This window comes from Glycine max, chromosome 10 (assembly GCF_000004515.6).
Source record: "Glycine max cultivar Williams 82 chromosome 10, Glycine_max_v4.0, whole genome shotgun sequence".
Classification (NCBI taxonomy): domain Eukaryota; kingdom Viridiplantae; phylum Streptophyta; class Magnoliopsida; order Fabales; family Fabaceae; genus Glycine; species Glycine max.
This window is the reverse complement of record NC_038246.2, coordinates 9,332,263-9,404,351: the sequence shown is the minus strand read 5'-3', so window position 1 is coordinate 9,404,351 and position 72,089 is coordinate 9,332,263. Positions and strand designations below refer to the sequence as shown.

Sequence of the window (72,089 nt, the reverse complement as noted above, 5' to 3'; positions counted from 1 at the left end):
ATATAAAGAGGTGAGTTTCATGCTACACCTCAAGTTCATGATTAAGACAAATTGGAGAAGCATAACAAAGTTATTAAGTCTTGAGATATTCTATTTTTCCTTGGAGATCCTCCCAACATTAACAATTATTTTTTTATATATATATAATTTTTTATTTATAGAAAATTATTAATGTACATTGTTTTTGGAATTTAGAAGTGAATTGCATGAGAAGTTAAGTAAACTAGTGCATAATAATGAATAATTAATTATTATTAACCCTTACTATATAAGTACGACGTGCGGAAGTCATTGTAATTAGTCCACGCTAGAAAGTGCCCTTGTAATTATTAATGCAGACCCAAACAAAACCTTGGATGGAAGCCCCCAAAAATCTCTTAATTAACACCTTTCTCCTTTTTGTTGTTCTCAATCTCCATCTTAAATACATGGCACCCTCACTATTAGTAGCACTTGGTAGGTAGCAACAAACAAAAAACCTCAATCCCACGTCTCAAATCTCAACACATTACACATCACAAAAATGCCTTCCCCAAACGCATCATAACATAATCCACACAAGGATGATGAGGCTGAACTTTCTCCTTTGTTTCTGTTTCTTCACTCTCGTCGTTTCCGAAACCGACCCGAACGACGTGAAGATTCTAAACACTTTCAGAAGAGGGTTGAACAACTCAGAGCTCTTACCATGGCCCGAAGAAGGAGGAGACCCGTGCGGGAGCCCACCGTGGAAATACATCTTCTGCAACGGCAACAGAGTCGCTCAAATTCAGACCAAGAACCTGGGTCTGGTGGGCCCACTTCCTCAAAACCTCAACCAACTCGTCATGCTCGAGAATCTGGGCTTACAGAACAACAACCTCAACGGTCCCTTGCCTTCCTTCAAGGGCTTAAATAACCTTAAATACATTTTTCTCGGTCGCAACGACTTCGATTCAATCCCTTTAGATTTCTTCGAGGGACTGAAGAGTCTCGAGGTCTTGGCTTTGGATTACAACGAGAAGCTTAATGCAAGTAGTGGCGGCTGGAGTTTTCCGGCAGCGTTGGCGGATTCGGCGCAGCTGAGGAACTTGAGTTGCATGAGCTGTAATCTGGTGGGCCCCATTCCGGGGTTCCTCGGGGACATGGCGTCGCTGTCGGTGTTGCTGCTGTCGGGAAACAACTTAACCGGCGAGATTCCGGCGACGCTGAACGCCGTGCCGGCGTTGCAGGTTTTGTGGCTGAACAACCAGCGTGGTGAGGGACTCACTGGGAAGATTGATGTCTTGGCGAGTATGATTTCGTTGACGAGTTTGTGGCTTCACGGGAATAAGTTTGAAGGGAGTGTGCCAGATAGTATTGCGGATTTGGTTTCTCTAAAGGATTTGGATCTCAACGGGAATGAGTTTGTTGGGTTGATTCCGAGTGGTTTGGGTGGAATGAAGTTGGATAGATTGGATTTGAATAACAACCATTTCGTGGGTCCGATCCCGGATTTCGCAGCGAGTAAAGTGAGCTTTGAGAACAATGAATTTTGTGTGGCCAAACCCGGGGTTATGTGTGGTTTTGAGGTGATGGTGTTGTTGGAGTTTCTTGGAGGGTTGGGGTATCCTCGGATTTTGGTTGATGAGTGGAGTGGGAATGACCCTTGTGATGGGCCATGGTTGGGGATAAGGTGCAATGGGGATGGGAAGGTGGACATGATTCTTTTGGAAAAGTTTAATATTAGTGGGACTTTGAGTCCTTCTGTTGCAAAGTTGGATTCTCTTGTTGAGATAAGGTTGGGAGGTAATGATATCAGTGGTGGGATACCTAGTAATTGGACTAGTTTGAGATCTTTGACATTGTTGGATCTGAGTGGGAACAACATTTCAGGTCCCTTGCCGAGTTTTAGGAAAGGGTTGAAGCTTGTGATTGATGAGAATCCTCATGTAAGTGCTCCAGAAGGTTCTCTTCCTTCACCAGTGAGTAGTTCGGGTTCCGGTTCGGGTTCGTGGTCTACGAAGGGTGAATCTCCTCCAGCTGATAAGCATAATCCTAATCCATCTGGAGATTCTAGTCCTAATCCAAAGTCTAGTAGTTCTTTTGAGTCGAATAAGTCTTCCATTGGGAAAAAGTTGGTTCCAATTGTGGCTCCTATCGCAGGTGTTGCAGCTGTGGCTTTTGTGCTCATTCCGCTTTATGTGTATTGTTTCAGGAAGAAAAAGGGTGTCTCTGAGGGTCCAGGGTCATTGGTGATTCACCCTAGGGATGCTTCTGATCTGGACAATGTGCTGAAGATTGTTGTTGCTAACAACAGCAATGGGAGCGTTTCCACAGTGACTGGCAGTGGGTCTGGGATTACGACTGGAAGTAGCGAGTCTCGTGTTATTGAAGCTGGGAACCTGGTGATATCGGTTCAGGTTCTTCGAAATGTGACCAAGAATTTTGCGCGGGAGAACGAGGTTGGACGCGGTGGATTTGGGGTTGTTTACAAGGGGGAATTGGAAGATGGGACTAAGATTGCGGTAAAACGAATGGAATCCGGTGTGATTACGAGCAAGGCCTTGGATGAATTCCAGTCTGAGATTGCTGTTCTATCTAAAGTCCGGCACCGGCATTTGGTGTCTCTTTTGGGTTATTCAGTTGAAGGTAATGAAAGGATTCTAGTTTATGAGTATATGCCACAAGGGGCTCTTAGTATGCATCTTTTCCATTGGAAGAGCTTAAAACTGGAGCCACTGTCTTGGAAGAGGAGGCTCAACATTGCCTTGGATGTTGCTAGAGGAATGGAGTATCTTCATAGTCTGGCTCACCAAATCTTCATTCACAGAGATCTTAAGTCATCAAATATTTTGCTTGGGGATGATTTTAGAGCAAAAGTCTCAGACTTTGGGTTGGTAAAACTTGCTCCTGATGGCAAAAAATCTGTAGTGACCAGGCTTGCTGGTACATTTGGATACTTGGCACCGGAATATGCAGGTAATTTTATTCTATTTTGCAAATCTTTTATATTAGGTAATTTGTTTTTATTTTGCACAAGTCTTTTATATTACATATTACCAAATTCAGCTTTATTTTTGTTGTAATTTCTGTTGATTGTACATGTTAATACCTGCTCCAGATACGGTTTCTAAAAGCTGTTTTAGCCTTCTTTAAGGTTCTGAATTCTGATTTCCTATTAGAAATCTCTAGCAGAACTAATAGAGCCTTTTATATTACATATTACCAAATTCAGCTTTATTTTTGTTGTAATTTCTGTTGATTGTACATGTTAATACCTGCTCCAGATACGGTTTCTAAAAGTTGTTTTAGCCTTCTTTAAGGTTCTGAATTCTGATTTCCTATTAGAAATCTCTAGCAGAACTAATAGAGCCTTTGAACTGAATTTTTTTGTAAACTGCTTCATTAACATTGGGTTCAAGGGTGTTAGTAAAGTAACTGATTCTAAGGGGAAAGATTTTAATCTATCTGCATACATCATAGAAAGCATGTCAAATATGGATTATATACAGAATAAATATTGTTTTCAGTCATTTGTAATTACTGAAGAAATCTGTCAAATTTTTTTCCATCTATGCATATTCCAGTCAGATTGAGAAATCTTAAGAAGTGAATGTCTAAAAATTTCACAGAAAAATATCTTGCACCTGGATAGACTTCATAAGATTCACCATGATATCATTGATTATCTGGGACCAGATATAGAAACTTATACATTCCTGTCTCCTGATTATTATTGGATACATTCATAAACTATTAAACTATACTGACTCCTGCTTTTTATTTATATCAGTGACAGGAAAAGTCACTACCAAAGCAGATGTTTTCAGTTTTGGTGTTGTCCTAATGGAGCTGCTAACTGGATTAATGGCACTTGACGAGGATCGACCCGAGGAAACCCAATACTTGGCGTCGTGGTTCTGGCATATAAAATCAGACAAGGAGAAACTAATGTCTGCTATTGACCCGGCCCTCGACATAAAGGAAGAAATGTTCGACGTTGTCTCCATCATTGCTGAGCTAGCTGGGCACTGCTCTGCCAGAGAACCAAACCAAAGGCCAGATATGAGTCATGCTGTGAATGTTCTTTCACCGCTTGTTCAAAAATGGAAACCATTAGATGATGAGACTGAGGAGTATTCCGGCATAGATTACAGTCTTCCCCTAAACCAAATGGTGAAGGATTGGCAGGAGACAGAAGGAAAGGACTTAAGCTATGTGGACCTACAAGACAGTAAGAGTAGTATCCCTGCAAGGCCTACTGGGTTTGCCGAGTCTTTCACTTCTGTCGATGGCCGGTGAAACAAGTTCTTTATGGATTTCTTGAAAGCAAGTTGTTTTTCCATTTTCTAGTTTTCACTTGGTGAAATCCGGATTGAAATCACTTGTCCCATTTTGTGTCTCCTTCCCAAGGTTTTAAATGGCGGTTATGACTGTAGTTTCGGAGTCTTCGAAACCTTAAACATTGCAGAAAATTGGAGACAAATGTGTTAGCATTGTGGTGGTTTCGGAGACCATGATAGTTTTTTTATGATGCGGCTAAAATTGCGGTTTTACACCTCAATTTAAAACCTTGCTCCTTCTTTCCATGTCTCCACAATTAAATAAAAGTGACACGTGGTTAAAAGAATAAAACTCTTTCAAAGTTGGTAATTTTCTTTACTCACGTGTCACTTTTTTAATTGGGGGCTATGAAATGGAGACAGTGATTTGGTACAGTGTAGACATCACAGCAGCATGCTCTTTTCTCAGTTTTTCTTCCTGTCTATGTTTTGTATTTTCATGTGTATGTTTTGTATTTTTAACTTTGATATTTAAGAGTCAATGGTTGTAGATAGTGAACCGTGATCAATGAAAATGCTTGTTATTTGTTCATTCATTTAACGTTTCTGCGTTCTTTTGTCATTTCAAACGGCTTGAAGAGCATTGTACCAAAGGAAAAAAAACGGTTTGAGCACTACAAATATTCTATTCCCAGAATTTTTGTAGCGTCCTAAAGTTTTTTTTTTTCTAGAACACTTATTTTTTTAATTCATTGAATCAGAGATTAATCTTGCTTGTGGTACGTGATTGTTGCTGGTCTAAGAGTATTTTATATACTATAAAAATCAAATACCAGTTTTCCTACAAAATAATCATTTTTACTCGTATACACTACTCTGTCAATCTCTTAAGTTAAAATGATTTTCTTCAAAACCCAATGTTTTGTCGAAACCGATTCGTTATTTTCAAGTACATCGTGATGGTGGAAAAAGGACCTTTTTTTGTTATTTTATCAATGAAGGGCTGAGGCTTTGTGAACTAAAGTGAAACAACAAAACAGTTTTGATTGACCATGTAAAAATCGTTTAAAATGTGATTTTTTTAAAATTATTATTATAAAAATAATACTTTTTTTATTATATAATTATGCATATTAGATAATAAATATAAAAAATCTTTATAATGTACAAAGAATGACCGTAAAATTTGACAAAAATAAAATAAAATGAATGACCGTAAAAATTTTAGACGAATTATCGTGTGTCTGATTGGTTGAATACTTGGATAAAGAAAAGAAATATGAGAATGGGTATGCTAGTAAGTTTTCGAGTGGTACGGATGGTGCCATGTAGTAGCATTTTGGTAAATAAAAAATCCCATGGGGAGCAGCTAAGTTTTAGCATTGTATAACCACGATATTTTTACAATAACTGGAAATCTCACATATCATTAGATGAATGAAGGATTCTGTACCAAAAAAAAAGAATCTAAATGAATAACTTAATTGATCCTTAGATTTCAATTTTGCGAATTGAGTCTCCTTACTTTCCTTCCATATGCAATCAAGTTTCTCTATTAATCTTTGTTAAATATTTAAAAGATTTTACTAACATGGCTTTTTAACACGTGGCTTTTAACACTTAAAAATCATTTCGTTAGACAAAACAAAGGAAATAACCGAGGAATCAGGTGTTGATCTCTAAGAGCATATGAAATTTGAGTCATTCATTTTGATTTTTTTTTACCTTATATTAATATGTCTTTATAATATCACGTTATAATTAAACAATTCATATATTTTGATTCAATGATATAATTTTAAATAACTTTTAAATCATTCTCTTAAATGATCCTCAAATAATAAGAAAATATTTTTTTTACTCATAAGTAACTATTACTTATATAAGCAATCAGAACTAATTTTAAATAATTTAATATGACATGTAGATCATCTCCAATGATAAAAATAAAAAGATAAGCAACGCTATCTAAAAATAAGCAGTTCGTTAAGCAATAAGCTTTGGAAATATAGTTGATTCTCATGGTGATTCTATTTTACAGTTCAAAAGACTCTGGTAGAGTTATAAAGCTGCAACCTCTGATGATGCCTTTGGGCATGAGAATCAACTTGAATCAAATGGAGTTCTATCCAAGTAAGTTTTTCAGTGAGTTTCGTTCTTTACCGTCAAATTTATTTGTGGGACCGTGTTTGCTACCATGCAAATCAGTTTGTAATAAGCCTCTCCATTGTTCATGCTTCAAGTTCAGTTACTCATCCCAAAAATTGGTAAGGAAATATTTTTTAGAAGCATAAAATTACTTTTGTTCCTTTGTGTAACAAAAATTTAGTCTTTCAAGTCAATCTAGACAAATTCAGTGTGTTTACTTTCATGGTTTTACTGCCTTTTCACGATATAACTAGAGGCTAGGGACTGTCTACATTACATCTAATTTCTCCCCAGTCTTATGTAGTTATCCAAATCTTGCAGTGCTAGACTTCACGATAAAGCTTGTAGAAATAGGAGTGGAGCATGATGCTCTCTTGGAAAATAACATTAAAGGTATGTTCTTCTTCTGTTTGAAGTCACAACTTAATTCTTTTTGAATTCATCATCATGAAAAATAAATATTTTTTACAATGATTTTTGAATCGTCTTAGAATATCAATTTTTATATCATTTTTTTAAACCGTTTTAAATTGTTTTATTTTTTGTTTAAAAAATATTAAAAACGTCAGAATTTAAAGATGATTTTTGAATTTTTTTTCTTTTAAAAACCGTCTTAGAAAGTATACATTCTAAGACGGTTTTTAGAAAAACCGTTTTAGAATGTATAGTTTTTAAGACTATTTTTAGAAATCAATGTTTTATTTGCTTATTGTGTTTTACAGTAAATTCAATATGCAATTTCAGAAAACTAGACCCAAATTATTAAGTGATTATAATGTTTACAATAAACATTTTACAATATATAAATTCTTCATATATGATCTAAGCCTTTTTAAATCTATTGTTTTTAACTTCTAAAAAGTATGCTACCCATTTCTTGCAAATTTTTTTTATGGTTTTCATGTCTAATGTTGTTCCATCATCAAATCACTAACAAATATAAAAATTACAAATCAGTTACGTACATGTAAAATTATTAAAAAGTCAAAGTAAACTAATAATTGAAACTTATTAAAGTAAATATATCATGCTTCATTCATTTTTCAAAACCCCCATGACTATGTTCCACATCCAATGTATAACATAATAACCAGACTCATAACCTCCGCTTTGAACATGAATCTAAATTCAATATGAAATATATTTAAATCTCATAATGACAAACTTACAAAATATCACCGGTCGGATTAAAACATTGATTAAATGAATAACCTTTACTTCAATCCAGTGAGATGCAAGTTGATCGGATCTACCATGCAAACTACACTCTTCAATCTATTCATGCTAAGAATAGAGTAAATGAGTTATAATTTAAAACTTAACTTGTTAATTGCGGCTTTGATGTGAATATCAAGCTTCTTACGCAAGGAACAAAACCACTCAACAACGTTCCTAGAACACACAACAAAAAACTACCAATGGCTATTGAATTGGAGAATAATTAGCTACTGATAATGCAAACATTCTTTAAATGCATTAGTTAAATTTTACTTACTGATTCAAGTAAGGTCCTTGGTAGAGCTCTCTTTGTGATTCCTTTAACCATGTTTCAATGTAATGTTGACATTCATCACGTCTATCCTTTGCATTATGTATGGATTGAGACTCAAGGAATCCATACATGAAACCATGACCCAACCTTATAGTCAACTCATTCAAAAATCTATTTTTAATATTACAAATGAAAATTGTTAATCATATATGGGGTAAGGAATTATTAGTTAATGAATGTACCTTGAAATAGAATTTACTTACATCATCCACAATTGTAATATAGATATATTCAAACATTTATTACCTGATATTATTTCATTTACATTAGAATATGTTATGAAGAAGGATGTTTTTACATTTGGAATCCTAAATTTAGTTCCATCCCACAACACTCAAGAGGCTTCTCGTAAGGATCATACAAATTCTTAATCAAATCACCTAAGGGTTCAATTCCACCAATGGGGTTTGACCTATGAACAGGTTCAACTTGTTTCTTTGGACATATTTGTGAATCCTATTTAGTTAATAAACATAATAATTAAGCTAGTGTTAATAAAGAGTTTTTAACAATATAAGAATTTCTCAATACAAATAAACATAACTAAACACCTTATGTGAAATAGGTTTCACAAGATGTTTAGGCCACACAATGAATGTGTCGAGGGCTTGACTCACATACTGAACCTTTAAAGTGGGAAAAGGGGCTTGAGTGTTACTGTCGCAAACTTTTCCAAAACTCATCTTGACCACATCATCTACATAAGGCACGTGGTGTATGGTCGACGCCCCCTCATATACTTTTGCCAAGGTCACCAAGTGGGTAGAATGATCATCTTAAACATACAACCCATAGTAGACATCTCATTAGTGAAATGCTCTTCCACTGATGGATTGACAACAATATCAACACAACTTCCCTTTGTGCTCACACGTGCACCAAATACTTGTATATCTGCCTCATTCAAGGGTAAGTGTTGGGATGCCATTTGGCCAAACTCCATTTTTATGGCCTCCTTCAACTCTTTTTTCATTTTCTTCATATTCCGTTTGTTATCCTTTTTTACTTCTCTCTTCCACTATTCTTTAAGGTTTCTTATTATCTCAGCCAACTGTTGTAGGTTGATCGATGCAGTTGAATTGTTGGAGCCACGCGATGCATGTCCAAAATATTGGCTGATTGTCACACCAACTCCCGCAACACGAAAATGACCGAGGTACTCCGGTCGCCCAATTGCAGTATTCAGTAAATCCTGATGACCATGGGGAACAAAGCTGAAATGTGTCATCTGTTCTTATAAGGAGTCTTGTAACAAACAAGGCATGTATATTGATCAAATGATGTTGTCATTATATAAATTACATGTGAAACTAAAAATGAACTCAATTTTATAAAAAATTTATTGTGTTGCCTTAGATGTCATCTACCCATATTGTTTTGTGCAGGTCAACTTTCACTTCATATGTCTTTCAATGAGAGATGGAGGGTCGATAATCATTGATGAATTCTCAATCAAGATTGATTCCAAAATCATATTAGTTATATCCCCATATCTCTAAAGATCATGGCTTAACTACCTTTATTGTCTTTAAATCTATACCAAGATAAAATCATGATTTTATCCTTTTATAGATAAAATCATTTTATTTTCTAACTTTACTTATTTCAATAAAGGATACAACTTTTCATATTTGAATGTGAGATATCAATGTATATAAAGGGACACACGTTCAAGTAGGATGATCCAAAATCCTGACATACTTGGACATGCAATTTTTTCATTAACTTAAGCATTAAAATGCCTTTGTGGAAATTTCTATTGCAACAAAGCTTCAAGCATTTAGGTTCCCATGGATTCCCAAATGAGTAGTAAGCTTGTTAAGGATCATGACCACAACATGCCCAGTTACAAAGCTAGTGTGGTAGAAGGGAGCAACTCCCAAAAATATGTAAATATATGTTTAGTCTTTGACTAAGGTGTAAATCATGTAGGTTTTGATGATGTCAAAAAGAATTTGCTTGATAATGAGTGTCATCATAAAAAAAGGGGAGAATGTGAATCATACAGGTTTTGATGATGTCGAAAAGAATTTACTTGATAATGATTGTCATCATAAAAAAGGGAGAGAATGTGAATGTATAAATACATGATTTTGATGATGCCAAAGTAGAATCAAACAAGGTTGCTTCAAAGGAGAAACATTGCTTCAAGATTAATACAAGGTTGCTTCAACAAACAAAACCTTACTTCAAGATTAACTAAAGATCAAGCCTTGCCTCAAAACAAAGTGTTTCCAAGACATCCAAGGCTCTGGTAATGTTAAAAAGGGTTTTGAATTTGAATTTTGAACCTGTAATCAATTACTAGATGTTTGTAATCGATTAGCAGCAACAGAACTCTTGAAATTCAAATTCAAAAGTCATGACCCTTCAAAATATAACTATGTAATCGATTGCCAGAAACTTGTAATCGATTACGAGTGAAAATTTTCAGAAAAAACTTTTTGAAAAGACACATCTCTTCAAACAATTTTGAAAAGGCACGAAGGGCCTATATATGTGTGTGTCTGATTTCAAAAAGTAAGAGAGGGATATTCCAAGAGAACTTCATTGTCAAATGCTCTCTCAACAACTCTTGGGAAAATACTTGCAAATCTATTGAGAGTTCATCCATGAACTTCAAATTATATTATCCACTCTAAAGGAGAGAAATCTTTTTGTTCTTCTAAGAAAGTCAATTGTAATAAAGAGACTGATTGTCTCTTGAATTGTGAGTTTCCTAAACACAAGGGAAATGAATTCCTTGGGTGTTTAGAAATTGTAAAAAAGATTTTTACAAAGATAGTGGAAAATTTTAAGTGGGTTGCTTGAGGACTGGACGTAGGCACCGGAAGTGACCGAACCATTATAAATCGAGTTTGCATTTCTCTCTTTCCTAAATTTCTTTAATTTATTGCATTTTATTTTTGCTTTGCTTATTTTATAGAATTGTCAATTGATTTGTTCTTTACTTCGTTCATATTAAGTCTACATATTCTATTTCAAGAGAGAATTAAAATTTGATTAGGGAAATTTTTTTAAACTTAATTCACCACCCTCTTAAGTTATTGAGGCGACTTGTTCAACAAGTGATATCAGAACAGGATTCTTGTCTAAAGTTAAAAACTTCAAGAATAATTATGGCCTCATCTAACTTTCCATTTCCTGAGGAAAATTCTATTAATAGGCCACTTGTTTTCAATGGCGAGTGTTATCACTATTGAAAAACCTGAATGCAGATTTTTTTATAGAAGCAATAGTTTTAAATATATGGGAAGCCATTGAAATTGGTCCCTTCATTCCTACAATGGTAGTGGAAAATGCAACTATAGAAAAACCTAGAGAAGAATAAGATGATGATTTCAGATTTTGTGAAGAGATTCAATAAGTTTTTGAGAAACAAAATAAATCAAAGGAAATCAAACATCAATCCAAAGAAGAAAGGAGAAGATTCCTCCTTAGCCCTAAAATGCAATGAATGCGATCAACCTAAGCACTTGAGATTCAATTGTCCTGTCCTTAAAAGAAGAATGAAAAAATCTGACAAGAGAAATTTCAAAGAAAAGAAAGAAAAGAAAACATACATCACTTGGGAAGATAATGACTTGGATTCTTCAAGTGATTCAAAAAATGAAATCATAAATCTGGGTCTCATGGCGAAAGACTATGAAAGCGGAGAAGAGATAATGTCTTCTAACTATATGACTTATCTATTTCTTTTGATGAACTTCAAGATGCATTCAATGACTTGCATAAAGAATCTATTAAACTTGTCAAATTAGTTTCATATTTTAAGAAAACTATTTCAAGTTTAGAAAAGGAAATTTTGAATTTGAAACTTGAAATTTGAAATTCGAATTTGAAATTTGAAATTTGAAATTTGAATTTGAAATTGGAAGTTGGAAGTTGGAAGTGGAAGTTGGAAGTTGGAAGTTGGAAGTTGAAATTTGAAAATTGAAAATTGAAAATTGAAAATTGAAAATTGACATTGGAAGTTGGAAGTGGAAGTTGGAAGTTGAAATTTGAAATTTGAAGAGTTAAAAATTGTTATTGCCAAATTTACTCTTGTTACTAATTCTACTGCTTTTATTGTGGTAAGAAAGAAAGATCATAGTGCATCAACGTGTTATATTAGAAACAATGGTAGTAGCATTGGAAAAATGGTATGAGTTCCAAAAGGATCCTTACTCAAAACTAACATACAAGGACCCAAGAAAATTTGGGTACCAAAATCAATATGATTATATGAATGATAGATTCCTTGAAGAAAAGTTGATATACTAATAGCGGTTGCTCCAAACACATGGCGGGAGATGCATCAAAACTTATTTATATTTCTCCCAAAAATAGTGAATATGTGATTTATGGAGACAACAAACAAAGGCCACTTGATCAACAAGCCCAACAAGTGATATCAAATGATACCAAAATGTCACTTATCTTTGATTGATTACTTTTGGTTATTTTTGCCTATGATTGTTAACTTTTGATTGAGTTTTTGATGATTGTTCTTGATTGAATTTTGATTATCTTTGATGATTGTTCTTGATTGTGTTTGATGATTGTTCTTGATTGAGTTTTAATTGTCTTTGATGATTGTTTTTTATGATTGTTTTTGATTGAGTTTTGATTGTCCTTGATAATTGTCTTTGAGAGTTACGTTGATTACTTTTGATGATTTTTTTATTTGTACTAAATATGTATTTTTGTGAGTGCAAAATAGTTAGTTTTAAGGCCTTTTGATATCACTTGACTCTCATACATTGCAACAAGTGGTAACATTTTCTTTTAGGCCATGAAATGATACTTGTATGGTATGACATTCTCTACTCTTTTACTTCATTATAAATTGCTGAATGGTTTTCTCCTCTATGCTCATGATTTGTTTTTTATGTTGACAAAGAGGGAGAGATAGATAAAAGATAAAATAGTAAGAGAAATTATCTATTCTTTATGAGACAACTTTTTATATATGAAATCTATGAAATCTTCAACTGTCTCATATAAGCAATCATTGCAAAATCAAGGGAGAGTAAATTATACAGATAAATATTTTTTTGTTGTTGTTGCTCTTAACCTATAGATGATTGTCATCATCAAAAAGGGGGAGAATGCAAATCATGTAGGTTTTGATGATGTCAAATAGAATTTTCTTGATAATGAGTGTCATCATCAAAAATGGGGAGAATATAAATCATGCAAGTTTTGATGATGTTGAAAAGAATTCCTTGATAATGATTGCCATCATAAAAAAGAGAGAGAATGTGAATGTATAAATACATGATTTTGATGATGCCAAAGTAGAATTAAACAAGGTTGTTTCAAAGGAGAAACATTGCTTCAAGATTAATACAAGGTTGCTTCAACAAACAAAGTCTTGCTTCAAGATTAACTAAAGATCAAGCCTTGCCTCAAAACAAAGTTTTTCTAAGACATCCAAGGCTCTGGTAATGTTAAAAAGGGTTTTGAATTTGAATTTTGAACCTGTAATCAATTACCAGATGTTTGTAATCAATTACCAGCAACATAACTCTTGAAATTCAAATTCAAAAGTCATGACCCTTCAAAATATAACTGTGTAATTGATTACCAAAAACCTATAATCGATTATCAGTGCAAAATTTCAGAAAAAACTTTTTGAAAAGACACATCTTTTCAAACCATTTTGAAAAGGCACGAAGGGCCTATATATGTGTGTGTCTGATTTCAAAAAGCATGAGAGAGATATTCCAAGAGAACTTCATTGTCAAATGCTCTCTCAACAACTCTTAGGCAAACACTTGCAAATCTATTAAGAGTTCATCCATAAACTTCAAATTATATTATCCACTCTAAAGGAGAGAAATCTTTATGTTCTTCTCAGAAAATCAATTATAATCAAGAGACTGATTGTCTCTTGAATTGTGAGTTTCCTGAACACAAGGGAAAGTGATTCCTTGGGTGTTCAAAAGTTGTAAAAAGGATTTTTACAAAGATAGTGGAAAATCTCAAGTGGATTGCTTGAGGACTAGACATAGGCATCGGAAGTGGTCGAACCAGTATAAATCGAGTTTACATTTCTCTTTTCCCTTATCTCATTTATCTTATTGCAATCAATTTTATCTTGCATGTTTAAAGAACATTATTAAATTGATTGTTGCTTCTTCTTCTACATTATGAGCCTATCATTTAGAAGAGGGTTAAAAGTTTGTCATAAGACAATTTTAAAACTTAATTCATCATCTTAAGTTATTGAGGCTACTTGTCCAACATAAGGTAGGTGTCCTAACAAGTTGGGTCAATACTAACCTGATGAAGTCTAATGTATACTTCCGTTATCTCAAAGAATGTGTGCAAACACGAATAACAAGATTTATTCTTAGATATGATTGATAGATACATTTTAGTTTGAAATGAAAGTGTTCCTTTGAAATTCAAAGATGAATCACAATTTTCATCATGGATCATGATTTAACCCTCATAAGAATAAAATCTTCCTACTTTAACACATTTTTTTTAAAAAAAATTTGATCGGCAAATTTCTCTATTTATATGAGATACTATTTTCCCTATTTTATCATGTTATACACTTGCGTGTGAAATTCCTTTGCTAATTTAAGCATTGGCGTGTTTTTGTAGGTATTGATCAGCATTCACAACCACTAAGAAACAACGACAAGATAGGAACAAGAGCATAAAATAATCTGAGATCTAACACAAAAATTCCAACAAGATCATAAATGGATCACTTGTTAAGGAGCCACTTTCCTCCATAAACAGATTTTCAGCCACTTGTATATATGCATTTCTACGTACTATGCATATTACACTTCCTAAAGCAAATATTAAGATCAAAGTGCCCTTGGACAGAACCTTACTCTCACTCCACCACAACACTTAGAGTTCCCACTACCACCAATTGTCGCGAAATGATTGCATAGAAAAATTATGTAAAGCACTTAACAAATATTATTCACTCGTCATTCTTAATTAACACTGCTAAGCTCCATGTCCTGCACAATATATACTAAATTTCAACACATCTACGTTATTTATATACACTTTAAAATATATGCCTTGCTTAATCATGCTCGTAGAAAAGAGTTTACTGCGAGTAATAGAATTTATTTTGATAATCTTCACATTTTGACAGAATTTAATTTTTGATTGTTGGTTAGGAAATTATTCTTGATTTTCTTTATTAAATAAATTTTTAATGTAGTAAAAATAAATTTATGCTTAAATATGGACCAATAAAATTTGACTAATAACGTTTATCATATAGTTAAAGAACTAGTAATTAATACATACATATATATATATACAAGTAAATTAAACTATCCACTAATATGTTATTATGTATGCTCATTTGCTAAAAGTTCTTAATTACAAAGCACTGCACAAACTTCAGCAGAAGAAACTAGCATTGCAATTATTTAGCTCAAAAGGGCAAACACACAAAAACGCTCAAAGAACAGGTACAGTTTCCCGTATTAATTTGTAAACTGTAGGGCTTTCAGATAAGTTTTGGATTTTGGTATAGATACTTAGATAGCGTATGGTCAAGCAAAATTGAACTCTACCACTTAGAATATATTTACAAAATATACATGCATACAGAAGCATAAAATTACAGAAGATATACCATGGTAGGTTTTTACCTAGTTTACACTATATTATTTTGGGTTCTTACCTTCAACGTCGCGGTGTGACAGAGGCAAAAGTGAGAGCGAGGGTTCACAATTTCTATGTTGACAGTGACACAAGAGCAAGATAGTGGTGGCACAACACAATGACGCAAAGGTGAAACCACGACAGAATGAGACTAAGGGGTTTCAGGGCAGCAAGGCTTGGGCGCGAGACCAAGGGATTTTAGGGCAACAAGGCTCGAGATGAGAGTTAGTAATTTAGTTATTGAGAATGAAAACTATTAATTTTTAGAGAAAACAACCAGAACAGTTTTAGAAAGATCGTTCTTAACCAATTACTCTCAACGGCAGTTTTTCAAAAATCATCCTTTAACTCACGAATTGTAACAATGATTTTTTCAAAAATCATTATTAACAAGTCCAATGAGTCTTGTTAATCACAAAAATGTCACTATACATTTTTTTTAAGACGGTTTTGATAAAATCGTTGTTGATCCAATGCCGTGAAAAACCTTTTTTTTTAGTAGTGACACTCTTAAAACTCCGAGTGACACTGAAACAAATGTTACTGTGTAGTTGTGGTAAATACATATATAGGTGATGTAATGGAAGCATGTATGAGCTGTCTTGGTTCTTCAAGGAGATCGAGACAGTGTTGGGTTTAATCTCAAGTTTCTTGGGTGAGTTTCCCTATTCAGTACTCGCCATCCATTGTATCTTTAATGGTGACGTTTTATTCAACTTAGGTAGCTTTTTATTTTTACAACTAATGATCCATTACTCATATGATAAACTTTTTACTCTTTTCAGTTTTATCATGGTTATGCAAATGTGGTTTAGCTGTTCAACGAGTTTTGTACGTGAAATTGTTTGGCTGCTTAGCTGGTAAGTCTTTAGCATGCAAACTTGTTAGATACTGTATTCTCCTTCTATACTTCGGTACTTCCATTCTTTCTATTAGACTTTGATTAGGAATGTAAGAACTCAATGCAATACAACTTTAGCACTGGGTATTAAGCCAAAGGATTAAGCCATCAAGACCTCATTCAGGTGCCTGTTCAGTTTAGTATTTCAGTTATAGTTTTCTATGACATGGCAATGAAATGAGTATCATTGTATGTGCAGTTGCACTCTGGTCTCATTTTACCATGACAAATTGCACATCTACTTAAGGTTGTGGCGGATGATTATCATAACTTTTGTTCTATAAAGTTCTGTAAAAGGTAGCTTAGTCTATATATATCAATTAGTTTTCTAGTTTTCTAACTATAGGTTGTCTATATAGTAGGGAACTTGAATAAGATGATATTCACTATCTCATTTTATTTAATATAGGCAGAGATGTGGCTGCCGATGGTGTGCAATCTGAGCTTTTGTTTGAGATTCAAGTCTTGAGATTTCTGTACTTATTTGGACTCCAACGTGGCAAACCTTGAGAGAAATAGCGTAATTATGAAAATTATACATTATGTAATTATTGTATAATGCTTTAGTGGCCTATAGGGACTATTATTTTCTTCATATTATATTAATTGGTTTTGTAATTCCCATATGTTATTTATACAAAAAATGAAATTTTATTGGATATTTTTTTTAAAAAAATAGTAACATTTCTTAAATGTTACAAAAGATATATATTAACAACATTTTTAGAATGTTGTCTTTGTATTGAAAAAATGTTACAAAAAATCTTTAGTAACATTTTTATAAATGTTTTTATTAGTATGAAATTTTTTTAACAACATGAGTATACATAATACTCAATAAAATATCACAAAAAATATTAATAATATTTATAAATATTTTAATGATGTTTTTTAAATGTTACAAAAGACATACTTTGTTGCAGTGGCTGCTAAGTACTTCACCTTCTAAATATCTTGATTCACCTTTTCAGCCACCTCTCTCTTTTCTATAATTCAATTCTATTACCTATGAAGAATCATATCCATGTATCTCTTTTTAGTATTTCTCTCTTCCTAAGCTAATTATAACTCAAGCTAGTTTTCTCTCCATTTTCTCAAATGCATTTGCAGTTTAATTTGCGGGACTGATGTTCATGTATTATTTTAATTTTTTTATTTTTAAGAGATATGATATACCAAGAGTGTGCAAATTGCAAAGACATAGGTAATCACTGGATAGGATTTTTATTTCATCTTCTCTTCTTTCCAACATAAATTTTTATTCCGTGAAATTGATGTTGGTGTTTTGCTTTGTTTAGGGTTTGCATGGAGACAAAGGCATTGCTGAAATAGGAGCTTTTATCTGCAAATGAAATCTGATGATTTCCATGCTCCATTTTTCTTGACACAATTTTTATGCCAAGTCGCAACAAGTTGGAAAAGGGAGTTATCTGCTCCCTTTATATTGAACTTAAAAGTTATTAGTTTGCTTTTATACATTTTTTATAGGTCAGTTAATTGAGATTTTTTAATGCATTTCCTGGTAATTGAACGAGGTGCTAAATCAACTGACAGAAGCCATTTTGTTGAATAACTGATGTGTGTGTTTATTTAGACATCATGAGATCAACTCCATCTAAATAAGGCTTAATCATACATCATGAGATCAATTCTTTCTTTGTGTTTATCACGATTAGTTAAATCCCCATTTTCTTGGAGTTATTGGTGGTGAACATGAAGGTATATTGTTTGGTTAATACTTGCTTTTATTTTAAAGACGTTGGCTGAAGAAGTTGTTTGGTTGCTAATTTTTTGTTTCTTATATTATTATTTTTGTATGGAGATTAAATTCATGCTTCAATAAGATATTTATTTATAAGTTTCGAAAGGAGCTTCATGAGAGTTGCTGTTATTTTTGTTTTTGTTTTTGTTATATCATCTGTAAATATAGCCTGTAAGCCAAGTGAAATGCATATACTTATCTTGCATTTCAACACTTTAAAATATTATATGACCTTAGAGACAATGAATCAATGCAAAGAACATATATTTTCTCTTCGATTGTGTAACTGTTTCATAATTCACTCATGCAATATCTTGATTTTCTCATAGTGATTTTACTAATTTAGATAGAGATGGAAAATTAGTTAGAGTATAGACAAGAGTCAATGCCATTTATGTCATAATCAGGCTTTGCAACACTATGTCACTATAATGTGTTATTAATTATTAAGATTTTGAGTCTATTTTTTTCCCTCAGGTCCTCTGTTGCATAGATAATTTTAATTTTATGTTTGTTCAGACTATTCTTAAGAAGTTTACATAGATTAATTTTTTTTTTAAATGACAACATCCATTCTATTTCATTTGGTACTAATCTTCGTTATTGGTACAAATCCGATTCCGTTTGTAAAATTATTCTCATGACTTACTTTTTTTTATTAATCTGTTTGTAATTTGTTAGTCTTAATTAAAATCCTTCAGTTGGATGATTATATCATGATTAGTATATAATAAAAATATAATAATGTTGTATCACTAAGAATAATACACTAAAATTGAATGACATGGGTTTCCTCAAGCATACAAATTAATATGACAATTAATTGAACCAGATCAAAGTCAACAAATAAAAAGCACACGCAAGTCATTTTTTTAAATCTAAATTTGTATGTATAAATCATTTACTACATCAAAAAGTCTAACTGAAATTACCAGATTCAAAAAAATTATTTTCAACTAAAAAACTCTAACTTGAATTACTAGGAAGAAATTATACTTTATTATAACTTTAGAATTTTTATTTATTTTATATTATGTCATAAATTAAATTTCAATTCAAAATTTGTTTAAAGAAATTATACTTTATATTTTTTAACATAACTAATTTATTGAATATTTTCTTTTGTCAGATTAAATTTTAATTATTTTTCTCAAGTAAATAGTTGGCATGTAATTAGATTACAAAACTAAAATTCAAATTCAATTTTTTGCAAAGAAAACATAGTTTATTATAACTTTATATTTTTAATTATTGTTGTAATAATTTATTACAAAATTATATATAAAATAAAACACATGAGAAAGTTTTTTATTATAAAAGAAAGTAGAAAAATTTACACTTAATTCATTGAGATTAACAAAATATAACACATGGGTATGATTTTTTTCTTCTTTCATAAAAGAAAATAGGAAAATTTATACTTAATTCTTGGGATAAAATTTTTTTTTGGAATCACACTGACATCTAATTAAATTATTAAGGTGAGATTATATTTCTTTTAATTCATTATTATTATAATTTAAATTTAAATTTACTTTTTATTACTTTCTTTTTATTTATTTAAATAATTTGTTGAGTAATTTCTGGGTTATGAACAATTTACCTAAATTTACATTAATATCTAACAATGGGAATGAAAAAGTTTCATTTAAGTATGAAGAAAAAATCAGACTTAACTTATAGGACAAATTGTTTACCTTCTGGGAAGAAAATACTTTATTATATTTTAAATTAACATTGTGAAAATTTACAAAAGAATGTATATAAAATATAAAATACAAAATACAACACATGTGGATAAGTTTTTTTTTTTTTTTTTTACATAAAAGCAAGTACGAAAAATTTAAACTAAATTCATGAAAATAAATAAAATCTAACGCAGGGGATGAAAGTTTTCTTTCATAAAAACAAATAAGATAATTTTCACTTAATTCACGGGATAAAAAATTTAATTGAAATTACATTAGTATTTAAATTAATAAGGCGAACTTATGTATTTTTTAATTCATTGTTATAATAATCCAAAAGGCAAATATATATTTCATTGCTTTCTCTTTAATGATTTAAATAATTTAGAAATTCAATTTCATGGGTATGAACAATTTACCTAAATTCACATTAACATCAAATTATTATGAAAAATATAAAAAATGAAAATATTTTTTTTATTTTATCACGAAGAGAAATTTAGAGTAAACTTATACCATAAATAATTTACCTTAAATTAACTTTAAATACAATTTTTTTGCAAATAAAACATATTATATTATAACTCTTTATATTTTTAATTATTGTTGTAATAATTTGATATAAATTATATATAAAATATAACACATGAGGATGATTTTTTATTTTATAAAAACTACAAAAAATTTCACTTAATTCACGGGAATAAAAACAAATATAACACATGGAAATGCTTTTTTTTCTTTCATAAAAGCAAAATGGGAAAACTTCACTTAATTCACAGGAATAAAATAATTTTCTTGAAATCATATTAACATCTAAATTATTAAGGTGGGATTATATTTTCTAATTAATTTTTAAAATAATTTAAATTTAAATATATTTCCATTGCTTTTTCTTTTATCATTTAAAATTTTTGTTGTGTAATTTAATTTATTGTCTGTGAAAAATTAACCTAAATTCACTTTAACATCTAATTATTATGAAAAATATAACCAAGGGGAATGAAAAATTTTCATTTATGTATGAAAATTTAAACGTATAGGGTAAACTGTGTACTTATCGGAAGAAAATATACTTTATTATAATTTTTATATTTTTTCATTAATGTTGTAATAATGTAATATAAATTATATAAAAAGTGTAAAATACAACACATGTTGATAAATTTTTTTTATAAAAGAAAAGTAGGAAAATTTACACTTAATTTATGGGTATAAACAAAATTTAAAAATGGGGATGAATTTTTTCTTTCACAAAAGAAAATAGGCAAATTTTAACTTAATTTTTTAGGTCAAAAAATATTTATGTCTTAAAGACGAATCAAAACTTTTAATTATTTTGATTAAATGCAAATAAATATAAATGATAAAAGTTGCATCAAATATGTTCTCAGATCATGATCTGTCTTTGTGCGTTTGAAGTTTTCAGATGATGCACTCATAAGACGAACTAATATAACATTAAAGTAGTATATTTAAGACCTTGAGACGAAGAATAGAGTGAAGAATCCAACCGTTAAGAGACAATAGATACTTGAAGATGAAAGTTATATATAGAAGAAGCATTGAAGAAATAAGACATGAATCACCTACCTGAATCATTCTTTCATTCTTTCTTGTAAAGCTTTTTGTAAATTCTTGTAAAGATACAAAGTTCTCAAAACATCATTTATACCTTGAGAGAAAAGATTAAAAGTGCTAAGTGATATATTTTTCTATTAGATGATCATACTTTAGTTAGTGAACAATCTTTCAACAAATCTTGTTGATTTTTTTAGAGTCAGTAGTGGCTTGGTAAAACAAAGAATATTAGGTTTAAGTCAAATTTGGGGTAGAGCTTGGAAGTATAAGAGTCGGAAGTGACGGTGAACAATACTTGTAACTTTGATAAGTTAGTCAAAACTTGGAGGTTGCCAAGAACTAGACGTAGTCTTAAGGTTGAAATGAACCAATATAAATTCTTTGTGTGTTTTTCTGTTTAATTGACAAAAGGATTTAGAATTTGTTTTCAGATCTCACATCTTTTTTTTAAAGAAAACTATTTTTCTCATCACCTAATCTATTTATATTCATCAAATGATAAAAGTGTTTTACAGTCTTAAGAAAAACTATAAATTTCTAAAAACACAATTCAACTCCCCTTCTTGTGTTATTTGCTTCTACAATTTGGTATCAAAGCTTAGCCTTTAAAGGTTGAGCACTTAACAGTGTGTAGAGGAAAAGATCCACATGACAGATAACCAACATCTGTTGATCATTGAGGGGACATCTCTCACAAGACCACCAGGCTTCACTGGAGAATGTTGGACAAGTGACCTCAATAACTTAAGGGGGGGGGGGGGGTGAATTAAGTTTCAAAATTTCTCACTAATAAACTTTTAACCCCCTTCTAAATGATAAGCTCAGAATATAAAAGAAAAGGCAACAATCAATTTAATAATGTTCTTTAAACATGCAAGACAAAATTGATTGCAATAACATAAATGAATAAGGGAAAAGAGAAATGCAAACTCAATTTATACTGGTTCAACCACTTCTCGTGCCTACGTCCAATCCTTAAGCAACCCACTTGATATTTTCCACTATCTTTGTAAATCCTTTATAGACTTTGAACACACCTTGGGATCCCTCACCCTTATGTTCAAAGATTCTCCAAGAGACAGCCCGTCTTTTGATTACAATTCTCACAATCCAAGAGACAACCAGTCTCTTGATTACAACTGACTTTCTAATATGAACATAAAGATTTCTCTCCTTTAGAGTGGATGATACAAATTGAAGTTCCTAGAGGAATTTCTCTCTTTTAGAGATGGTAATACAATTTGAAGTTCCTGGATGAATTCTCAATAGATTTGCAAGTGTTTACCCAAGAGTTGTTGAGAGAGCATTTGGAAATTAAGTTCTCTTAGAATATCTCTCTCTTACTTTTTGAAGTCAGACACATATATATAGGCTCATCGTGCCTTTTCAAAATGGTTTGAAGAGATGTGTCTTTTCAGAAAGTTTTTTCTAAAATCCTTCACTGGTAATCGATTACATGTTTCTAGTAATCGATTACACATTTATATTTTCAAGGGTCATGACTTTTCAAATTGTTTTCTGAAGTGTCGTTGCTGGTAATTGATTACAAATATTTGGTAATCGATTACATGATTCAAAATTCAAATTTAAAACCCTTTTTTTAAAAAGCTGATTTTCAAAATTGTCTTCTAGTAATCGATTACACTGCCTGGTAATCGATTACCAAAGCCTTGATCTCTTGGAAACACTTGTTTTGAGGCAAAAGCTTGATCTTGAATTAATCTTGAAGCAATGCTTAACCTTGTTAAACAAGTGGCCTCAATAACTTAAGGGGGGGGGGGGTGAATTAAGTTTTAAAAATTTCCCCTAATCAAATTTTAATTCTCTCTTGAAATAGAATATGCGAACTTAATATGAACGAAGTAAAGAACAAATCAATTGGTACTTCTTTAAAATAAACAAAGCAGAAATAAAATGCAATAAATTAGAGAAGTTTAGGGAAGAAAGAAATGCAAACTCATTTTTGTACTAGTTCGGCCACGCCCTTGCCTACGTCCAGTCCTCAAGTAACCCACTTGAGATTTCCACTAACTTGTAAATTTCTTTTACAATTTCTGAACCACACAAGGACACCCTTCCCTTGTGTTCAGAGAACTTTACAAATCAAGAGACTCATTGTCTTTTGAATAACAGTTGTTTTCTTTGAAGTAAGAAGAAGAAGATTTCTCTCTTATAGAGAAGAATGTTACAAGATGAAGATCTTATAAGAATCCTTAATGATTTTGCAAGTATTTGGCCAAAGTTTTTCTTTTGAGAGGATAGGACAATTATTGTTCTAAAAAACTCTAAAGAATTTCGAACTCAAGTCACATATTTATAGGCCTTTGGTGACCTTTCAAAAACTTGTGAACAATTATGACTTTTTAGAGTTATTTTCAAAATTTCCTCACTGGTAATCGATTACAGACATGTGGTAATCGGTTACATATTTAATTTTGAGGAGTTATGACTCTTCAGATTTGAATTTCAAAATTTCGTAACTGGTAATCGATTACACAGTTGTTGTAATCGATTACACAATTTAAAATTTAAATTCAAAACTTTCTGAAAGTTTTTTTAAAATAGTTTTGTCTCTAGTAATCGATTACAATCTCTTGGTAATCGATTACACATTCAAAATTCAAATTCAAATTTTCTAAAACTGTTTAAAACTTATTTTTTCTTCTGGTAATCGAGTACAATCTCTGGTAATCGATTACCAGAGAGAAAAACATATTTTCAAAAATAGAGTTTTACTTAAAAACTTTTGTAAAATGTTTTGAAGAATTAACCTAAGGCCAAACCTTTGTTGTCTCTTTTTAAGGAATTCTTTTAACATACAATGGACTAATTGTTAATCGTTCTCTTGAATTCTTGATCTTGACTTTGATCAATCTTGAATAGCTTTCATCTTTTTGGTATCATCAAAAGCATCATACAACATATGCTTCTACAAACCTTTGAATGTTTGTTGAAGTAATCTTGAAAGCAACCTTGTTTGATTATTCTTTGGCATCATCAAAACAATGTATTCATACATTCACAGAGAAGACTACCACTACTAGAAGGATAGGATGAAGATGTGCATCTAGTCCACCCAGTTTAGAATTTGGCCCATCATCACCAATGGGGATATTCCCATTACCAAACCTAAAGCTGAATGGCTAAATAACGATCTGGCCATCATGGAGCTCAACACTAAAGCTAGATACACTCTGACATATGCCTTATCAAAAAATAAGTACAACAAGATTTGTAGACTGAGAACTGCTAAAGAGATCTGGGACTCATTGAGCATAAACTATGAAAGCACTGAAGATGTTGGCTTGAGGAAAGTCGTGACTCTGACTAGACATTATAAAAGCTTCATCATGAAGGATGGAGAGTTTGTGGATGACATGTTTGGAAGACTTCAAGTTCTTCTAAACAATCTAGAGGCTCTTGGACATAGGTACTCCAAGACTCAGATAAACTTGAAGGTGCTGGACAACTTTCCTAAGGTATGGGAACCCAAGACCACAACTATCCAAGAAGCAAGAGATCTGAAAAATCTTGCATGGGATGAGTTGTTAGGCATCTTGAGAGTCCATGAAGTCCACCTTCAAAATAGGGAGCATATGCAAAAAAAGAATTTTGCTACTCTTAAGTCTGAAGAGACAAGCTTCATAATAGAAGAAAAGAAGAGCTTGTCTAAAGCTCTGAAAGTGCAGATACAAGAATCTGATGAATCTGACAACTCTAATGGATCCATAAATGATGAAGTGACTCTCATGTCCAGGAAGTTCAAACAGATGATGAAGAAGAAGGGAAAGTTTCAACATTCCTCTAGATGTAAAGATACCAAATTCAAAAAGAAGAACAAGGGGGAAAGCAATGAGATCATCTGATTTGAGTGTAGAAAGTCGGGACATATAAAGGTTTAAATCTTCAACTAAAGAAGAAGAGATACTCCAAGGACAAGAAGAAGAAAAGTTTGATGGTTACCTGGGATGACTCAGACAGTGAGAAGAGTAGCAGTTTAGACAACGAACAAGACAACATCTGTCTCATGGTAGATATAGATGATAAGGTCAAGGTAAAAACATGTTGTGAATCTAATACCTATTTTTGTGCTTCACCAAACAATGAAGAAGATATACCTTATGATGTTCTTCTTCAAAACTGTCATATGATTTCTCTTCAGTGTAAAAAGTTTAAAGAAAAATTCAAAGCTTCTGCTTCTGAAAACACTAAATTAAGTAAATCAAATGAGGATCTGAAAAAGAAGATCTAGACTAAAAGAGAGTCTGAGCCTGGCTAGTAAGACTGATGAAATTTCCATTATTGAAAAATAAGGGAAGAAGTAGCATGTCTTACTAATGACTTTGGGAAGTTCCTGAAAAGTTCAAAGACTTCACCACTCTTTTCAAATTCCATCAACATAAGTGTGGCCTGAGCTTTGAAAAAGGAACAACTTCCTCCAAGTCATAACTTTCATACAAATGTGACTTTCGTGGTAAATCTGGACATCCCAAGTTCATATACATTCGTAAGATGAAACAAATGTCTAAGTGTGCTAACTATGTTGGACTCAAAAAGATATGGGTGCCAAAAATCTCAAATAATGCTTGTTGCAAATATCCTTGGTAGGAAAAGGTCAGGGTTTAAGTTGGTGTCGCAACCTACCCTACGACAGGACGGGCGAGGCGAAAAGCCAAAGGAGTGTCTTCCAAAAAGGAAAACGTTAGAAAAACCAAAAAGAGGACTGTGAATTTTGAAAATAAGGGTTCGAGAGTTGTTTACGCATGGGGAAGGTATTAGCACCTCATGCGCTTGTCACAAGGGACGGAAACCTTTAATCGAGTGTGCGTAACGTGACTTCAAAATTATGTATTTTCCCTTTTTATATTTTTTATATTTTTGGGGTCGACAAGGGGACTACCCTTGCTCCTACATATCATTAGGTGCAATGAGGAATTCATACCTACGTAGTTCTTTAAGCCTAAATATTTGTGTGCTAAATTAATTTTTATGTTTTTGAAAGATTCATTTTAATTGTGAATAAAAAGTCGTTTAAGGCATTAGACCTTGAAACGATATTTTAAACTTGAAAAAGCAGAGAGAATTGTTAAGGCGTTGGACCTTAAAACAATCTTTTAATTTTGAAAAGAGGAGAGAGTCATTAAGGCATTGGACCTTGAAATGATCTCAAGTGATATTTGATAAGAGGAAATTAGTTATGGGTTGGTTTTATCTTGGTTTTGTTTATTAACTTTCGATCTTTTTAAAGACAACTTTACAATACTTAGTGATCGGTTAAGATTGAACTTTACAAAGAAAAGAGATTGACGATGATAGATGGAGAAGATGAATATGCAAAAAAAAAAAAACAAGGGGGACCCCTAAGGGTACATAGATCACATTCAATCCTCAAAAAGAAAATTAACCGATGGTAGCACGAAGAACACCGAACAAGGAACGATGTAGAGATTGATCACAGTTGCAATTCGACAGCACCTCGGCTTCTTTTCCTCTTCTTTCTTCTTTTTCTTTCTTAATTCTCTCAAGTATTGAACCTTTTTACCTCCCCTCAACCTCCCTAGCATGCCTATTTATAGGAAAATGGGCACTTGGGGTAATGGCAGCTCGCCCAGGCGAGCTGATGCTTACTCTTGAAATTAGGGTATGACAATTGCCCTTCTTTACTTACCTTTTATTGGCAATAAAGGGGAAGTAAAGATACGGACACTAATTTCGTTCGAGCGATCTTGCTATTCGACCGGGCAACTAACGAAAACCAAGGAAGTGAAACCAAAAACATAAGGACATTGAAGTTTTATGAAATGTAAAATGGAGGACATTGAAGTCCTGTAGAGCGGAAGACATTTGAAGTTTTTTTTTATTTCTTTTTATATTATATATATTTTTTATTTTTTTATATTTTTTAATTGTAAATGAAGACATTATAGTCTTTGAAAGCGTAAATGACTGAAGACTTTGAGTCCTATGAAAGCATAAAGACAGATGACTTTAAGTCCCATGAAAGATAAAGGCGAGGACTTTGAGTCCTATGAAAGATAAAAGCGAGGACTTTGAGTCCTATGAAAGATAAAGGCGAAGACTTTGAATCCTATGAAAGATAAAGACGAGGAATTTGAGTGCTATGAAAGATAAAGGCGAGGACTTTGAGTCCCATGAAAGATAAAAGTGAGGACTTTGAGTCTCGTGAAAGATAAAAGCGAGGACTTTGAGTCTTGTGAAAGATAAAAGCGAGGACTTTGAGTCTTGTGAAAGATAAATGCGAAGACTTTGAGTCTTGTAAAAGATAAAGCGAGGACTTTGAGTCCTGTGAAAGATAAAAGCGAGGACTTTGAGTCATGTGAAAGATAAAAGCGAGGACTTTGAGTCCTGGAAGATAAAGGAAAGGAAGTTGAGTCCTACGAAACAAGCCAATAGGTACTAGTACCAATGGGCTTAACCTTATGAGAAAGCAAAAGGTTGACTCTTTGGGAGGGCCTTTCATCCTAAACTCAAAAGATAGGACATTAGATTTGGGAATTGGGTATATAAAGAGAAATCTATGCACTTATAACCTAACAATGGTTTTTGGGATGCAAATGCATGCAACCTTCATCTTGAAATGCAGCAAAATGTAAAAGGTCTTGAATCATGAAAATTATGTAATGCTCATGACATTCTTTCCTATTTTTATGATTTTGGTTTTGATTTGATTTTTTTTCTTTTTTTCTTTTTGTGGAAAACACAGATTGACTGTCTCTTTCTTAAAGACATGGTAACTTATGAGACCTCGTCCTATCTTTTTGCAAATCTCTTCGGGGACTCCCTCAGAGTGTATGCTTTTTTTTTTATTTAGTCACTTGACAATTTTGAAGTGACGACAATGAAGCCGTTTGACATTTAATCAATCAACCAAAATATTGATCCTAGGGTTTGTCCCTTTCTTTTTTTGTTTAAAACCTTCTATTATTCTTCACTACAAGGAAACATAAGGCTTTGGGATCGATCGTGCGCCCACTGAAGGATGGCAATGGATTGTCACACTTTGGTATGTGACCAAGTGAAACTTTCATGATTTAAGGTCATAGAGTGATGCCAAGGGTCTGTTGATCCCACTGAAACTTTATGACATGGGCTAATCACGAAAGAATTTATATAATGAAGCTACCTTTGGATTCGAAAGGAATCCCAAAGAGTTTGCATGAGAGACTAACATCAGATGTACCCTGCTATCACAATTGTCTTTGGGCATCTTCCACAAGCTCCTGGTCAAATGAGTTTTCTTCTCAAATGTGCAAGTGCGAACCTCAGGGGTTTTTTTTATATATATATATTTTTCTCAACAATCACAAGCGCGTGCGGGTTCCATTCTAGAATCCAAACTTAATAAAAACCTTGTGAGTGTTGCTTGTACTTTTTGGGTTGGGCTATACTCCTTTTGTCTTATGTATTAATCCTTATTGCACTTTTTGTGTCTTCCTTGTGAAATCTGGAGATCTTTTGTCTCTCTTTTCTTCACTCTCCTTTGGCGGGTTTTATTTTCTTTTTTCTTTCATTGTTGCCCAACTTCATGCATGTGTTGTTTGCATTGCTCTTCCCACCGGTTTAGCGGTGGTTCCTACTCAGGGTTCCTATTTTGTTTTTATTTTTTTTTGTTTTGTGTTGTTTTTAGAAAACAAATATGCTTTGGCTCAGAAGGGGTATCAAGGGATAAATTAATGTTTGAGATGTTGAAACACGACCATGTGTCATTTCAAATCTTGACTAGATACTTTTGCAGTTTAGATTTCGGGACCAATCCCCTGATAAACACGCTCCTGATTGTTTTTTCCTTTTTTATTTTTTATTAACCCTAATTTTTGCCTAAGCCACCCTTTCGGGTTTTCGACCTACCGCGTGAGAACTTTTGATATGCCCCTAGGTTCACTTGAGGCTCATGCATGGTGCCTCTCATTGCCCCAGTGTAGGGCTCTGAGGTATCTATTGTTGTCTTTTGTCATGACCTTGTAGCAATAAAAGAAACTGTCCAGGTTCTCAAAAATGAATTTTCTAGGATGAGAAATATTTAAAAGATTTTCAATTGACAGATTAAGTCAAATGACTCATGTTCTTGATAACTCACTTTTATCTAAAAAAGAAAACTTTTAAGAATGATAAAATGAGGTCACATGAATGTCTGTACTTCGTATTTTTTATTTGGAACACAGTCAATCAAACATTTTTTTTTAACTTTTTACTTTACTCGTCATTTACGGCACCCTCACCAAACGTGGAGAACGAGCAATTTTTGATTGAACAGACTTGGAGATCAACTCAAGAGCGCAGGTCAGTTGAGCAAACAAAGCAACGACTTACATTCACATTCCAGTGAAAGTTAAATAAGCAAAGATGTAATTGTGAGAGAATGAGAGACAAGGACATCAAATTTATCCATATTATTAGCATTGTGACTGTTGTTTACAGTAATGTGCATTGGGTGGATTTTGTGGCCGATTTAGGGATGACCTTTGTGGATGATTGGGCGTTCTTGGCTGGTAGGGTGGTGGGTAATGAGAAGGACTGATATTGGCCGAGTATTGATATTGTGGGGCTAATGGGAAATTTGGCCATGTAGGAACGGCAGCCACAACATGGGTTTCTCCCTCCTTCTTATTCTCTCCATTTGCCCCAAGCTTTTTATTCATCAAAGCAGGATAATCAAATTTGCCTCTTCTCAGACCCACTTCGATCCTTTCGCCGGCGAAAACTAAATTGGCAAAGCTTGAAGGCATGTAACCCACCATCTTCTCATAGTAGAACACTAGTAACGTGTCTTCTATCATTATTATCATCTCCCTATCCATCATTGGGGGCGCTACTTAAGTTTCCAGATTCCTCCACCTTTGGGTGTATTCTTTGAAAGATTCATCCTCCTTCTTATACATGTTTTGTAGCTGCATTTTATTCGGAGCCATATCAGATTTGTACTGATACTGCCTAATGAAGGCAACCATTAGGTCCTTCCAAGAATGGATTCGGGAAGGTTCCAGATTAGTATACCAGGTGACGGCTGCCCCAGTAAGACTTGGAAGAAATGCATCAATAATTTTTCATTTTTCGAGTATACCTCCATTTTCCTGTTGTACATCTTCAAGTGATTCTTGGGGCAAGTAGTCCCCTTGTATTTATTGAAATCCAGCACCTTGAACTTCAGAGGGATAACGGCGTCGGCCACTAGGCACAATTCTGCAATGTAAGCAAAGGCATAATCTCCGCCTCCTTCAATAGCCCTCGGCCTCTCCTCTATATGATCAAATCTCTCCCTTTCCACCATAGCAGGAGGGATTCTTCCCACCGCAAAATGAAAGGGTTGTGGTTGTGGGCGATACTGAGGGCCCCCCAAAGTGTTTGGCAGGGGTACACCGCAAAACGCCTGCCCCTCAGCGACATATTCAAGGTGAGGCTCGAAGTCGGTTAGATTGTGGTCTCGGGGTGCTTCATGTGTCTCCCTCATGGGTTGAGAGACATGAGCATGATCAGATTGGGGTTGTTGGCTCTTGATGGGTGTGGGTGCAGAGTTGTCAACATTCTCATTGGGAGTGTGTGCATCATTGAGTGGTTTATAGTTGGGAGGCAAGCCATATGGTGGGAAGGAATGCTTGTTCAGAACTTGCACAAAATAGGGGCCACCCGCACTTCCCAACTTTTTGCCTCCCTGACCTACCCTATCCGAGGTTGGATGATTTACTTGACTGAAGCCAGGTGGGTGAGTCGGGTCCATTTCTGTGGCAGTACTTGTGGCAACAACTGTAGCCATATTGACCTCCATCATTCTTCTCATACTCATCATGGCTTCCATCATTGTGATCATTTACTCTTTCATGGCCTTCATGTCAGCCTTCATCTGCTCTTGCACCTCCTCTATTTCACTCATTACTCTAGCTCTGACACGTGTTCGGTAAGGGCGTCGTAAAGTGTGTTCTTTCCTTTTTGATAACAATGATTACAGTTCTGATTTCAAGGAAAAAATGCAATGAGCAATGCAACCAATGTGAAAAGAAAACTAAGCATGGATGTATGTGAATGATGCATTGTGGAAGTATTGCAAATTTTACATAGGACATTCAGTAGAACATAGGGTCGAAATAATTCAGACAACATTACGTTTTGTCAGAGTCAAAGTGCAACTGGAAATAAAACATGGACATTAACAGTCTCAAAATTTTGCAAATTATTTATCTCAATCATGTGTTGGCAGTTGCTAAAGAAGTTATATAAACTCGATCCATCTTCTACCCCAACTTTTGCAAGCTGGTTACTTCCATACTTGACCTTGACTTGATGAAAACCTTTTCTTAAGAGCATGTGCTTGGTTTGACCCCATAATCCAAGGAATAGAAATTTTGCTTGTCAATACTTTGGCAACATATCATAGAGATGGATGAGTAGGGCAACATATGCTATGCATGACAAATGTAATTATGAGATCGACATGAGATGCTCGAAGAACCATCATTTCCTAGTTAACAATGCATTAGGTACCATGTTCACATGATTTTCAATCATTTTTTTCAGAGAAAAGAGTGTATAATCCCAACATGGTTTATTTATAGCTATCATCATGGTACCCAACACATGTAACTAAGATTGTGGTGTAAACTTTCATTCTTCACTGTGACTTTCTTTTTTGTTCTTTTTTGTTTTGTTTTTTTTCTTTTTGCAGAGGAAAATGCAAGGATTATGCATGAGTGAACATAACATGCAAACGATGAAAATAGAATGTATGCAGGTGGCAGAACAAAAGCATGTTAAATGAAGATGTATGATAATGCAATGACTTATGCAAATGCAATGCATGAATATGATAAATGATAAATGCAGGAATGATATGTCTATTATGATGCCATGAAGATATGCATGATGCCATCAAGGAACAAGCCAGAGTGAGTTTGCTATGTGCCCCCTAATTCAAGAACCTAATGGAAAGGATCCAAAAGTCCACTTCTAGCGATAACTCCCAAGGGTACTTTCATGTAACCTTACCGGTCTCTAGAGATATCATCCTCTTAGATAATACATTGTGGCAATAGGGACTATCAGCGACAATGCATCACCAAAAGAGGAAAACTCTAGATGAGGATTCACTATTATCAAGCGAATCGGAGACCTAGCATGACCACAGATCAACCTCCACACACTATGGCTCACACAGACCTGGGTATAGGGCCTAACATCTCAATGTGTGTGCAATGGTGTAGGTGCCATGTGTGCACAGAACAAAAATATTTCTAACTACGAATGTAATAGATAGACAGATACACACCAAACACAATAACATAGCAAATTTTATACATAAATATGGACAAAACAAAAGATCAAAGAGAAGAGGGAGCATAAATAAAGAAGAAGTCGCGATAAAACATTGCACACTGATCGAATGGCTTAACTCTCTAATAGTCCCTAGTGGAGTCGCCATCTGTTGCAACCTACCCTACGATGGGACGGGCGAGGTGAAAAGCCAAAGGAGCGTCTTCCAAAAAGGAAAACACATGGGACTCGCCACCAACGTTTATTCAAGAAAAACGTTAGAAAAACTAGAAAGAGGACTGCGAATTTTGAAAATAAGGGTTTAGGAGTTGTTTACGCATGGGGAAGGTATTAGCACCCCACGCGTCCGTCACAAGGGACGACAACCTTCAATCGAGTGTGTGTAATGTGACTTCAAAATATGTATTTTCCCTTTTTATATTTTTTATATTTTTGGGGTCGACAAGGGGACTGCCCTTATTCCTACGTATCTTTAAGTGCGATGAGGAATTCAGACCTACATAGTTCTTTAAGTCTGAATGTTTATGTGTTAAATTGATTTTTATGTTTTTGAAAAATTCATTTTAATTATGAACAAAAAGTTGTTTAAGGCGTTGGACCTTGAAACGATGTTTTAAACTTGAAAAAGCGGAGAGAATTGTTAAGGTGTTGGACCTTGAAACAATCTTTTAATTTTGGAAAGAGGAGAGAGTTGTTAAGGCGTTGGACCTTGAAACGATCTCAAGTGATATTTGATAAGAGGAAATTAGTTATGAGTTGGTTTTATCTTGATTTTGTTTATTAACTTTTAATCTTTTCAAAGACAACTTTACAACACTTAGTGATCGGTTAAGATTGAACTTTACAAAAAAAAGAGATTGACGATGATAGATGGAGAAGATGAGTGTGCACGAAACAACAAGGGGGATCCCTAAGGGTACATAGATCACATTAAATCCTCAAAATCAAAACTAACCGATGGTAGCACGAAGAACACTAAACGAGGAACGATGTAGAGATTGATCACAGTCGCGATTTGACAGGGCCTCGACTTCGTTTCCTCTTCTTTCTTCTTCTTCTTATTTCTTAATTCTCTTAATTCCCTCAAGTAATGAACCTTTTTACCTCCCCTCAGCCTCCCTAGCACACCTATTTATAGGAAAATGAGCACTTGGGGTACTGGCAGTTTGCCCAGGCGAGCTGGTTCCTTCACCCTGAAGTAATTTAGGGGCCCAAGCAAGCCAGAGGCTAGCCTGGGCGAGCTAGGGTTTAGGAAACTCAATGAAAAGACCCTTTTGGCCCTCTTTTTTGGTATTTTTTGCATTCCTGATCGGAACACTGAATGGTTCCTTGCTTTGCACTGTAACTGGCATTCAACATCGTAAGTCGACTAGCAAGGATCAAAAGATCAACAAACGATAGTCCCCGGACGAAATTAGGGTATAACAATTGGTATCTGGACAATGGATGCTCTTGACACATGACGAGGGAAAGGTCTATGTTCCTAGATCTAAAGCCACATGAAGGAGTTACAATTGGCTTTGGAGGCATAGGTAAGGGGAAGATCTCTGGTATAGGTAAACTTGGTGTTCCCTCTCTAGCCTTCATAGACAACATCTTATATGTTGAAGGTCTAAAGTATAACCTACTTAGCCTGAGTCAATTTTGTGATAATGGTTATATTGTTTCCTTAAACAAAGACAAGTGTATAGTTAAGACAAAACATGACAAGTTTTTCTTTACTACCAGATGACACAACAATATGTATGAGATTGATCTTATAGATCTTAGTCAACAAAATGTAACATGCCTGCTATCCATAGAAGATGAAAGATGCATTTGGCATAAAATACTTTGGCATGTCAACTTAAAACATATTTCAAGACTATCCAAAAAGGATTTAGTTAAAGGATTGTTCAAGATCTGTTGGAAAACTCATATCCTCTATGAAGCATGTCAGCAAGGGAAATCAAAACCTCTTTTAAATCTAAAAATGTTGTTTCCATTTCTAGACTGTTACAGTTGTTGCATGTCGTTCTATTTGGACCAGCTGGAACATTAAGTATGGTAGGAAAATCGTATGGCTTTGTCATAGTTGATGACTATTCAAGATATACCTAGGTATACGTCTTTGCTTATAAGCACGAGTCTTTCAAGGTATTTGAAGTATTTTGTAAAATAGTTCAAAATGAAAAAGGCTTTTGCATCTCTTCTATCGAGAGTGACCATGGAACTGAGTTTGAAAATGTTGAGTTCAGATGATTATGTGAAAAGAATGATATTTTCCAAAACTTTTCTTCATCAAGAACACTTCAACAAAATGGGGTAGTTGAAAGGAGAAATAGAACTCTACAAGAAATAGCTAGAACCATGCTTTTTGAAAACTCACTTCCTAAACACTTTTAGGAAGAAATAGTTAATACAACATGCTATGTTCAGAACATAATATTGATTAGACCAATGATAAAAAAGACTCCCTATGAATTATGAAGAATGTAACGACCCGCCTCGTCGCTACGATATCAACACTCTAATATGCGATAATTTCAACTTTATAAAAAAGAACCCCCTTCATTTGCTTATGAAAATAGAAGTAATTTTGTCACAACATACATTCACCCAACAACACGCCATTACTTAAGTGAATATACATAATTATATAGAAACAGTTACTCAGTACACGTCATACACATAACGAAAATTAAATCTGTTCATAAAATAATTAAAATCCAAGTTTTGCATCTTTAACTCGACAAAATAAAACTTAAAACCAACTACGGAGGAGTTGATTACAAAACACAACTCTCTCCCAAAATAATGTCAACGTCATCACGTCGGCTCGGTGACTCCTCACCAGAATCTTACTCCCTGCACCCTGCTGCTGTCATTCAGCTCCCACAAACAATGTTCGTGATCATCACAGGTATCAACCACACGATACAAAATTGCAAGGGTGAGTTCATTATAAAAAGAACCAATACCAATTCCAAATAACCACAATTAGAAAGAAACATATGCAAACATTATGAGCTTACACAATATTCATTATTTGACACTCACATCCAACAATTGTTCATCATCCACATTCAACAATTACTCATTATCCATCCATGGATCCAATCAAGACTGCACAAAATGATGCATGCACCTGACTCAACTCTCAGATGTAATGTGGTATGTCCACACGACACTCTCACTTAGGGAACCATGCAGAGTTCGATGAGACCACCCGGTTGGGCACGTAACTGCCCCCCCATAGGTGATCGGCCTGGGGGCCCAAAGGAGTTCCCTACCAGGTGACACACCCCCTCAGTACAAAGTACACTCTGCCATAGTTACTCTATTTCCTGTGTCATATGAGCTATGAACATGGTCAAAAGCAAGTGTCAAAGACCATGGACCAATTAAAGCGCCTAAGCATCCCCTAAAAGATACTTAGATTCTTTAACCACGCTTGTCACCCACGTCTAGGCCATCTGACAAGGTCAGTGCACTTACCCCCCATGACATACACTACATACGACGTATGAACGTGGCCCAAAGCAAGTGCCAAAGACCCTGGAAGGTTAGTGCACTTCGCCCCCCACGAACATACACAACATCCAACGTATGAACGTGGCCCAAAGCAAGTGCCAATGACCCTGGAAGGTCAGTGCACTTCGCCCCCCACGAACATACACAACATGCACATGCTAATGCATTTCCAACATTAATCAACATTCCATTTTCACATCATTCTTAACATAGACATCATCTCATCTCAATGACGTTATCAACAACAATAACCTCATTTCATATTCACATAATCATCAACAATACCATCAATTCATGTTGACATAGTCTTTATTAACAATGTCATCTCAAATCAATATCCTCATAATTATCAATATCACCACATATCAATTAAAATCCTCAATAGCGACATTAACAACAAATCGCATTCTGCACATATATATTTCTTTCATGCCTAAGATTCACACTACCAGGTCTTCAAACAACACACATCAAATAAAGACAACAATATCAATCATCACAATATATATATATATATATATATATATATATATATATATATATATATATATATATATATATATATCGCATCCCATTCGTCAAAACATAGTCTTTCCTGAAAAACCAGCATGCATATCAATAACAATTATATTGAATCCCATTTGTTAAAAACATCGTTTTCCATAAAAGAAAAATCAGCATGCAATAAGGACAGACAATTATCCTCATAGCCTAGGTTCCCTGACCCTAACTATGGTGTTAAAATGGTAAATTTTATAATAAACTTCCCTCACCTATTGTGAGCTACCCGCGGGTTCCTCGTCACGTCACTTGGAGATTTCTTTTTCTTCTTCGCTCGTTGGTTCCACGCAATCCTCTACCATACCAAAATGAAGGAGACTTAATATGGATTTCAGAAAACAAAGCTAATAACAATGTTCTAGTTCAAACACCCACATCACTACATGAAAGTGCTGAGAACATTTCGGGTTTTACAAAGGGACATCATTTGGAAATTCCGACCATGCCAATGTGATCGGGGTTCAGTGTAGGTTACGAAAATAACATGCATTTCATGAAAAGATAACGTTTACAAAGTCTCTTTGCTCTATGGTTTTTCAGAGGAAGCGTAAAACATGCAATGACGGTTTCCAAACTCAGAAATGATGCAAAGGTAAGATGAAACTAACAAGAAACAAGCGTAGAACCATGGTTACCTTGAAGGAAAACAAAAGGTTAGATTAGGGTTTCGTTCTCTACCGAAACAGCGAGGCAAGTTGGAAGATTTCGCTTTGGTTGAAGGGTTCCTCTCGGTGTGGGGTTTTAACGGAGAACAACGGCGCTTTGTGGTGGCTAATGGTGGCTGTGGATGATGGAGAAAAAGCTTGGCACGTTGGAAATGGTTTTGGAAGAAAGAAAGGAGAAGAAATGGCATTTTTCCAAAGCTACTTGAACTACAAGGCTCAAAACGCATAAGTGAGCAATACTCTCGGAAATGGAAACGTTGCGCACACTCCAGAAATCTCTTCAATGATCCCAACGGTCATATCGGGGACAAGTTTCTTGTGAAGAGGAATACCAAATTTCGAGAAGATCCAACGGTTAACGAATGCTGGGCAGCGTTTTTACCGAGGCAGCTTCATGTAGCTTCCTTGAGAAGCTTCATTAAGAGGCTTCCTCAAGAAGCTTCCTCGTGGCTTCTTTGAGAAGCTTTCTCAAGAGGCTTCTTTGAGAAGCTAACGCTTTAACTACTAACACCCTTTTAATAACTAAACTCACCTCCTTGAAAATAATATAGCACAACAAATATAATCAAACATCAAACATAATTACCAATAATATATATTGATATATATATATCAGGGTGTTACAAAGAGGAAGCCCAATATTTCATACTTTCATCCATTTGGACGTAAGTGTTTTATCCTAAACACTAAAGATCAACTTGCTAAGTTTGATTCTAAATTGGATAAAGGGATTTTTCTTGTCTTTTCTGATACATCTAAAGCATATAGGGTTTGAAAACACTAGAAATTTAGTTGTAGAAGAATCAATTCATGTTAAATTTAATGACGGACTAACGTCTTATAAGAGACTATCAGATCTTGTGGATGATTTTGCAGATATGCCGATAGGATCATTTGTACCTCCTAAAAAAAGAAAGATTAAATAGTCTTAAAAAATTCTTTCTCAGACTAAATAATCTTTAAATCATAAGCCTGGAACAAAGGACTGGAAATTTGTTCACCATTATCCACAAGATCAGATCATTGGAGATCAAACTAAAGGACTGGAAATTTGTTCACCATTATCCACAAGATCAGATCATTCTTTCTCTGACAGATGATGACTGGATCATTATTATGGAAGAAGAGCTTCACTAATTTACCAGAAACAACATTTGGACCCTTGTTCCTAAACCTAAAAGCAAAAGAACACCATTAGAACAACATGGGTATTCAGAAATAAACTGGATGAATAAGGAAATTAAGGTGGTAAGAAACAAAGCTAGGTTAGTAACTCAAGGCTATAACTAGCAAGAATGTATTGATTTCACCGAAACCTTTGCTCTTGTTTCTAGACTTGAAGCTATAAGAATCATGCTTGCCTTTACTGCTCATAAAAACATAAAGCTTTTTCAAATGGATGTTAAAAGTTCTTTTTTAAATGGCTATATTGAAATGGAAGTGTATGCCAAACAACCTCCTGACTTTGAAGATCATACACTTCCAGACCATGTTTTCAAACTTAAAAAATCTATGTATGGTCTAAAACAATCACTTCATGCTTGGTATGACAAACTGAGCTTTTTTCTCTTAGAAAATGGTTTTATGAGAGGCAAAGTAGATACGACTATTTTTAGAAGAGAAGTTGGAAAGAATTTCATTATAGTTTGGATACATGTTGATGATATTATCTTTAAAGCTACTAATTAATCTCTATGCAAGGACTTCTCTGATGTTATGAAGAGAGTTTGAGATGAGCATGATGGGAGAACATAAGTTCTTTCTGGGGCTTTAGATCAAGCAAGATAGCAAAGGAATCTACATCCACCAATAGAAATACACTAAGGAGATTCTAAGGAAGTTTAAAATGGAAGATTCTAAGCCTATAAAAAAATCCTATGCATGCTTTCAATCCTCTGAATAAAGACGAACCAGGTAAACTAGTAGATAAGACGATCTATAGAGTTAGGATTCGATCTCTTCTATATCTGGCCTCAGGTAGACTAGATATTATGCACAGTGTATGTTTGTGTGCTACATTTCAATATGATCCTCGTGAATCACATTTAAAAGTTGTAAAAAGGATCGTATGATATCTAGTAGGTACCACTAACAAATGTTTGTTTTATAAAAAGAATCAAGATTTTAGGTTAGTAGGATACTGTGATGTTGACTATGTAGGAGATAAAGTAGAAAGAAAGAGCACAAGTGGAGGATGTCATTATATTAGACCTTGTCTGATATCTTGGACAGGCAAGAAACAAAACTCCATTACTTTATCTACATCTGAAGCTGAATATGTGTTTGCTGTAAGTTGTTGTTCACAACTGTTATGGGTAAAGTATCAGCTAGAAGATTACTTTAGTTTTGAAAAACAATATACCAGTATATTGTGACAACACTATTGCAATCAACCTATCTAAAAATCCCATACAACATTCAAAGGCTAAGAATATTGAGATAAGATATCATTTTATTTGTGATTATGTGTAAAAAGGTGTTTTTGATATAAATTTTATAGACACAGATCATCAATGGGTTGATATCTTCACTAAGCCTTTGTCTAAAGAACGCTTAGTCTGTATAAAGGAACATTTAGATAAGACTAGTTTATCAAAATAATGAAATATTTATTTATGGACGATCTAATTGTCTTACTTTCTTATCATTAATCTGTTGGACTAATTTTTGTTGAAGTATACAGATAGAAGATGAAACGTGTTCACAAAGACAAAAACATTTTAGTTTTTATTGAGGAATGTGAGCCATAATTTTTGCCATGATTGAAAACTGTTTTCAAAATATTTAATAGGATTTGAGTTGCTACATCAATCTCTCTCTCCTCTCCTTTTTGAAAAACTATAAAAGATAAACGCGGGCACTTGGAATTTTTTGAACTCTAAGAAGTATTTGTGCTTATGCAAATCATCGTCTGAGAAATCATAAAACTTCAAAAATTGCTCTCCTTTCTTTCTCTTCAAAACTCTTTGTGGACAATGACACCCCCAAGGAAGAACGAGTCCTTCGATATTCCCATCATCAAAAACGTTGAAGATGCCTTTCAAGCTTTCCCTAAAGACTGGTTTATCCTTGGGAAATGGATAAACTATCAAAATCTTTGACAGGGTTGGCTAGACATCCTTTCTAGAAAAGTTCAGTACCTGTCATTATGACCCATATGCTTCTTCTAGGAACAACAAGACAAGATGGAGTCAGCATCAAGGGGACTGTTGCTGAGACTCAAGTGGTGATCTCTCCTACCACCATTGTTGTTACATCTAGATGTGCTTTAGACGATCTCTCCTACCACCATTCTCCTAGGATCTATCAAAGTCCTATAAAGAATAAATGAAACCCACACTTTGGAGATGTTGATCCTCATCAAAGGGCGCTCTCTATTGTTGTAGACCTACTATGATGAAAGAAGTGACTTCCTCATTTAAGTATAAAATATGTTATCCTATCATCATGGTCTTTGCATGAAAAGAGACGTGCATTAAATGCTCAAACGGACTCAAGACATCAAACGAAGAATATAGTGAAGAATCCAACTATTGAGAGACAATGGATACTTAAATATGAAGGCTATATATAGAAGAAGCTTTGAAGAAACAAGACATGAATCACCTACGTGAATCATTCTTTCTTGTGTAAAGCTTTCTATAAATTCTTGTAAAGATACAAAGTTCTCAAAATATCATGTATACCTTGAGAGAAAAGACTAAAAGTGTTAAGTGACATATCCGTCTATTAGACAATCATACTTTAGTTAGTCAACAATCTTCCAACAAATCATGTTGATTTGTTTAGAACCAATAGTGACTTGGCATGACAAAAAATATTAGGTTTAAGTCAAGCTTGACTAGAGTTTGCAAGTGTAAGAGCTAGAAGTGACAGTGAACAATACTTCAAACTTGGACAAGTTAGTGAAAAATTGGTGGTTGTCAAGAACTGAACATAATCTTGAGTTAAGACGAACCAATATAAATTCTTTGTGTGATTTCTTGTCTAACTAACAAAGAGTTTTTGAATTTGTTTTTGTGAATGTATGTATACATGATTTTGATGATGCCAAAGAAGAATCAAACAAAGTTGCTTCAAAGGATAAGCATGGCTTCAAGATTAATACAAGATTGCTTCAACAAATAAAGTCTTACTTCAAGATTAACTCAAGATCAAGTCTTTCCTTAAAACAAAGTGCTTTCAAGACATTCAAGACTCTGGTAATCAATTACCAGGCAGTGTAATCGATTACCAGAAGACAGGGCTGAGAAATAGTTGTTGAAAACGGTTTTGAATTTGAATTTTTAACATGTAATCGATTACCATATGTTTGTAATCAATTACCAGCAACGAAACTCCTGAAATTCAAATTCAAAAGTCATGACCCTTCAAATTATAATTGTGTAATCGATTACACAAACATTGTAATCGATTACCAGTGGAGAGTTTTTAGAAAATCTGCCAATAGTCACATCTTTTGATTGGATTTGTGAATGGCCATCAAAGGCCTATAAATAGGTGACTTGGGCATGAATTTTGAAGAGAGAGTTTTGTTGGTCTAGAATGTCTTATCCTCTCAAAAGAAAATGAGAGAGATTCCAAGAGAACTTCATTGTCAAATGCTCTCTCAAGAACTCTTGGGCAAACACTTGCAAATCCATTAAGAGTTCATCCATGGATCTTCATTGCAATATTCTTCTCTTCAAGAGAGAATTCTTCTTTGTTTCTTCTCTTTCAATGAGATTGAGTAAGGGACCGAGGGTCTCTTGAGTTGTAAGGATTCCTGAACACAAGGGATGGGTTGTCCCTGTGTGGTTTAGAAGTTGTAAAGGATTTTACAAAGATAGTGGAAATCTCAAGTGGGTTGCTTGAGTACTGGACGTAGGCACGGAATTTGTCGAACCAATATAAAACTTTGTTTTCATTCTATCTTCCCTTATCTCATTTATTTATTGCAATCAATTGTGTCTTGCATGTTTAAAGAAGATTATTAAATTGATTGTTGCTTCTTCTGCATTCTAAGCCTATCACTCTTAAGTTATTGAGGCCACAAGGTCTAACAAGTGGTATCGGAGCGGGATTCTTGTATAAAGTTTAAAAACTTCAAGAATAGATATGGCCTCATTCAACTTTCCATTTCCTGAGGGAAAATCTATTAATAGGCCTCTTATGTTCAATGACGAGGGTTATCACTATTGGAAAACCCGAATGCAGATCCTTATTGAAGCCATAGATTTAAATATATGGGAAGCCATTGAAGTTGGTCCCTTTATTCCTACAAAGGTAGTGGGAAATGCAACTATAGAAAAACCAAGAGAAGAATGGAATGATGATGAAAGAAGAAAGGTTCAATACAATTTAAAGGCCAAAAATATAATCACTTCTGCATTAGGCATGGATGAATATTTTAGAGTCTCAAATTGTAAAAATGCAAAAGAAATGTGGGATACATTGCAAGTAACCTATGAAGGCACAACTGATGTCAAGAGATCTAGAATAAACACTCTCACACATGAATATGAACTGTTCAAAATGTTTCAATATGAGACCATAGAAGATATGCAGAAGAGATTTACTTGTATAGTTAATCATCTTGCATCATTGGGAAAAATATTTCCTAATGAAGATCTTATTAACAAAGTGTTGAGATGTTTAAGCAGGCAATGACAACCAAAAGTAACAGCAATTGCAAAATCAAGAGATCTCACTAATATGTCTCTTGCCACTCTCTTTGGAAAACTTCAAGAACATGAAATGGAACTTATGAGACTCCATCAACATGGAGAGAATGATATAAAGAGAAAAGGAATAGCACTCAGAGCCTCATCATCTTTTATTCAAGAAGAAAGTGACAAAGAGGACTTGACTGAAATAGAAGAAGATGATGATGATTTTAAATTCTTTGTGAAAAGGTTCAATAAATTTCTGAGAAACAAAAGAAATAAAAGGGAATCAAAAATCAATACAAAGAAGAAAGAAGAAGATTCCTCCTTAGCCCTAACATGCTATGAAAGCAATCAATCTGGGCACGTGAGATTCGATTGTCTTGTCTTTAAAAGAAGAATTGAAAAATCCAACAAGAGGAATCTCAAAGAAAGGAAAGAAAAGAAATCATAAATCACTTGGGAAGATAATGACAAAAGTTCTTCAAGTGATTCAGAAAAATAAAATCATAAGCAAACATTGCAAAACCAAGGGGGAAAAATTATCTATTCTTTATGAGATAACTTTTTATATATGAAAAATATGAAATCTTCAACTGTCATATAAGCAAACATTGCAAAACCAAGGGGGAGTAAACTATATGCAAATAGATATTTTTTTATTTTTTTTTGTTGCTCCTAACCTATAGGTGGTTGTCATCATCAAAAAGGAGGAAAAATGTAAATCATGCAGGTTTCGATGATGTCAAAAAGAATTTGCTTGATAAAGGGGGAGAATGTGAATCATGCATATCTTGATGATGTCAAAATGAAATCACTTGATTGTCATCATCAAAAAGGGGGAGAATGTGAATGTATGTATACATGATTTTGATGATGCTAAAGAAGAATCAAACAAAGTTGCTTCAAAGGATAAGCATGGCTTCAAGATTAATACAAGATTGCTTCAACAAATAAAGCCTTGCTTCAAGATTAACTCAAGATCAAGCCTTGCCTTAAAAAAAAGTGCTTTCAAGACATTCAAGGCTCTGGTAATCAATTACCAGGCAGTGTAATCGATTACCAGAAGACAGGGCTGAGAAATAGCTGTTGAAAACGGTTTTGAATTTGAATTTTTAACATGTAATCGATTACCATATGTCTGTAATCGATTACCAGCAACGAAACTCCTGAAATTCAAATTCAAAAGTCATGACCCTTCAAATTATAATTGTGTAATCGATTACACAAACATTGTAATCGATTACCAGTGGAGAGTTTTTAGAAAATCTGCCAACAGTCACATCTTTTGATTGGAAGAGAGATTCCAAGAGATTTCAAGAAAACTTCATTGCCAAATGCTCTCTCAAAAACTCTTGGGCAAACACTTGCAAATCCATTAAGATTTCATCCATGGATCTTTATTGTAATATTCTTTTCTTCAAGAGAGAATTCTTCTTTCTTTCTTCTCTTTCAATGAGATTGAGTAAGGGACCGAGGGTCTCTTGAGTTGTAAGGATTCTTGAACACAAGAGATGGATTGTCCCTGTGTGGTTCAGAAATTGTAAAGGATTTTACAAAGATAGTGAAAATCTCAAGTGGGTTGCTTGAGTACTGGACGTAGGCACAGAATTTGTCGAACCAATATAAAACTGTGTTTGCATTCTCTCTTCCCTTATCTCATTTATTTATTGCAATCAATTGTGTTTTACATGTTTAAAGAACATTATTAAATTGATTGTTGCTTTTTTTGCATTCTAAGCCTATCTTTTTAAGTTATTGAGGCCACAAGCTCTAACAGTTTTTATTGTCTTAAGAAAAACTATAAATTTCTAAAAAACACTATTCAACCTCCTTCTTTTGTTATTTGTTTCTATATAATTCATGGAGATAATAATTTATTTGAAATTACATTAATATCTAAATTAATAAGGTAAACTTATATTTTTTTAATTGGTTGTTATAATAATTCAAAGGTAAATATATTTGTATGGGTCCAATGTAGGTGAACATGAGGTTGATGTTGATATCCAAATTACTTACATCTAAATTCATATCATTATGTGATTAATCATTCTAAAATAATGGACAATGGATTGTACGAGTTCTAATACTAGTAATTTTTCAAGAGAAAGATAAAGATATTAAATTTATAACTTTTATATTATAATGATTATTTATTATATTTATCAATTATGTTACAATTTATATAAATATGTCAATATATATATATATATATATATATATATATATAATTTGAATATTGATAAACATATATTTACATTTCTTTATAACATAGATACATACATAATTTTAATAAGAGAGATATTAATAATGAAAAATATTTTATTAATATTTCATAATTATTAATTTTTCTTTGAAAACATGTTTTCTTAAAAGAAATAATCGAGTTGTTTTATTTTTGTTAACAATATTAAAGAGGTTGCAATTTTTTTCCTATTATAAGTTGATTTAGTTTATTTCTAACTATAAGAAAAACTATTTTATTATTAACTTAGTCAAATAAAAAAAAATAGTTATTTATAGAGAAATTGAGTTCAAGTACTTAAGTAAAGTTTTGGGGTTTAAAATTTGTATATGATAAAATGAGAGATTTTTCATTAAGGATAATATAAATAGATTTTTAAAAATTAATAATTGATAAAGTTAGTGAGTACTTTTATATTTATAATATGATTGAAAGAAAATTAGTCAAATAAAAAAAATATTTCATATTTATAAGAAGGAAAAGACAAAGGGACGGTGGAGAAGTGAATGATGAATATTACAATTCCGACCATTTTTTCATGTTAACCTACAAGACAAAAATAGACAAGTATAAAGTACAAGAAATTGGATCATGTTTTGGAAAACAATATTTTAATGAGAACTTAATGGAAAAATATAAATTATACCAAACTTTAAATGCTTACAAGTTCAATAGTAATTAAATGATCCCCGAAAAAAGGTTAAATAGTAAATGAACCTAAGATAATATAAAAATTTATGTTTTGTAAACTCTATCGGAGTTAAACGCTAAGATATTATTATTTTTATAATTGAAAGAATCTTTCTGTCCGAAAATATAGATTTTTTATAACACTCTGATTTATCAAGAAAAAAGATCTAAAGATTTTTCATTGTTTATGTCAAAAGATTCAATTTGAATATTATTCGAATAATTTAATTTTAATTTTAATATATTAATGTGTTACGTACAATCATATAGTTGAATGTTTTTTTTTATGTTTCTAAAAAAATTACAGAGAGACATGAATCTAACTTTTAAGAGTGAGGAAAAAAGTTATAAAAATATAAAAAATACAGCAATATCCTTATTAGTTCATCATTTGCACTTATATGAAATTTTAAAATATTTTCTTATTAAATATACTAAATAATTAAATTTAAGAATAAAAAATACTAATAAACATTTTAAATATATTTATTATTATTTTAATTAATATTTTTTATGTTATTAAATTTTTTCATATATTAAGTATATTTTTAAATTTTAATGTATAGCTTCATTTTTAATATATTAAATATTATAATGTTTAAGTATTTTTATTTTTTAATTCTTTTAAAATTGTCGAAGAACTAATAAATATATTGTTTAAGAATATCATTGTGCCCTATAAAAAAAAGAAATATTATTGTGACCACATGAATAAAAATATTTTAGTAGAAATCATACTGAATTTCCAAAGTAAAGAGAACGAAAAATTCTATAAAGTTACAAACTAAGTAAAAAAAAAACATATATTAATAATCACACAAACATTTTTTATAATTTTAAAACTTATAAAAAATATTTTTACAACAAAACTTATTCAAACCTATAGTTTGATTAAATTACTATTTAAATTTTATTTATTTTTTATGAAAGAAATGTTATAATATTTATTTGTAAAGGTTATTAATTATTTATTTAATTGTTTTACATATCATCTATATAAATCGTTTAGACAAAACTAGTAGTAACAAAATTTAAATAATTTATATAAAAGAAAATACTAAATAATCGTTTTATAAGTGTCTTATACTATAAAACATTTTTTTCTTCCTTTTAAGTGTTAACCATTAAAAATACATCCCTATATAAAATAATCGTAAAGCGAATTCTAAAACTAAAGCAGTGCTCCTGTTTCCTATTAATTTTTTTTTTAAAAAAAAACTGTTCATAAAAAAGTTAATTAAATTTTTTAAAAATTCTGTTTTTAGAATTTTTATTTAGGAATTAAGAATTAAATTTAAAAAAGTTAAAGAAGTTTCGCCCATCAAATTTTTATTTAATTAAACCTTTTTTTAAATATTACCTCTCAATCAAGCATCTTCTCATATTTAAACACCAATAACAAATTCGGAAGCAACACGAGCGTCTCCACTTTCCAGATAAAAAGCGAACCAAACACCCAAAAAGCCTGCTTATACATATCAAACGAATTGTTTTAACCTTACTTGATCCCCAAGTCACACCCAAACAGGATCGGCGCGCGTCAACCCCCAGAATACTCTAAACTTCCCTCTCACTCTTACCATAATTGTCAGATACGCAAATATTCTGTTTAATTAACACACAAATCCACACTTATTAATTTCCAATATACTCGATTTAGTTACCACATTAAACAGTTTTCACGCCTATATTTAATTAATTTTATACCACGAACCCACAAAAAATCAAAATAATTTACTATAAAATCAATAAACTTACTACATATTACTGTACCAATTTATAATTTATAATTAAATATCAAATTTTTGATAGAATTTAGTCATATCTTTAAAATTTAGAATTCAATAAACATATCCGATTAATATAATTTTCTTACATTATTAATTAACTACAAATATTTTTATATCATTTTAAAGATACATATTATTAAAAAATGCAGAAAATTCCTTATAGAATAATAAATTTTAAGACAGAAAGATAGTGTAAACAATTTTTAAACGTATAAAATATTTTATTTAGATTAAATTTTATTTAACTTTAGATAAAGATAACAAATTGGATTATTAACAAAACATATTCTAGTAGTACTTACTAAAGTGAAATTCCAGAAGCACCCCTACCCTAACCGCCTCTCTATATTTTCAAAACTACACCTAAAACCCCGAATTGCGAAACACCAGACTACCTTTCTCCCATTTGTACATAAAGGGGCGTAAACCCCTTTGAACCTGTTAACCACGCAAAGTCCAAAATCTGCACAAGAACTCGCCGGAGAAAAAAAAAAGAATGATCGACAGAGGGAAAACGTCGGTCGCCGTCGTGTACTCCGACGGAAACCGCGAGATCAATGTCGGCACGGTCGTGGTGGACCCCACGCTCAACTTTAAGAGCCTCGTCACGCTCCTCAGCCAGCAGATCGGGATCTCGCCGCACCAGTTATCCGTCTACCTCGCCTCCGTCGGCACCGACCGCAAGATTCCGGTCACGTCCAAGCTCAACCTCGCCGCCGTGCGCCGCGACGGCGCCGCGCACTACTTCTTCGTGAAGCGCTCCAAGCGCAACAAGAAGGCGAACGGAAGCGGAAACGGAAAGGACGCCATGAAGAAGAATTACCCTCGTCCTCCGCCGGAGAAGGTCATGCTCCTCCGCCGTGCCGATGCCGGAGCTCCGCCTTTCATGCCGCCGGTTCTGAATCGGGCGCAGTACGAGCGAAGGCTGATGAATCTGCACATCGAGAGACAGTCTTATCTGATGAATATGAGCCTCGGAGTCAACGGCGGAAGAGAATCACCGAATAACTCCGCCGCCGTCACCGCCGCCTTCCCCGCCGTGTGCGATGAATGTTTAAAGGCAAAAGTCAGCGGAAATAACCGCGATTTTCATCCATGCGTGAACGACGCAGTTATTGTAGGGTTCCGGTCACGGGAGGGACCGATTACACGGCCGGTGAAGAACGCCGACAAAGCCGGCACCTGAATTCTGGAGTTGGTTGTTTTTTGTTTCGTTTCGTTTCTTTTCTCTCTTCAAGGAAGAGAAAAATTGTGCATAAGAAAAAACATAAACAAGAAGGAAGGGGGTAGTGATCACGTGCGGAGGGGTATACGATAAGCGAAAGAGAGGTATACCTTTACAGTTATGTGTTTGACATTTGATTAATTAGTTCTTAGGTGACTATAAGCAATTACGCATAATAATATATAGACGATCTTGCCCTAAGGGGAAGAAGGGGCTTTTAATTATTGAGCTTTTGTAGAGAGGGTTGTTTTGGAAATTTCACTTATCAGTTGGATTGCTTTGGTCCAACGTCAAAATTGGGGTGCATTGTATTGTGTAGGACCTTAACAAGAGAGGTTGAAGTGTTTGCTCATGCAATAAATGCTTCCTCTTCTTTTGGCATTGCATAATGCATGTTCATTTTGTAGTACCTCATAAAAGAATGCAAATTTATATAATTGGTATGTTATGCTAGAAGCTTCGTATTTACTTGCACCTTATCTTATTGTAGAATAGCGTGTTTTTTTTCTTTCTTGAAGCTTTTTTTCTCACTTTGGGGCGTGAAGCGGTGAATGAAATTTTATCTATTGAAACAATAATTGTTCAAAGTGTCGTTTTTGAAGGGTCGCCCACTCGCGCCGCACGTTATGGGGGAGATTGATCGTTTTAACTTTTCAAGTCTTAACTTTAGACGTTGATTTCATTAAATTAATTTTTTTATTATAAGAAAAATTGGCTATAGCTAACGATGAATTAACCTGATTTGTTGTTAATTTTTAACTCAATTACTGTTTGTAACAAGTAAACGGAAGAAAATAAAAGTGGGATTTGAATCACCATTCACCAGCGATGCAACTTGCAGGTAGAAAGAGAGCATGTGAGCCACACATTAAAAAAAAAATCCAGGTATCTGTTTCTTATTCGTGTTTCACTCCAATTGTAGTTTCAATTCAATTATCAGATTATTCAAATCCGGTAATAATGACCCCTTAATGATGGGTGGCTTTATTTTCATTGAAACATCAGTTAGTGAACTTTTTGCAAAACTTGATGCTACTGATTTATGGCACATTTAGAGTGTGAGAATATTTTAATTATTAAACAAATATTATGGGTTTAACTTACACTCTTAAAGAAAGAAGGATTGTGCATCAATTTGGCTTGGGTTTAGTGGAAGAGTTAATCTTTCTTTTAAGTTTAATTTTTTTGTTCATGACTTTGAATGGTATTATCTTCGCAAAAAATACATGTATAAAATTAAAATTAGAATCGTAAGTATTTTAGTCATAAAACTTAAAAATAAAGTGTATCATGAGTTCATGACTAAAACTTGTTTGAATAAGTGGTTAGACAATTGGACAGAGTTAGGATTAGAGATGTCATTTGACTCAGTAGGAGAATAATTAGTTAAAGTGTCAAATAAAATTTCTAAATTCCTTTTGTTCAAACTCTAATAAAAGTTATGTAAGGGGAAACAGAAGAAAGAAAACACGGATATTGAAAAGTATGCATTAAGATAATTGACTTTAGGATTTAATTTTCAATTATGCATATAAAAAAATTGAAATTAAAAAAAAATGAAAAAATGGTTTGTTAAGAGAAGCAAATCTTATTTTGATATCTTTATGTCTTGAAAATATTAATGTTTGGTTAGAAATTCAATACAAGTGAATCTAAAATCTGGTTTTTTAAAATGTTATTATATGTTATTCTAGTTCCAATAAAATTTTATTTATATATAAATTAGTTTCCACAAGTTTTTACTTATTAGTAGGGATGAAAATGAGTCGAGTCGTTTGTCAATGGTCTATAGCTTGACTTATTTAAGGCTCGGCTTGGCTTGTTTAGTATAAAGGTCAAGCTCAAGTTTTTTAAAAAGTCTTTTTAGATAAAAATATCTAAGTCAAACTATAAAAAAACTTGTTAAGCTTGACAAGTCGGCTTGTTTAAGTAATAATAATAATAATAATTATTATTATTATTATTATTATCTATACCATTTTTATGACATTATGAATGACAGAATGAAGTGGCATAAAGTTCTTAAAGAGTTCGCTTGCATGTGGAAAATTTTCAAAAAGAAAAAGACTTAAGTTAAAAGGATAATGCAACCAGATTAATATTTTCAAAGAAAAAAATGTTTTGTAAAGACATTTTCAGATAATTTAAATATTTTTATTTGACTATATTAGTATAAATCATTTCTAATCCATATATTTTTTTAATATTATACTTTTTTTTCATTTTTTTTATATACTTTGTGTTTTAATAACTTAAATTTAATATGATTTTGTTTATAAATTATTTTTGGATTTGTACATTACTTATACGAAATTTTATAAGTTTCTTTTTTAGTTAGTATTTCACTAGGTTTTACAACAATTAATTGATTAAAGATGTCTTTAAGCAGACTTTCAGATAGGTTCGTAGGTAAAGCCAAGCTTTTATGTGAGCCGAGCTGAGCCTTTACAAAAGTCTTGCGTATTCAACTCAAGTCGAGCTCAAACCTAATAAAGTCTGACTGCTTATTTTCACCCCTACTTATTAGTAGGGGTGGGTAAGCGGGCCGGCCCGCCCCGCATAAGGTCCGTCCACATAAGCCCTCATTGGTAGCGGATCGGTTCAATCTGCTCCGCTTCTTACACGAACCAAATAAATTGGTCAGTCCCCGTCCCGCGGACCCCGCGGGTCAAACGGGTCAGTCCGTGGGCCTAGTTTTAAAAGAATTTTAATTATAATAAAAATATAATACAATCAAATTAAGTTCAATACAAATGTAAATAAAATCTCAATAATTAGTCAATTACATCAATAAAATAAATAATGTCTTAACAAAAGAAAATCCAAGCAATAAATTTAAAATATGAAATTTAAACATTTTCAACAACAAATGATTTCTTATTTGAAGTAGCTTGGGCCTTCTCCATCTCCATATCTTCATCTTCTTTTCCTAAAACTCGAAATAATAATAAATATTAGAATAAAATCAAGTTAAGTGATTAAAAGACAATAATTATTACATAGTATTTACCCTGCATATCAAATACTAGTAACCAATTTTTAGTATATATTGTCAACAAGAAGCCTAGTTTGATATTTGTTAAGCACACGTGAGGAGAAAAAATGTTCTGAGCCTGTTACAACTACTAAATATGATATGAGCTATTTTTTATAATAAAAATATATTGAAATATCTTTAAAAATATTTTTTTAACAATTAGTTTTGGCTTAAATGATAAGAATTGATATTTTTATTATTTATGATTTTCAGATATGAAAATGATAGATTAAAAGAGAAAAAGATCGAGAAAATATCAAAAAAGAAGATTTTTAGCAGATTATCACTTATCTTTTTTATCTTAATCTTTTATTTTTGTTATCTTTTATTTTTCTTATCTTATCTTTTTTATCTTTACCATCTTTTAATTTAAATATTTTATTTTTATCTTTATATCTTTATCTTATCTAATATATTTCTTTATATGTTATTTAAAAAAAAAAGTTTAAAGTGAAAAATAGAAAATCAAACCTAATATAATTGGGTCAGGATCACACAAATTAAACCTAATACGGGCGGCGGGCAACTTGCGGATCCCGCGGGCCAAACCTGCATAGTCCGCGGCGGGCAACTTGCGGATCCCGCGGGCCAAACCTGCATAGTCCGCGAGTTAAGCAGGGTGGGTCCAAAAATATGACATAACCATGGATCGTTTAAAAAAATTGGTCCGTAACCCGTGCGGACCGCGGGCCCCGTGGGTCAGTCCATAGACTTGGACCCGTTTACCTACCCCTACTTATTAGCAAGTTTATCCTTTTAATTTGTCAACTTATAAATATTATTTTTCCTCTCAAATGACTAATTTGTAGTATAGACAAAAATTAGTAATTAAAGTAATACATTACTAATTTTTGGGAACTATATTTTTTATTAATTATTATTACATAATGTATCAAAATCATATATTTATTTACCTTTTAAAAATATTATGAATGTTGACCTACATAAAGAGACAAACATATAAATTTATTGAGGATAAATTTATGTTTTATTTAGAGGACTTGTTATAAAATAGGTTTTTAACTAAATTATCTTGAAGGTAATAACCTTATATCATGTTAAGTTATTAGACTTTATTCTTATAAAACTTAGCTCGTCTATTCTCATCTATTTTATGCTCTAAGTAGCAATGATTTTTTTAATTTTTATAAATTATAATTTGATTCACATAATTTTTTTTTAAAGGACTATGAGACAATTCCTATAAGAGAAGTTACACTTATATAAAAGCTCTAATATAAAATAGACCTTATTAAGTAGGTTAAGAGTTCAAATCAGACTTTTAAATAAGTGTAAGACTTTGAATTTTTTTAAAAGATTAGACTGATTAAGCATATATATATATATATATATATATATATATATATATATATATATATATATATATATATATCTTAAACTTTTTAAATGTCTTTACATAATGTAAGCTTTTAAATGATGAAAAGCGCTGTTAAACCTGACATTTCACAGAAACACGTTTACCTATTATGGAAAATTTAAACCTAACCTATTTTCATTTTTTTGGGTTATATACTATAGATTGTATATTTAATATTTCAAATTGTAATGAAATATAAGTTAGAATTCAAAAAATAATCTAGGCATGCTTAGTATGCATGCATTCATTTTCTTTTTCTTTTTTTTCCCTTCTCAAATTGTTATGTATCAATCACTGCATTCAAAATGAGCCGGGTGCTTAAAGCTTAGTCCATTTTGTGAAAGAAAACTTTCTTTAAAAGACATGAAACATAAATCTAAAATTACTCATATACTTATATATACAAAGTCACTTTGTACAGTTGTAAGGAATTATAAACGCCTTTTTATATATAGAAGAATTTATTATAATCAAATGCCAGATTTACATATAGATAATTAAATCCATCATATCTTTTTTTAGATAAAAAAGAAATAGTAGATGCAAATTTTACTCAACCCTTTCAACTTACAACGCAACTCGTGCACCTATAGTCGCACAAAACAATTTTTCAAATGTACATTTACAAAAATTACCATGGGCATAGCCTCTCTTAACTTGATGGTCCTGTCTTTAGGGTATAATCTAGTTGGTTTCCTACCATATGGTTTCCAATGTTTATACTATAAATACATGAACGTGAGTGCAAAACGCATAACTCATTAAAATTTGTTCAAGAAGTTTTGGTAACATTGCAACAAATTAATTTAGTTTTAAACATGGTACCTTCAATTCTTCAAGGTGTATCTGGGGTTGGTAGAGTAACTAACCCTTACACCTTGATACCCATTCCTCTAGACTATGATCATGACAATGAGCAATCATATGATTGCGACGAGTTTTGTGGAACTCCTTGGAGAATTGCTAGAACCATCGTGGGTTTCATTGCACTTTTTATCTTCTGCCTAATTATCTTCTGCCTAATGATTCCCATCATAATTGAATATAATAATGACTCCCCAAATTCACATATTTTCCCACCATTTTTTTTCCTTCAGTCACTAAATGTTGCAACCTTCAATATCTCTCAAGGGGAGTTATCAGCCACGTGGAACGTGGACTTAACCATCTCCAACGGTGTCAACTCAACGTTAATAAACTTTCTAAACTTCAAAGCCTTTATGGTGTACAAGGAAGACAAAGTTATAGCCCTTAGTGCCCCAATTCAATCTGAGGATTTATTAAACACGCATGGGATTTTCGTTATGGACAAGAATGAGAACAAGACATTGCATTTGACTTTTAATACTACAGGGTGGGAGAGGGATCAACCAATTGTGGATGATGATGTGATTCAAGAGATTGATGAAGAGATGAAATTGGGTGCTATGAGTTTTGGATTGAAGGTAGAAGTGGAAGCGGAAATTGAAATTAATAAGATGAATGTGCCCGTGACCATGCAACCTTATTGTTCGAATTTAGAAGTTGATTTATCACCATTGGAACAAGGTGAGGTGGCGACATTGGACGATGTTGGCGTGGATAGAGAGTGCTTATACAATGTAGATCAATGGAATATCAACGATGTAGGAAATTAAGAGACGAGAGTTTTAAATTGAGAGTTTCCGAGCAAGGGGTTTGGCTTCTTATTTTTTGTTATTTTAGTATGGGGGAGGCAATAATTTTGTAATAAAAATTTATTTGGTTTAGATAAAAAAAGGGGAGGCAATAATTTTGTAATAAAAATTTATTTGGATGCTCATTATCAATTTATTTGGTTTAGATAAAAAAAATTGGTCAAAGAGTTAATAAATAGGTTAAAATACTAATTTTGTGCGGTATTTTTTTATATTTCATCTACTTATTATATTTTATTTAAGAGAGTTTTCCGTCATCCTCTCCTAAAGTTTATTCAAATTACACATCAACTCTCTCCTTTTTATCACCTACAAAAAACCTTTAACTTTTGCCTTCCTATTAGACTAGCACCCCTACACCCCCAAACGGCCTTAGCTCCGTTTTAATTTCTGGGTCATTTGACAAGCATGTGTATTTGCTTTCCCTAAAATGTCTCGTTCTCATCTTCTTCGTTGAGCCCCTTAAGCAAAAATTGTTTGTGGTCAATGCAAATTTCCAAGAAGCATTACCAACAATTTTTGAAAAGAAATCACTACAAGCAAATTAAAACTAGATTCAAAATTTAGATTAAATGGATACATAATCCCAAAGCAATCAAGAAATTATAACTACAAGCATTACCAACAATTTTTGAAAAGAAATCACTACAAGCAAATTAAAACTAGATTCAAAATTTAGATTAAATGGATACATAATCCCAAAGCAATCAAGAAATTATAAACCCAGAAGCAAAGAAATTAATCAATTCAGAAATTGAACAACATTGTTTCTGCAACTAAAAAACAATAGTATAATTTAGACTGATAATTAATCCAACAAAAAGAAAAAGAAGCAAAGGAAAAACCCAGAATCCCTTGCCCTCGAACGCAGCCGGGCTCCGTCATCAGAACATCACCGTTGTGGTGGCTGAGGGTCGTGGGGATCCTTACAATGGGGGAAGCAAAGGAGAGCCACGACGAAGAGCACAAGCCTATCTTCGTCATTGATTCCACGCTCGCATTAATATATAGAAAAGTCATCCATTGCCGATGCAGTGGCACCCTCGAACCCTATGACATTGCTGATCTATGCCACCGTGAGGCGCGACTCTTCCTATGCCATTGGCCGGCCATCTTTGTTCGGAGGGGAAATTAGGGATTTTGCAAAAGCATTGTTTGGGCTCCATTCTCGACCACTTTGTTTCAGAGTGCTACTAGGTGCACCCAGCAGTTTTGCTGGTGCACCTAGCAATTGTTGGGAAAAGACCTTTTAGCCCCTCAACATTTTTTTTTAAAATAACTCTCGCCTCTCTCTCTCCCACGTCGTATGCTTCTTCTTCCTCGGACCTTTGTGCTTCTTCATTCTTCTGCATCTTCTTGAGTTTCTGCATCTTCTTCATTCTTGTCGTGATTGTTTTCGTGAACCTCCTCGGACCTCCCAAGTGAACTTCGCGTTTCGCCTCCCAAGCCATTTCCGCCATTCTTCTGCTTCTTCTTCGCGTGTCGTGGTGCTTCTTCTTCGCGTTTCTGCTTCATCTCCGCCGTCCACCGTCGAGGGAGCTTTGTGACCGTCCACAGTCGAGGTAAGCGTCGTGAACCTTTTGTTTTTTCCTCCATTGTTGTCGACGATGGCGGAAACCGCTATCGGGAAGTTGTTGTACTTTTTACGGATCACGTGATACGTAAAAGTCACAACTTCATTTTAATTAGGAATTTTGGTGTTTTTATTTACATATCCATGTGAAAAATTGTCTGTTTATGTTCATTCAAGGTTAATTTAATTCCCTCAACTATTTAGGAGTTTTTAATTTAGGTCCCTAAACTAAAAAAATAGTAATTGTGTCATTGATCTTGTAAAATATTTGTAATTGAGCTCTTAAGATTTTTAAAGCCACCACAAATTGTCATTTTCTGACAATTTCATGCTATTATAAGGCTTCAAAATAGAAAAGCATATTTTAAACAAAAATGTGGCTGCTCCCAAGTAAGGCCCGTACCCAAGTGCCAATGATATGCTTTTTTATAGTTGAATTAGTTGAGAAGTCTTGTGCCTCAAGCCCATGAGGACATGAACAAGCTTATGACCTTTGTCACTTGAGAGCCAAAGAAAAACCATACAATAGCAGCATGAATTAAGATTTTAAAAGGCTTTATTCGATAAAATATTATGGTATTCAATCAAATTTTTTAAATAATATAAATAAATCTTGTGATATTCAATCATCACTATCATAATTTTGTAGGAATGTAACAAAATTTGGTGGTATTCTAAAAAAATCTTCGATAGATAAATGTCACTTAGAATGAATTTCGATAGATTTCTCATGACATTTTAGTATAATATATAATGTCACATCTATCTAGCAATTTCACCCAAACTGTTGAGACTTTTCTAAACTCTCATTCTTTCTTTTTTAGTGGATAGTTAAACTTTTCTTTATCCCATCACATATAATTCATTCTCTCTTATTGAAGGTTGTCTAGACATTGGTATACTTAGTCATCTTTTCTTTCAATTCTACATAGCTTCTCTATGATAGGCTAAAAGATCTTTCTACTTTTTCTCTTTTTTTGCTTTTATCAATTTGTTTAGATAAGGAATCTTCATCTTCAATATCACTAGTTAATTAACAAAGACCATACTTTTGAATATGTTGTTCAAATCCAAGAGGAAGAAGGAGTAGATGTTAATGTATGAAGTGCTAGTATAACTTTGAGAGGAAAGGGATTTTGCTTTTTTATTGGGATAATCTATGAGAAGTTATCTTCTATTTTGAATGTTGATCGGTCATTCTTTATCTAGTTGCTCCAAAAATTATAGGTTGAACCAAATGAATAAGCATAAAGCTTGACCAGTCCACATAAGTGAGGCTTATATTTTGTTTGGTATTAGAAGCATATTCCTCCAATGAGTGAGAAAAGTGTACAAAACCTATTAAAACATGCACACCTCACTGAAAAATGATACAATAACTGCCACAAATTTTGTGTAGGAAAACAATTTTGAAACACTAGAGAAAAAACACATTTAATAGCATGAACAAACAATTTATAAAGACTAAGGATAAGATCATGAACAAAGCATGAGCCAGAAACCCAAGGATCAAGAGGGAATAAAGGATCATCAAGAAACAATATGGAGTTGCTTCCATTTCAAGAAGATTGATTTCTTCTTTCTTTGGCTTTGTTCATCTAATATCAATAATATTAGGATCCATAATCAATTTCCATTCAATCATATAGTGTACTGAATAAAAACTAACCCGATAAAAGCCTAACATGTGTAGCCTTTCTTGACATACATGTCCTACAATCAATGAAAGCTTGACAGTTTGCGCGACTTTCAGTCAATGAAATTTGCGTTAGACCAATGAAATTTGAGTGAATGAAATCGGTGATTGAATTTGCGACACTCATTTGCAGATCGTGGTTAAGACCAGAGGATTAGGTCGTGCCTTAGGTCAGGTTACTGGCAGAGGTGTGGGCAGAGGAGATCGTGATGATTTCGATGATGCTCTGCAGCGTTGACGGCCTACTGCATCCGCACGGAGGCAGCGAGTCGCTGTGACTGTGGCGCACGATGAGCTAGTGATCCCTACGCCAAATGTTCAGGATGACCCGATGGAGGCACCAGCTGCTGTAGAGGACATTGTGGCAGACATTCCTGTGGACACAGGCGCGGAGGCTGCTGAGGATGAGCATGAGGGATTTCCGGGTGGTCCGAGCGACCCATCTGTGTTGACCCAGTATGCGGATCACGTTGCTTGCAGCGTATGGACGGGAAAGGTATTTATACTATTTATTTTTAGTTACTTGTAAAGTATACTTTATGATTGAAATTAGTTTTCCTTTAAATGATAATTTTAACGAATTTTGCGTTCCTTTATACTTCAATTCAGGAGCGTCCTGAATTGAAGCTATCCTCTCATGGGAGGAAGGTCCACAGTTTAGGCAGGTCTGTCCCTGCCATTGAGGGACTTGTTGCCGGTACAGGACTAAGTCCTCTGATCGCGTGTTCGATAGACACCGGCGATCGGGGAATTTTGTTCGCATTTGTCGAGCGGTGGCACCGGGAGACGTCTAGTTTCCATCTCCCAATGGGAGAGCTCACCATCACGCTGGACGACGTCTCCTCGCTTCTCTATCTTCTCGTGATTGGCGACTTATACGCTTTTGAGCCCTTGCACATGGATGATGCGGTTCAGATGCTGGTGGACTTATTGATGGTCTCTACAGAGTCTGCTAGGGTTGAGACAGCCTAGTGTCGTGGACCGTACGTACGCCTGTAATGGGTACGTGATATATATGAGCGTCGATGCCAGGCAGGTCATTGGACAGCTGTGGCTCGCGCATATCTTCTTCATCTTCTGGGTTGCACTCTGTTTGTTAACAAGAGTGCAACCAATGTCCATGTTGTCTACTTGGAGGCCCTTCGTGGCCTCAGTATAACGGAGAGGTACGCCTGGGGAGTGGCTGCTTTGGTGCATATGTACGACCAGCTGAATGATGCATCTATGAGCCACAACCGACAGCTTGGCGGTTACATCACACTGCTGCAGGTAACAAATATGTTTTTCATTCATTCAGCCTCAACAATGTTCAACTTTAAATTTTGTTACACTTTCATTATTAATGTTTATAATTTTGATGTTACATTTGTAGTGCTGGGTTTACGAGCACTTTCCGTCAGTCGCAGACTCCACTGCTGATCAGGAGTACGACGAGGATTCTCCGCGTGCGTGTAGGTGGATTGTGACCAAAAAGACTGTGAAGAGCATTCGTACGCTGGCGTACAGGGAGCGCCTGGACCGACTCTGGATTTCGGATGTCTGTTGGATCCCTTATGCGGAGCACTGGGAGGTACGGGACTTCCACGTCAGATCATGCTATTCTGGTCTCTTGCATTGGGGGCCTGTTGCTGTTTATTACCGATCGGAGAGGGTCGTGCGGCAGTTTGGATACACGTAGACCATTCCGGCTCCTCCTTTCTATTCATGGGTCTCATATGATGATATACACGACAGGTGGATGCACTACGAGGATCATATCGTTCCAGCAGGTGAGGTGTGTGTTGTGTCAGGCCAGTGTTCCATTGACTACATGGACTGGTTCTTTCGCATCTCCCATCCTTTCATGACACCAGGCCACGCATTAGATTCTCTGCCTCATGGTCATGCCCCGCAGCCCCAAGTTGTCCCTCAGGCCCCGCAGACGGATATCCTTCAAGTGCCGGAGCCAGGGGCATCGTCGACATCTATGGAGGAGCCTAGACATGGAGTGGTAAGTAATACTAATAATTTACGTCATTTACCTCAATATTTGCATAATAATTTGTGTAATCAGTTTGTTTTGTATGTAACAAGAAGTTTGTGATGACATTGTTGAGAGGTTGGAGCGCCATCTGAGTTTAGGGGTGGTCACGCCTGGCTCATCGACACATGAGGTGATCGAAGAATGCCTCAGGTTGGCCAGGAGTGTGACACAGGACCATCTAGTATATATTAGGTCTAGACGCAGACAGCACACGGATCAGGCATAGTTTATGTACATATTTTATATTGATATTCCATGTATATACAAATATTGTACATGAACTCATTTCATGAGTATTGTTGGTTTTATTTATTTTCATTAGTAATGTTAGTTTTATTTATTTCCATTGATCGTGTATTCGATTTGTGTCTATATACACGTGTGTTATTAAAATGGTCTAATTAACTTAGTTATAGTATATGTAAATTATTATAAATGGTCTAGTTAACTTAGTTTACCAACTAATAAAAAATAATTTGAAATATAACTTTAAATATCATTGAAATAAAGAAGTTGAAAAGGGTGTAGAAAAAAAATTAAACAAAAAATGGATATCATTCGTTATCTAAGATCCTTATTTTATATAACGTACTAATATTTTTAAATTTTCTTATAATTACTATTTTCTCACTTATACTAATCATCATGTAAAAAAATGTATTATAAAGTAGTTCGTATTTTAATTTTTAATATAATACTAATTATATTTTTTATATTGTTTATAATATTAATGATATGATTAATTATAAAAATAAAAAATAAATTAATGATGATAATATTAATTTTATAAAATTATTATTATCTTTTATGTATTTATTGATTTTTATTAATATGTATAAAATAACTTAAACAATATCTTTAAATATGTTGTATATTTAATAAATTATTATTTTTCCTCTTACGGATCTACAAGATCCGTAAGAGACTTACGGATCAACTTGATCCGTAACTTTCTGATCAAGTTGATCCGGAAGTCTCTTACGGATCAAATTACGGATCAAGTTGATCCGTAAGAGGAAAACCAAGTAAGAATAATTTTGCCATTTTTTTAGAATGTTGGATGCACCAGCAATAATGCTGGGTGCACCTATCAACACTCTTTGTTTCATAGGGTGAGGCCTGTTGCAAATAGAGGAGAGGGCTTTTTTGGGCTTGTAAAAAAAAAGATGAAAACATAATGGTGTTAGGGGAAGAGAGGCAAAGTAATGTAAAAAAAATAAAATTAAAGGGGATGCATGTGTAATTTGAGTAGATGTGACGAGAGAGATTTGTGTAATTTGTTTTTTGTTTAATTAATTTAATTTGATTTTTTTATTAAAAAGTTTAGATTAAAATGTATTTTTTATCTTTTTATTTTTTAAAATTTGTGATTTTCGCTTTCTATTTTTTTTACTTGAGACATTTCAATTCATCTTTCATTTTTAAAAAATGTGTTATTTTAATCTTTCATTTTTAATTGAGACATTTCATTTCTTACTTTTAAAAATTTATAATTTTAGTTATATGTCTAATTTTAAATGTTAATTTATTTACTCTATACACTTTGATTGGCTCGCGTTTGTTTATTATTCATATAAAATCCTCAAAATTATTTAATTGCTAACGAACTTAATTTATTAAAAAAATTGATACGATAAGTTTGAAATTCATCAAAGGACTAAAATTACAAATTTTTTAAAAGTGATGGAGAAAATGTCTCAATTAAAAAATAGAGAAACTAAAATCATAATTTTTTAAAAGTGAAAAACAAAATGTTTCAGTTAAATTATAGAAGAATTAAAATTTAAAATTTAAAAAATAAGAGAAAAAAATACATTTTAATCAACAGTTTAATTTAATCGTCAAATTTTTTAAATTGATTTAATATTTACTCTTTCCATCAACCAAATAGTAGTAGCCTATTGGACAATCCACTATTCGTCACTTTTTTATTGTGTTATGTATAAGTCATTGATGACGCTTCTCTCAATTAATGAAAAAGGATAATATTGTATCATTTTTAAAATTAAGAGATTAAATTGAATTTTTAATAAAAAAATATGAAATTGAATCAATTAAATAAAAAGATAAATCAAATTAACTAGTAATTTAATTATAAATAATATGTATATATAATTAAGTTGGGTTTTGAAGTCTAATACCAATGATTGACTAACACAACACATACTCAGAGAGTATTTATAAAATAACATTAAATAGCATGCATTAATTGGTAATCATAATTCAAGATTAGTAATCATAATTAACAATTCACACAAAATAAATTACTAATCATAACTCAGTGTCGTATTAAAATAAACAATTCATAATACGTGGATATAAATAAAGTAAATCATATCCTCAAAGCATCTATAGAAAGAGAGAAGGTAATCACTACTAGAATTGTACTAAAGATTATACAACAAAATAAAAATAATAATTTTTATATTCTGTCATTTAAAAAAACTACCCAAAACTCCTGAAACATAATAATGAACCAGCTTGTCCATCCCGAAAGCCAAAGTTACTAGGTTAATTATTAGGATTTCAATAATAAAGCAATCCTATTCCTGGATGGAAGAAAGTAGGTAGATATTCAAGGTGCAGAATGTCGTAAACAATGTAAGAAGTAATGCGAGAGTGGAAATCATGGTCTCTTTGACAGTGTGAACTCACTTTCCTTCATCAAAAGTCAATAGTTGGAAAGGAAGTAATTGATATATATGACTAATCTCTTAAAATTAAGGTTAAATTGTTTAAATATTATTTGAGTTTGATATTTGACAAGAAATAATTTTTAATTAAATTTTATTTACTTTTTAATTAAATTTCAGATTAATCAGAATTTTTTCTTTTTTCATCATAAATGGGAGGAGGGCTAAAAAAAATTCAATTGTTGTGTATTGATCGAGTTAGTGGTGCATATAGCTCTTAATTTAGGTGATATTTTTTAAAATTGGAGTGAGCCGAGTTAATTTAATGGTAGCCTAGCATGTTTGTGAATGTATCATTTTAACTTTTTTAATAATAAACGAGATGTTTGAGAATCTAACTTAAATTTGGAAAAGCTATTTTTTTTTAAAAATAAATTATTTGTTTGAAGTTAAAAATTCAACTATGTAAAAACTGATTATAAGGTCGAAATTAAAGATATGGATTGATGATTTTTATAAGGATCAAAGGTAGTATCTTCTAACAAAATTTCAGCAAAGTTACACAAACAAAAACTAATTCTAATTCTATTTGATTATAACAATAATGGATTATTGAAACAATCTAATTTTCGCCACTATCCCAAATACATGCTTAAATTTTGATAGTCTTGTCCAGTTTGTTAGATAGTGGACCAGAGAGAGGTTGATTCATAAGCCTCATTTTTAAAATATAAAAAATTATAATTATGAAAAATAAATTAATTTTAATATAAAATGTTAAAATTATGAAAAAATAATTAATTATATATATTTTTTAATTTGTACTATAAAATAGTAAAATATAATAATAATAATAATAATAATAATAATAATAATAATAATAATAATAATAGAAAAATATGTCAATTGTAACAATAATAAAATACTAAAAATTAAAAACAAAACATTATGTGCATAAAATATTGACATTAAAATGAATATTAGCAACACATGTAATATTAAATTTATCATATGTAATTTTATCAATTATAAAAAGTAAATAAAAAAATTAGCCAACCAATTATTGGCCTATCCCATCACATATCAATCCAATTCAAATAAGTAAAAATTCAATTCAGACTAGGGGCAAATTGCCCTAATGGGTCATTTACAAACTATTTTTAGGAATAGGTCTATTTTAAACTATTTCCAAGAGGGGTTTATTTTTTACATGGAACAACATGGATATCGCCACTGCAACTGACAAAATGGCCCTGGGAGCAACGTGTGGCTTTTCGCCACTACCACTGGCGAGAAAGCCAGTTGTTTCGCCACTGGTGCTAGCGATATAGCCATGCACTGGATTTCGCCAGTTTGACTGGCGATTTAGGTTGCATGATGGGCAGCAAGCTAGGCGCAGAGCAGGTGCAGGTGGCAGGGAGAACAGGTGCAGGTGCGCAGAGCAACAGTGCAGGTGCAGGTGGTTTCGCAAAGTCTGTTGGCGAAACAGGCTGTGGGTTTCGCCATTCCCATTGGCGAAACAACCTCATGCTGTGCTTATTTTCCTATTTAACGCGTCCATGGTGTGAGCTGCGTGATGAAAAAAATTTCCTCCTTCCTTCCTTGCTTGTTTCGCCAAAGGTTATAGCGAAATCATTGAGGCTGCTTCTTCCTTCAAGTGGTGGTGGTGGGTAAACAACTTAAATTTAGTTTGCATTAAGACTTCTAGGACTGTTAATATTTAAATTAATACTAGCTTCTAGGCTGCTGTTATTTAAATTTATTTTGTATTAACACTTCTAGGGCTGTTGATATTTAAATTAATACTAGTTTCTAAGCTGTTGTTATTTAAATTTATTTTTTTATTTAAATTAATACTAGTTGAATGTTGTTCATATTAGCCATGCAATTTGTACATGAAATAATGAAATTTTTTAAGGGTGGTGGTTGATAATGTATATATATATATATATATATATATATATATATATATATATATATATAGAAGAGAAAGTGTTGGTGCTGTTAAGCGTGTGATGGTGGCGGAAAAGCTTGTGGCGGTGGCACAAATTGCTTGTGGTGTTACGTTGTGGTGGTTATTCTAATCCAGTTAGTTGTATCAAATCCCGGTACGTTAGTTAATTTTTGTGTTTTATTTGTAGTGTTCTTGATATTTAAATTATTTGTTGGAGGTTAATATTGTGCTAATTATTTGTGTCACATAGCTTAGGTTAATTATTTGTGTTAATATTCTCGTAGCTTAGGTTAATTATTTGTGTTAATATTGTGTTAATATTACACACGTTCAAATATATAAATTAAAAAATATATTTTTTGTTATAAATTGAAATATATATATTTTTTACATGTTGTTGTTATTTTTAATAGATAATTTATTTTGTTTGTTTGTTTACATGTTTTTTTATTTTATTTTATATAATATATTTATGGTGTAATTAATAATTATTAGATATATTTAATTTAATTTTTGCAATTGTACTTAATTTATAAAATATTTTGTCAGTTGTATTATTAAATTTTATAAGTGTATTTAATTTTGCAGTATAAATGGCATCTTGTTCATCATCTTCGTCAAATATGCAAATTAAATCTGGTCCAGTTGATGGTGACGTGATGTGAATGCAAGATAAGCATGTTTCACAACATATTTGGAATAGGGAAGAAGATAGAAAATTACATATTAGACGAGTTATCCCCACGTATCAAGGTCAAGAAGAAATCATTCCTCTACTTCGGCAACCTGGTTTTTACTGGATTATGAAGATGAGATATTTAAAAATAAATGCGGCATTAATTAGTGCCTTGATAGAAAGATGGAGACCGGAAACACATACTTTCCACATGAGATGCGGAGAGTGTACTATTACTCTTCAAGATGCATCTGTTTTATTAGGTCTCCGCGTGTATGGCTCACCATTAATTGGTCCAACAAACCTTAATTGGGCTGATTTATGTGAAGAATTGTTAGGAGTCAGACCACAAGAAGGTGAACTTTAAGGGAGTATGATTAAATTAAGTTGGTTGACTCACCATTTTCCCCAATTAAATAACCATGATAGTAACCTACCACAAGTAGAAAGGTTTACCCGTGCATGGATATTAAGATTCATTGGCGATGTCTTGTTTGTTGACAAAGGCAGTAGCAAAGTTTCCCTAAGGTACCTGTAATTTTTACGTGACTTTAGAGAGTGCAGCACGTATGCATGGGGACCTGCCGTTCTTGCTTATTTATATAGAGAGATGTGCAGCGCCATCGATTATAAAATTAAATCAATCGGAGGTATGTGCATCTTAATACAGATGTGGACATGGAAACGATGTACAACTTTGGCTCCAAAGAGGACTCCTCCCCCAGTAGAAAATAAACCACTCGGGCACAGGTTAGTCGTTTAAAAGATTTGATTTAATTTCAAAATAATTAATAATATAACGTATTTTAATTTATAATTTTTTTAAGGTGGTTGCGACGTGGTAATCAACATATCGGCAATGAAGATTTGATAGTTTTTCTTTGCAAATTAGATATCATGAAATGACACGAGGTAAGAACATGTGAATGTATTTGTTACATAATAAATAATATGTCATATTTCACTGGAAATAAACCACTGTGTTGTTATATGCAGTTTCTGTGGGAGCCTTACACAACAAATGTTATGGCGTTGTTGCCTCCAATTTGTTTAGTTGGAAGTGTAGCGTGGTGCGCGGTGGTGCCACTAATTTGTTTCCAAGTTATTGAGTGGCACCAACCAGATAGAGTACTGAGACAATTTGGAATGCAACAACCAATTCCAGGGTGTCCTTCGCAACCCTTGAATATTCATGGCATAACACTGGAAGGCAAACAGGCTAAAAATTGGGGGCAACTATTCACCCCAATGATAAATCAATGGAATAATCGAGTTGATTTTAGAGTCGACGGTTATCCTCGACAAGAGGGCCTACTGAACTTTAACTCGGATTATATGGTCTCGTATCGGCGAAAAACAAAGATGGTTTTCGACCCAAAAAACGCGAACACAACTACATTGGTAGGTCATTTGAAACCAAACTAAACTTCTATATTTGAGAAAATCAATTCCATAGTAGGTCATTTGATCATGAAAAACATTTTTTTTTCTTTCACAATTTGAGGGCAACTCATTGTACACAACAACACCAAAAACACAAAATGTAAAGCAAAAAAGATTTTTTTTTCTTGGGCTTAGTTTCTAAATTTATGTTATTCTGTTTTGGGTTGGGTACAAAAATTGTGAATAATCAAAAAAGAAATAACAAATGTGATTCGGAAAAAAAATTAAAAATTGATCGTTGCATGCGCAACATTGCCGCTATTTCCTTCCACTTCCTCGACCTCCTTACTGGATTCTCGACTTTGTTGTCGTTGCTGCCTTTTTTTCACCGTTGCTGTGAGGGAAACTTCGGGTAGATGGTGTCAACATCTTCTGCTATGCACGGATTTGGGGAAGAATGGAGAGAAAGTGATGAAAAGTGCAAAGCCGCCCTTGTCGGCGCAGGGGACAACTTTGCAGAGGCTGAAGGTGATGGCAGTGCCACTGATAAAAGAAAAGACATCCCAATAGAGGTGTGATGGTACTCAAGAAGGAGATGGAGGTCGAGAGAAGGATGCAAAGGAAGAATAAGGTATGTTGGGAAAGAAAAGGGAAAAATATTGTCCAAAAAATCAATTTTGTAATAGGGGTACCATAGTCATTTAAGTTATAATTACTAGGGGTATACTTGTCATTTTCATTTTTAAAATAAAAAATTATAAAACGGATAATAATATTTAAGATATAATAATTTCTTTTCTAACTTTTTCACGATGGACCATTTGCCAATATGTTCACCGTAGAAGTTTCTTTATTGATAATGTAAAATAATTTCATATTGTTAATATGTTAAAATAAAAATGGTCTTATTCATTTGCGAATCAAATAATACTTAGCAATGCACTCTCATTTTGTAATCAAGGCTACAATATTTTTTCATGATCCACACTAATAAAGGAAACCGACTAACATAATATTAATTTAAAATGACCAACGTAGTTCAGGAAACCATTTATCTAACAAGAGAAGTGCTATTTACACTCAACTCTTTTGTGATTTCCTTCGTAAGTAAAGAAATTCAAGGTGAAAAGTGGAGCACATGTAGCATTACTCATAAAAATGGTTTAAAAAAGATAAAAATAGGCGATAATACTAAAGAAAGATACAAAAAGGAAACTTCCTAGGTGAAATGCTAACATGTCTTACTTGCAACATAGAATGCAAAATTAGAAACAAGGTAGCATAGTACTTTGTCCCCTTCTTATGTTTAGGTAAAATGAATCAAATTAGCGCTTTTGCATTTTGGGCACTTGAGGTTATCGTCAGAGATCATCAGATACATAAGGTAGTGAGGGCACCCTACTAGCACCAAGGAAGGAGCTTTAGGGTTATTGTTATTGTTGTTCTCGTTATTGTTGTTGTTGTTGGTTCTGTCGTTGTTGTCATTGTCGTTGTCGTTGTTGTTGTTGTTGTTGTTGTTGTTGTTGTTGTTGTGGTTGCCCTCTTGGTTGGGCTTAGTGGACGCACATGAGCTATGTGGTGAAGGTGGTGACACCATTGTTGGAGTGGTTCCATTTCCGTCATTCATGTTTATTCCAAAGTATGTTACCTGTTATCACTCAAACTAGTAGATAAAACAAGCACATAAAAACTTGGGTTAAGTAAAAAAAAGGAAAAAGAAAAAAAGCAAGGTAAACATCTATGTACCGTTAGAGGCTTGAAAAACAAGGTTTGGTTGAAGGTAATTCAAGTTTTGAAGGAGAAAAGGAGTAGGGTGAAAGGTTCATAGGAGAATGGCATACCAAGCTCTAACACCAAGCAAGTGGTATGTGTTTAAGGGCCTGGACCGTAGACCATTATATAAGATGAAAAAGTAGGGGGGTGATTGAATGCATATATTTATTTTAGAGTAAAATTTATTTCTCATTCTTCATTTTACCCCTTCTTTTGGTTGATAATTACTTGCCAACATTATTTTATTATGTTTTTAGTATTTAAAGAGTGGTTGAATTTAAGACTAGAAAATGAGATAAAAGTGTTGAACAAGTGGCCTCAGAAATTTTAAGAATGAGGGGTTGAATTAAGATTTCGTTGACTATTCCTAATTGAAAATTTCCCTTTCTTAGATATTCCCTAGATTCAATTATTTCTTTAATTGTAAGTTATTCGAATAAAAAATAAGGAGAAGTAAACTTAAAGAAATATTAACACAACAGAAAGTAAAAAAGATTAAGGAAAGAGAGAATGCAAAACCAAATTTATACTGGTTCGGCCACAACCCGTGCCTACATCCAGTTCCCAAGCAACCTGCTTGAGATTTCCACTATCCTTGTAAAATCCTTTACAAGCAATGAACCACAAAGGACTTCCCTCCTTTGTAATAAGTGATTACAACCAAGAAGTTATTCCCACTTCTTGCAATGAACCCCAAGGAATGTTGGTCCCTTGTGTCCAATGATAATAACCAAGAAGTTACACCCACTTTTTGCACTGAACCCAAAAGACGTTGGTCTTTTGTGTCCAGTGATCAACCAAGAAGCAAATCCTGCTTCTTGCAATGAACCCAAGGAACGTTGGTCCCTTGTGTTCAGTGTTTGCAACCAAGAAGACCTTCTCTTGAAAACAGTCACCAAGAGTAGGTCTCTTGAAAAACTTTTTGTAAGAATGGAGGAGAGGAAGAAAATAGAATAGCACGAGTTTTTGCCCAATAAATTTTTCTTGACAAAGCAAGTGTTGAACAAAAACTCTTAGAAAGATGTTGAGAATTAGTGTTAATCAGTGTTTTGAAATTCGTGTCATAGTCACATATTTATAATCATTTGATGGCTCTTGAAGAACCATGTTAAAAGTTGTGACTCTTGGCAAAAACTAATCACTTTAAAAGTTGTGACTCTTTGGCAATTTATTTTTCAAAACCAGTCACTGTAAAAGTTGTGACTCTTAGTAATTTTTCAAAAACCAGTCACTGTTAAAAGTTGTGACTCTTCATGTTGAGGTTTGAAATCCAACGTTCAGAACCACTGGTAATCGATTACAAATATTGTGTAATCGATTATGCTATTTTGAAAATATTTTGTCACAAGTTGTGACTCTTGAGATTTGAAATTCAATGTTCAAAAACATTGGTAATCGATTACATGCCCATGGTAATCGATTACTACTTTGTAAAACAATTATAAAATTGTTTTGGGCTTCTGGTAATCGATTACTGCCATATGGTAATCGATTACTAGAGTAAAAAACTCAGGTAAAAGATTTTTCTTTGAAAAATTATTTTGGACAAATTGTGCTATTCAATCTTTTCTTTGAAAAATTCTTTTTATACTTATCTTGATGTGTTTTCTTGAGGTTCTTGCATATCTTGAGTCTTCTCTTGAATCTTCATTTGAATCTTCTTGATTTCTTTAATCTTGTTTGAAAAATCTTTGGCATCATCAAAATAATCTTGGAAGCTTTGCTTCTACAAAAAGGTAATTAGAATACCATGTAATTTACTCTCTTATTTTTTTAATAATTTAATAAGGATGATATTATATATTATTTTTTTTGTATTGATTGAGGATGCTAACTTTTTCATTGAGTATTTATGGTTCATATTAATTAACCATTAAGACACTATGACCCTAATATTATATCTTATCAGTTATTAGATGGACCCATTAAATAAGTCTGACGTAGCATAGTAAGGCAGGTTCATCCAGTGGCGGAACCAAGACCCTAAGTCAGTGGGAACAAATTATAAAAAATAAAATTTGTGGGTTCAACTATATAAATATAGATGGAATAAAATACAAAAATATAAGATTTTATTAATAATTTTTAATTTAAAAGAAAATTTATTGGTGAATTTTAAAAAATGAGGGGGGTGCAAGTGCACACCCTCACCATAGTGTAGGTCCACCACTGGGTTCATCAAATATTATTCTTTCAGAGTCAAAAGTCTCATATTTGGTTTAGTTTGATACTTAAATTCAAGCTTAAATATGTTTTTGGTCCTTAAAAACATATTTGAATCTTGCTTTTGATCCCTAATAAAAAATTTTATTGGCTTTTCGTCCTTCAATTTTCAAATTTAGGTTTAGTCTATTAAGTGTTTTGGTGAAATTTCAATATTTTAAAAATGATTTATGACATTTTTTAAAATATTCAGTATTGATTTTAAAAAAATAAAGTACAATTTCTAATGATTTTAAAACCGATAGAATGAATTAAAGAAAAAAAAAATAAAAAACACATATGATTAAAGCAATAAAAACCCAATAAATTAGTTAAAATTTCAATTTTTTAATTAAAAGTTGTTAACTCATCATTCACACCTGCTTAACACATTCTTTTGATTCACTTGTCTCACCCTAGCATGTAACACTCCATGTTTTGAGTACTAAGAATATACCATAAGGAGAACTCTTATTAGGACCTTTTTGTTATACTTTTTGTAAATATTTGTATATTATTAGTTTTGTCCTAAGCATGTATTTGTGTCATGATAGTGTGTGTGTTCAAATACACGTGTGCATATTGTTTATATTATTATTGTTATTGTTATTGTGTTTATTATATTATGTTATATTATATTTGATGTTAGAAGAGTATTAGATTAATCGCTTATAGTTAAAATACTTGAAAATTTGTCGAAGTCTAATGTTAGTTTTATGATGACAACCCTAAAAAGACCACAACATATCTTGAGTGATAGTTGTTCGTTTGAGGTGTTCTTTGCGTCATTGGAAAAGTTGCTGAAAAAGCTACATTTTATTCATAAACCTTAGAAACCAAAATAAACTTCTATATTAGAGAAAATCAGTTCCAAAGTAGGTCATTTGATCATGAAAAAAGCTTTTTTTTTTCTTTCAAAATTTGAGGGCAACTCATTGTACACAACCACACCAAAAA

The 72,089-nt window shown here is 33.0% G+C and overlaps 3 protein-coding genes across 3 annotated transcripts; all 3 read left to right on the top strand.

The window, feature by feature from the left end:
• Positions 1-383: 383 nt before the first annotated feature.
• On the top strand, positions 384-4,836 carry LOC100781857 (receptor protein kinase TMK1). The gene is made up of 2 exons (XM_006588805.4): positions 384-2,940; positions 3,755-4,836. The coding sequence occupies exons 1-2, from the start codon at positions 564-566 to the stop codon at positions 4,261-4,263; spliced, it is 2,886 nt and encodes a 961-aa protein (XP_006588868.1). The 5' UTR covers positions 384-563; the 3' UTR covers positions 4,264-4,836.
• Positions 4,837-48,108: 43,272 nt separating this feature from the next.
• Positions 48,109-49,581, top strand: LOC100790193 (uncharacterized). Its single transcript, NM_001317614.2, has one exon. It carries the CDS (start codon positions 48,400-48,402, stop codon positions 49,087-49,089), a length of 690 nt encoding a protein of 229 aa, NP_001304543.2. The 5' UTR covers positions 48,109-48,399; the 3' UTR covers positions 49,090-49,581.
• Positions 49,582-49,713: 132 nt separating this feature from the next.
• LOC121172916 (uncharacterized) lies at positions 49,714-55,301 on the top strand. Its single transcript, XM_041006045.1, has 2 exons — positions 49,714-50,013; positions 54,641-55,301. The coding sequence occupies exons 1-2, from the start codon at positions 49,957-49,959 to the stop codon at positions 55,178-55,180; spliced, it is 597 nt and encodes a 198-aa protein (XP_040861979.1). The 5' UTR covers positions 49,714-49,956; the 3' UTR covers positions 55,181-55,301.
• Positions 55,302-72,089: the final 16,788 nt, after the last annotated feature.

Coding starts and splice junctions, on each gene's coding strand:
- LOC100781857 (XM_006588805.4), top strand. CDS start 564: ATGATGAGGCTGAACTTTCTCCTTTGTTTCTGTTTCTTCACTCTCGTC. Junction 2,941..3,754: donor CTTGGCACCGGAATATGCAG/GTAATTTTATTC, acceptor TATTTATATCAG/TGACAGGAAAAGTCACTACC.
- LOC100790193 (NM_001317614.2), top strand. CDS start 48,400: ATGATCGACAGAGGGAAAACGTCGGTCGCCGTCGTGTACTCCGACGGA.
- LOC121172916 (XM_041006045.1), top strand. CDS start 49,957: ATGCAACTTGCAGGTAGAAAGAGAGCATGTGAGCCACACATTAAAAAA. Junction 50,014..54,640: donor ACATTAAAAAAAAAATCCAG/GTATCTGTTTCT, acceptor TTTTTCCTTCAG/TCACTAAATGTTGCAACCTT.